Source organism: Balaenoptera borealis, assembly GCF_965194805.1.
Source record: "Balaenoptera borealis genome assembly, chromosome: 2".
In the NCBI taxonomy this organism is placed as follows: domain Eukaryota; kingdom Metazoa; phylum Chordata; class Mammalia; order Artiodactyla; family Balaenopteridae; genus Balaenoptera; species Balaenoptera borealis.
Genome location: NC_138867.1, coordinates 110,016,996 through 110,089,084, shown reverse-complemented (window position 1 = coordinate 110,089,084; position 72,089 = coordinate 110,016,996).

The following is a 72,089-nucleotide window of genomic DNA, read 5'->3' as shown; positions in this document are numbered from 1 at the left end:
CTGTGTATCAATTCAAAGGAAGAATATTTCATAAAATAAGTTCCAAGTGCTCTCTTTCTCCAAGTAAGTTTACCACTACTCAATGCCTGGAGATTTTGCAGAGTATGAACCAAACCAGAGACAAAAGATTATTTCTAGGACATTGAATGCCCCATGATAAAATTGTTAACCTAACTCTAATTTCTCAGTTCAAAAATATAGAGAGATCTGTCATTTTAGTTTGGCATTATCCCAAATCACACTAAAAGAGCAAAACCTTCAGGAAACACAAACTAATACCAAGAACCAAACATTACATTTGAATGAAAAAGGGGAGGTACAACCTTTATAATATTGCCTGTGTCATATTACAAAAGTTCCTAGCAAGACTGGAATTTCTGTGTTATATATACATTCTCCCAATTCCATTAAATAATTCTCTGTCTGTTAAAAATCTCAAATATTTTCATATAAAATCAAATAGAGAAAGCACATAAAGCTACAGACATTTCAAATTTATTATTTAACATTTGTATTATATGTTCTATGTATTAGGCCATGTTCTCAGTGTTCTTAAAATATTAACTCAATATTCCGAACAATTCTACGGGGTAGATATAATTTTTATCATTCCCATTTAGAGATTAAGAAACAGACACAAAGATAAAGATGAGATATGAAGAGGTTAATTAAAATTAATTCCAAATAAAAAACCTAGTTCAATAGAAGAGTTATGCAGTAGAAATATGAACATCACACTCACTCCCAACCCTTCTACTACCCACTGCAGCCTTAAGTAGTTGCTTAATATTTTAAATTCTTCTGAAGGAAAATGTGTCTATGTGATGAATGTCCTCGAGATAAAACCAGATTTCTTCATGTGTTTATTTTCAACCCCAAGGAAGCAAATTCCCTTGTAAGTATAAAATTTAAAGCCAATTATCCTTTAAATGTTGCTTTGGTACAATTCAGCCTCTTCTTCCACACAGCAGACCATGGCTTCAATTCTCCTCTGCTTTCACTCACCACCAGTAAATATCTTGTCTCTCACTATTCCATAAAATATGAGAAGTTCTTTCATGACTTCAGAGGAAGAAATAAATCACATATTTAAACGTAAAATATATTTAAATTAAAATGAACTTCTTGTTAAAAGCTGTAATATAGAATGGCATGGGTTTTTTCTCAGTTCATACCTAAGGCAGATGTCCCTTTACCTTAATGAAAACTTATCGAAGAGTATGCCCTTGAAAGATAAGGAAATTACTTTCTATAGCTTAAAAGGCAAACTTGGAATTGTCTCTAACATTGACACACATGTCACATTATGTCCATATTCACAAAAAGCTGCTGAATCTAGTCCTTTGAAGGCACGGATCAGGTCTGCTTTCCCACCACTGTGGCCATGACTGCATACCCAGAGCATATCACAGTGAAAAAGACACATTTCATGAGTAAATCAACAAACTACGCATTTAAACCTCCAAAGTTTAAGCAGTTTTGGTATAGCCTATATATTCAGTATAGAGTCCTTAACATGATTAAACTGAGAGGGGGAATATACCCTTTGACAGACATAGTTACAAACGTGAGGAAATGTTCCTGCACACAAAAGCCAAGGCTGGTGGTGGAAGTAGATTTTTTGCTGAAGTGGTGGTGAATGTTCTTCTCTCAGTGGATTCCTACACCTCCATATTCCATTGAATCACAAGGACCCAGAGGGTGTATCTCTTCCTCTGATTTAACCAGTCTGCTTTTCATAAAAACAGCTTCTAATCTCCACCTAACAAACAGAGAAGCCACACATAAAAACAAAAGACCTCAAATAGAAAAAAAGAAACTTGAAAAAGAAGAACTAAGTTGAAAGTCTCACACTTTCTGATTTCAAAATATATTAGAAAACTACAGTATTCAAAATATGTACTACTGGCATAAAGACACATACAGACTGATGGAAAAGAAGAGAGATTCCCAGAAGTAAATTCTCATGAATAAGGTCAAATAATCTTCAAAAAGCGTGCCAACACTATTAAATGGGGAAGGACAGTCTTTTAAATGTAAGACCTGAAACTATAAAACTTCTAGAAGAGAAGAAGGGGAATTCATGATGTTGGATTTGACAATGATTTCTTGTACATGATTCCCAGAGCAGAGGCAACAAAAAGAAAAGGAAAAATAACAGAAATGAAGAATTCCTTTGATAGGTTTATTAGTAGACTGTACATGGTTGAGCAAGAAGATATATCAGAATCCTCAAAAACTGAAAGGAAAGAGAATAAAAACTGAAAAAAAAAAAAAACCTCTAGAAAATCCAAGGACTGTAGGACAACTACAGAAGGCATAACATACATGTAATGGGAATGCCAGAAGGAAAGAAAGAGAGAAAGGAACAGAAGAAATATTTGAAACAATAATGACAGAATTTCCCCCAAATTAATTTCAGAAACCAACCCACAGATCTCAGGAAGTTCAAAGAACACCAAGGAGGATAAATGCCGAAAACAACTACAGCTCAGCATGTCATTTTCTAATTATATAAAATCAAAGATAAAGAAGAAGAAACCAGAGTAAAAAACACCTTGCCTATAGAGAAACAAAGGTAAGAATTACATCTGACTTCTCAGAAACCATTCAAGTAAGAAGAGAGTGAAGTGAAATACTTAAAGTGTTGAGAGAAAAAAAATCATCAACCTAGAGTTTTATACTTTGTAAAATTATCCTTCAAAATGAAGGAAAGACTTTCTTAGAAAAAAAAAAATTGAGAGAATTTGTTGTCAGGAGACCTGCCTTACAAGAAATATTAAAAGAAGATTTTTAGAGATAAGGAAAATAATAAAGGTCAGAAACTCGGATCTACACAGAGTTAAGGAAGAGCATCAAAGAAAAAATAAGTGAAAGTAAAATAAAACTCTTCTTTCTTATTATTAATTGATATAACAGATAACAGTTTGTTCAAAATAATAATACCAACAACGTATTAAATTATTTACGCTTATGTATATGTCTTATATATATACATATATATGCTTATATATACAAATATAAGTTAAATTAATGACAACAGTGACACAAGGGACAGGAGGTAGGACTTAGGGTTATTTCGTTATTTGAAGGTACTCACACTACTCATGAAGTGGTACAGTGTAATTTTAAAGTGGACTTAAATGGCTGTAAATGTATATGCAAACTCTAGAGCAACCACTTAAAAAAGCAAAAAAATTAGTACGACTGATATGCTAAGAAAGGAGAGAAAATGGAATCATAGAATGCTCAATTAAAACCACAAAAAGCAGAAAAAGAGTGGAAGACAAAAATAGGAACAAAGAACCAGGGCAAGAAAAAGAAAACAATAACAAATATGGTAGCTATTAATCCAGCGCTATCAATAATCACTCTGAATATCAATGGTCTAAATTCACCAATTAAAAAACACAGATTTTCATAGTGGATCAAAAAATAAGACTCAACTATATGTTATAAACGAGAAACCCACTTTAAACATAAAGACCTATATAGATTCAAAGTAAATTGATAGAGAAAAATATCATGCTAACACTAGTTAAAGAAAGCAGACGTAGCTATATCAGTTTCAGATAGAGCTGACTTCAAAGCAAAGAAAGTTATCATGGATAAAGAAGGGAATTACATAATGATAAAGGAGTCAAAGTGGTCAATTCTCCAAGAAGACAAACAGACCAAAACACTAGCACCTCAAATACAACAGCACGTGAAAAGGATCACACACCACAACTAATTGAAATTTATCACTGTAATGCAAAGATAGTTCAATATACAAAAATCAATTAATGTAATATATCATATCAACAGAATAAAGATTAAAAATCATGATTATCTAAAGACATGGAGATCGGATGTTTGGCAAAATTTAAAAAACTTTTATGATAAAAACTCTCATCAAACTAGGAATAGAAAGAAAATACCTCAACACAATAAAAGCCAAATATGAAAAGCCCACAGCTAAAATCATATTCATTGGTAAAAAACTGAAAGTTTTTCCTCTAAAATCAGGAATAAGTCAAGGATCCCTACTCTTGCCACTTCTATTTAACATAGTAGTGAAAGTCCTAACTAGAACAATTAGACAAGAAAAATAAATAAAAGTCATTCAAATTAGAAAAGAAGAAGTAAATTATTCCAGTTTGCAAATGACATGATTTTTTATGTAGAAAACTCCAAGGACTCCATAAAAACCTTTTGAACTAGTAAACAAATTCAGTAAAGTTGCAGAATACAATATCAACATACAAAAATTAGTTGTGTTTCTACACACTGCAACAAACTAACTACAGCTAACTAACAACAAACTACTTGAAAAGGAAATTTTTAAAAAATCCCATTTACAATAGCATCAAAAGGAATAAAAACCTTAGGAATAAGCTTAACTAAGGAGGTGAAAGATTTATATACTGAAACATAGAAAACATTGATGAGAGAAATTAAACAAGACACAGGAAAATGGAAAGATATCCTCTGTTTACGGTTGGAAGAATTAATGTTATTAAAATGTCCATACTACCCAAAGTAATCTACACATTCAGTATAATTCCTATGACAATCCCAAAGAGTTTTTTTTTTACATAAATAGAAAAAACAATTCTATAATTCATATGGAACCACAGAAGACCATGAATAGCCAAACCTATCTTGAAAAACAAGAACAAAGCTACAGGTATCACACTTTCTGATTTGAAAATATATTATGAAGCTACAGTAATCAAAACAGCATGGTACTGGCATAAAAACAGAAACATAGACCAATGGGATAGAATAGAGAACCTAGATATAAATATACAAATATACGAGCAATTGATCTTTCACAAGAGTGGTAAGAATACATGAAAGGGAAAGGATAACTTCTTCAACAAATGGTACTGGGAAAGCTGGATATCCACATGTAAAAAAATTAAATCGGAGACATTTTATATCAGACACAAAAATCAACACAAAGTGGATTAAAGACTTAATAAGACCTGAAACTGTAAAACTCCTAGAGGCAAACATAGCAGAAAGCATAGAGGAAAAGCTTCATGACACTGGCCTTGGAAATACTTTCACAGATATGACATCAAAAGCACAGGTAATGAAACCAAAAGTAAACAAGTGTGACTACATCAAACTAAAAAGCTTCTGCACAGCAAAGGAAACAATCAGCAAAGTGAAAAGTCAACCTATAGCATGGGAAAAAATATCTGCAAACATATCTGATAAGAGGTTAATCTCCAAAATATATAAGAAATTCTTACAACTCATTAGCAAAAAAAAAAACCACCACCAACAACAAACAAAAACAAAACAAAACAAAAAAACTAATAGTGCAACTTTAAAATGTGCTAAGGCTATTTTCAATAGCCAAGACATCGAAGCAACCTAAATGTCCATAGATAGAGGAATAGATAAAGATGTAGTATTTATATACAATGGAATATTAGGCATAAAAAAGAATGAAAAAATGCCATATGCAGCAACATGGACAGAGCTTGAGATTATCATACTAGATGAAGTAAGTCAGACACAGAAAAACAAATATCACATGATATCACTCAAATGTGGAATCTAAAACAATGATACAAATGAACTTATTTACAAAACAGAAATAGTCTCACAAACATAGAAAACAAACTTTGGTTACCAAAGGGGAAAGGGGGTGGGGAGGGATAAATTAGGAGTTTGGGATTAGCAGATACAAACTATTACATATAAAATAGATAAACAACAAGGTCCTACTATATAGCACAGGGAACTATATTCAATACCTTGTAATAAACCATAATGGAAAAGAATATAAAAAAGAATATATATATCATACACACACACACACATATATATGTATAACTGAATCACTTTGTTGTAGGCCAGAAACTAACACACGTTGTAAATCAACTGTACTTCAATTAAAAAAAAAAATGTGCTAAGGACTTGAATGGACATTTCTCCAAAGACACACAAATGGCCAAAAAGTATATGAAAAGGTGCTCAACATGGAGGCTAAAAAGTGTCCTACTTAATAACCAAGAGATCACTGAAGAAATCAAAGAAGAAATTAAAAAATACAAAGAAACAAATGACAATGAAAACACGAAGACCCAAAACCTATGGGACGCAGCAAAAGCAGTTCTAAGAGGTAAGTTTATAGCAATTCAATCTCACCTCAAGAAACAAGAAAAATCTCAAATAAACAATCTAACCTTACACTTAAAGCAACTAGAGAAAGAAGAACAAGAAAACACATAGTCAGCAGAAGGAAAGAAATAAAGATCAGATCAGAAATAAATGAAATAGAAATGAAGAAAACAATAGCAAAGATCAATAAAACTAAGAGTCGGTTCTTTGAGAAGATAAACAAAATTGATAAACCTTGAGCCAGACTCATCAAGAAAAAAAGGGAGAGGACACCAATCGATAAAACTAGAAATGAAAAAGGAGAAATCACAACTGACACTTCAGAAATACAAAGGATTATAAGAAACTACTACAAACAACGATATGCCAATAAAGGACAACCATGAAGAAATGGACAAATTCCTGGAAAGGTACAATTTTCCAAGACTGAACCAGGAAGAACTCGAAAATATAAACAGACATATCACCAGTAATGAAATTGAATCTGTAATTAAAAATCTTCCAACAAACAAAAGTCCAGGATCAGATCGTTTCACAGGTGAATTCTATCAACATTTAGAGAAGAGCTAACACCTATCCTTCTTAAACTCTTCCAAAAAAATGCAGAGGGAGGAACACACCCAAATTCATTCTACAAAGCTACCATCACCCTGATACCAAAAAAAGACAAAGACATCACAAAAAAAGAAAATTACAGACGAATATCACTGATGAACAGAGATGCAAAAATCCTCAGCAAAACACTAGCAAACAGAATCCAACAACACATTAAGAGGATCATACACCATGATCAAGTGGGATTCATCCCAGGAATGCAAGGATTCTTCAATATATGCAAATCAATCAATGTGATACACCATATTAACAAATTAAGGAATAAAAACCATATGATCATCTCAATAGATGCAGAAAAATCTTTTGACAAAATTCAACAGCCCATTTATGATAAAAAACTCACCAGAAAATGGGCATAGAGGGAACCTACTCAACATAATAAAGGCCATATATGACAAACCCACAGCAAGCAACATACTCAATGGTGAAAAACTGAAAGCATTTCTACTAAGATAAGGAACAAGACAAGCATGTCCACTCTCACCACTCTTATTCAACATAGTTTTGGAAGTTGTAGCCATGGCAACGAGAGAAGAAAAAGAAATAAAAGGAATCCAAATTGGAAAGGAAGAAGTAAAACTGTCACTGTTTAAAGATGACATGATACTATACACAGAAAATCCTAAAGATGCCACCAGAAAACTACTAGAACTAATCAATGAATTTTGTAAGGTTGCAGGATACAAAATTAATGCACATAAATCTCTGGCATTCCTATACACCAACAATGAAAAATCAGAAAGAGAAATAAAAGAAACACTCCCATTCACCATCGCAACAAAAAGAATAAATTACTTAGGAATAAACCTGCCTAAGGAGGCGGAAGACTTGTACTCAGAAAACTATAAAACTCTGATGAAAGAAATCAAAGATGACATAAACAGATGGAGAAATATACCATGTTCTTGGATTGGAAGAATCAGTACTGTGAAAATGACTATACTATCCAAATCAATCTACAGATTCAATGCAATCCCTATCAAACTACCAATGGCATTCTTCACAGAATTAGAAGAAAATATTTTACAATTCATATGGAAACACAAAAGACGTCTAATAGCCAAAGCAATCTTGAGAAAGAAAAACAGAGCTGGAGGAATCAGGCTCCCCAACTTCAAATTATACTACAAAGCAACAGTAATCAAGACAGTATGGTACTGGCACAAAAACAGAAATACAGATCAATGGTACAGGATAGAAAGCCCAGAGATAGACCCACGCACATATGGTCACCTAATTTACGACAAAGGAGGCAAGAACATACAGTGGAGAAAAGACAGCCTCTTCAATAAGTGGTGCTGGGGAAACTGGACAGTTACATGTAAAAGAATGAAATTAGAACACTACCTAACACCATACACAAAAATAAACTCCAAATGGATTAAAGACCTAAATGTAAGACCAGACACTATAAAACTCTTAGAGGAAAACATAGGAAAAACTCTTTGACGTAAACCACAGCAAGATCTTTTTTGACCCACCTCCTAGAATAATGAAAATAAAAACCAAAATAAACAAATAGGACTTAATGAAACTTAGAAGCTTTTGCACAGCAAAGGAAACCATAACAAGATGAAAAGACAACCCTCAGAATGGAGAAAATATTTGCAAATGAAGCAACTGACAAAGGATTAATCTCCAAAATATACAAACAGCTCATGGAGCTCAATATCAAAAAAACAAACAACCCAATTAAAAAATGGGCAGAAGATCTAAATAGACATTTCACCAAAGAAGACATACAAATGGCCAAGAGGCACATGAAAAGATGCTCAACATCACTAATTATTAGAGAAATGCAAATCAAAACTACAGTCAGGTATCACATCACACCAGTCAGAATGGCCATCATCAAAAAATCTACAAACAATAAATGCTGGAGGGGGTGTGGAGAAAAGGCCACCTTTTTTTCACTGTTGGTTGGACTGTAAATTGATACAGCCACTATGGAGAACAGTATGGAGGTTCCTTAAAAAACTAAAAATAGTACTACCATATGACCTAGCAATCCCACTACTGGGCATATACCCTGAGAAAGTCATAATTCAAAAGGACACATGTATCCCAATATTCATTGCAGCACTATTTAATAGTAATAGCCAGGACATGGAAACAATCTAAATATCCACTGATGGATGAATGGATAAAGAAGATGTGGTACATATATACAATGGAATATTACTCAGCCATCAAAAGGAACGAAATTGGGTCATTTGTAGAGATGTGGATGGACCCAGAGTCTGTCATACAGAGTGAAGTAAGCCAGAAAGATAAAAACAAATTCCGTATATTAACGCATATATGTGGAATCTAGAAAAATGGTACAGATGAACCTATTTGCAGGGCAGGAATAGAGATGTAGACGTAGAGAACAGATATGTGGAGACAGCAGGAGAAGGGGAGGGTGGGATGAATTGGGAGATTAGGCTTGACATAAATACACTACCATGTGCAAAATAGATAGCTAGTGGGAACCTGCTCTACAGCACAGGGAGCTCTGCTCAGTGCTCTGTGACAACCTAGATGGGTGGGATGGAGGGGGAGGGTGGGAGGGAGGTCCAAGAGGGAGGGGATATAGGTATATATATAGCTGATTCACTTCGCTGTACAGCAGAAACTAACACAACATTGTAAAGCAATTTTACTCCAATAAAAAAACAAAATAAAAAAGAATACATATATTATATATATATATATACACACACACACACACACACACATATATGTATAACTGAACCACTTTGTTGTACACCAGAAACTAACACAACATGTAAATCAACTACACTTCAATCAAAAAAAATGTGCTAAGGACTTGAATGGATATTTCTTCACAGACACACAAATGGCCAACAAGTATATGAAAAGGTGCTCAGTATCACTAATCATCAAGGAAATGCAAATCAAAATAAGCTATTACCTCATACCTGTCAGGATGGCTATTATAAAAAAACAAAGACAACAAGTGGTGATAAGAATGTGCAGAAACAGAAAACCTTGCACTGTTGGTGGAAATGCAAAATGGTGCAGCTGCAATGGAAAACAGTAATGGAGGCTCCCCCCAAAATTAAAAATAGGATGATCATATGATTCTGCAATTCCAATTACAGGAATATATCCAAAGAATTGAAATCAGTATCTTGAGGAGATATTAGCACTCCCATGTTCATTGCAGCACTATTCACAATAGAAAAAAATGTGGAAACAACCTAAATGTCCGTTGACGAATGGATAATGAAAGTGTGGTATATACATACAATGGAGTATTATTCTGCTTTTAAAAAGAAGGAAATTTTGAAATATGTGATAACATGGTTGCACCTTGAGGACATTATACTAAATGAAATAAGACAGACAAAGAAAGACAACTACTACATGATTCCTTTTAGATGAGATATCTAAATTAATCAAATTCATAAAATTAAAGACTGAAATGGTGGTTACCAGGTGCTGGGGGGAGGGGGAAGTGGGGAGTTATTGGTCAACAGGCATAAAGTCACAGTTAATGAAGATGAATAAGCTCCACAGATTTGCTATTCAACATTGTACCTACAGTCAACAATAATGTATTACATACTTAAAATTTGTTAAGTGGATACAGCTCATGTTAAGTGTTCTTACCACAATAAAATTTTTCAAAAGTGAGAGAGAGAGAATTTATCACAAGGATTGGATAATCCTCATCAAGCCTGAACCATCCACACTGGCTGCTCCCAGAATTTGTAACTTAGAATATGTAAACATAAATGCATTTTTAAACCTTGGGCATAGAGGGTTATACTAATACTCTTCTATTCATGGCTTATTATCATAGCGATCTATGTAAGAATTCTCTCTTACTTTAACATATTTATTTCTTTTCTTCTGTCCTTGCCACCACAGACATCCTTTCTCATGTATTTAATATGTATAAACACATGGGTTCTTATAAAATGTACGTTGTTTTATGAGTATTTCTAACGTGCCCAAGTGGTATTATATTATTGCCATTAACTCTTACTTTTTTCATTTAGCATTAAAGTTTCATGATTCATTCAAATTGCCATGAACATATTTAGTTGATTCCTTCTAAGTACAACACTAGACTCCATGATGTGCATTATTCACATTTGACCTCCACATCCACAGAAACAGACACTCAAATCATCTCAGGCTTCTAGCTATCACAAACAACATAGTGATTGACATCCTCACAGGTTTCTGGAATAAGGATGACCAAACAACCTGCCAATATTTATTCTTGTTTTTAAAAGAGTTAAATCACTCAAGCAAAATTACTGCGGTATAGAAGAGATGTGCACTTAATATCACCAGGTACCGTCCAATGCCTCTCCAGGATGGCTGGCTTCACACTTCCAATGGCAGTATATAGGGTTCCTGCATCCATCCATATAGACTCTCCATCACTTAGCAGTATTCAGCATTCTAGAATTTTAGTTCTAGAATTTTAGTTTTGTTACAGATACATTCTCAATATCTCTTTCTCTGTCACTTTGGGTTGCATTATAGGAGAACACTAAGCTTAATATATTCACTGTTTTTATGGTAAGAGGAAGCAACACTGCTCTTTGTCTAGGGAGAGATATTACTTCATCCCTCAAGGTTACTTGTTGCCAACATAACCCTGAGAAATGACCTGGGTAAAGAAGAGGGTCTCGCACTCTGGCATCTCCAGCAAGAACACTCAGGGCCCATGGTGATTGCGTCTCCCAACAAGCACATTTCCCCACATTGCGTAAATTCAGTAAATTACAGCCAGTATGAACTCGGACTACAAGTTTAGCTGTGCAGGAGGAAATAACACATTTACATTCCTCTTTGCATCGACTTAATTCCATTCTAACCCCCATTCCATTGGAATAGCAGGAAATATAATCTTGGCCATGCTTGGGTGAAAAACACAAATATAATATTCAATAAATTACCTTTCCCAAACTGTTGTTGCTGTTATTGTTACTACTACTACTACTACTACTACTACTACTACTACTACTACTACTACTATGATTATTCTGCTTTTCCAAATGGTTTGATTTTATTTTAGTACTTTTTCTATTGATAAAAGTCCAACATATTATATGCCAATACTCTTTCCTTCCCAATGTCTCCATACTGTCTCTCTCTAATCCAGCACATACTCACTCACATACTACTTGGAGAATGCTTAAGATTGACTAGTATTTAAAGGGTTATTGAGGAATACAGTTTACACTTTTCCCCTGCTAATTCTGTTAGCCAGAATTTAATCACAAAACTAAAGGATAACTCTTACAAAACTCTTCAACATTATTCTCTGTACAGATGGTGAACAATCTCTCCAAAAACTATGAATCCTGTGTAAACTTTGTAAAGAGTATTTACTGTTGTCAAACATAAAGCCAAGGATAAAAAATGAATGTTAGGAGAGCAATATTAATGATGCAGTTGTCTAAAAAATAGGGACACGTTTGTAATACATACAAAGCATTTCTTTCAATGCTATATCTAAGATAAATTGCTGAGCTGTTCCAGGATGTACTACTCAGCAGCCACTCTTACTTTTCATTCCTCATAGAAGGAATGGGCAGATATTATTAACCTTGTTTATAAATGAGGTAACTAAATCTCAAAGTGACTTTATCAAGGATATTATCTTCCAAGGAAACTTTGTTGTGTTCTTGCCCCTTATATCAGTCAGTGTATGTGCTATAATACATCAAAATCGGTATGCTATTCTGAGGGGCTACAAAAAGACAACTCTAGAATTTGGTATTCATTTTTTAATAAAATGTCAGAAGTTGGAACCACTGTTAAATTTCACCCATTCATTCTAGCTGGTTGAAAAGTCATGCATGCCACTCCTGAGATTCAGGCTCTCAAGAAAGTCCAAGAACAAATTTTAATGACTTCTAACAATCTTCAGATGAGGCAGGTAAGGCTGAAAACCTTTAAAATAACCCAATTTCTTCTTCTAGTGGAAATATCTTAATTCTCCAAATGTTGAATTATAAATGTAATTGTTTTCCAAACTTTCTGCTCTTGAATAAAATATCAATAGTTGTAAATGCAGAGCTGGTGTAGTGAAAAGCAGCTATTACTCTTCCCCTTAACAGAACATACACTAATAGAAATCTTTTAACTACTACAGAAATTTTCCAATTGGAATGTACAAGTTCAATTTTGAGTATTTGAAGCAAAGGTTTTAAAACTTAGTCCAAGTTTCTCCCCTAAAATTTTGCTTTTTAATGTCTTTTCAGGTCTACAGATTGCTATACAGGAAAAGCCAAAAGAGGATGCAAATCTCATTTTTACCTCTGTAATTGTTATGCAAACGATGGGTCTTGGTTTTCTCTTGTGTAATTATTAATTTTTTTCCCTCAAATCCTCACCTGACACCAGGGAAACACTTTCTCCTATAAAGTCTGTTATATCACATCAGCACACAAATTAGTTTGTCAACAGAACCTTTAACGATACTGCTTTGACTATATATTTTTTTTCATGGTCATATCCTCTTGAGGATCCCAGAGATTTAAAAAAATATCTTAGTCCTATTCTCTCTGGCATAATATGACCAATAAAGTTGGTGCCTTTCTTGGTCAGCCTCTCCCAGGGGACATCAAGGAATCATTCTTATACCATTGCCCTCCTCTGATATAATCTGTATTCTCTGCTAAAAGGAATGTGACATCCTTGTCTTTGCCTCATCTGCAAGAGTTCTCTAGCTCTCTCAGACATTCTGGATGTTACTAGAAAGCAATCAGCGAGGTTTCTGTTGAATCTCCCAGTGCCAGATCTTGCTACAGAATGTGACACCCTAAGTTATCTCAGCTTCTACCTAGATATCACTTTCAAACTTCTCTTTAGGACAAAAGCTCTCCATACCTAAGGCACACAACATTGCTGCCAAGGGTCAGAAAGTCTTCCGACTGTGGCTCTCTCTTCTCCAAAGGCCTCTTTGCCCCCTATGAAAGGGAGTCACTGAAAAATAAAATATGTGCAGTAAAAACTCAGTGGGTGAGCTCAACAACAGAACGGAGAGGACAGAGAAAAAAGAGATTACCCAATCTGAAAAACAGAAAATAGACAGAAGAAATAAAAAGGGACTTGTGGGACAACAACAAAAGATCTATATTCCTGTCATAAGAATCCTAAAAGAAGAGGAGAAAGAGAGTGGGGCTAAAAAAGTGCTGAAAGAAATAACATCTGAAAAATACTAAGAATTGCTAAGAAAGAAAAAAAAAGACATAAACCTACAGATTTAAGAATCTGGAAGAACCCAAGCAGGATAAACCTAAAGAAATCCCAACACAGTCACACTTCTGAAAACTAAAGACAAAGAAAAAAATCTTGACAGTAACAACAGAGAAATAACACCTAGACTATACAGAAAAACAATTCAAAAGACAGCAGATTTCTCATCAGAAACCATGGAGAACAGAAGAAAGTGGTACAACATTTTTCAAGAGATGAAAGAAAAGATTCTGTCAACCCAGAATACTATACTCAGCAAAATTATACTTTAAGAATGAAGGGGAAATCAAGACATCCTCAGATGAATTAAACTAAAAGAATTTGATAAACAACAAGGTCCTACTGTATAGCACAGGGAACTATATTCAATATCCTGTGATAAACCATAATGGAAAGAATATTAAAAAGAATGTATACATGTATAACTGAGTCACTTTGCTGTACAGCAGTAATTAACACAGCATTGTAATTCAACTATACTTCAATAAAAAATAAATTAAAAAAAGAATCTAAAAAAAGAATTTGTTGCAAGCACATCTACTCTAAAGCAATGACTAAATAAATTGAAAACAGAAATGAACAATAAAATTGAAAAGAGAAAAATAGAAAAAAAATCAATAAAACAGAAATCCAGCCTTTAAAAAAAAAGACTGTTGACAAAGATAAAAGGAGAAAATAAACAAATTGCCAATATCAGAATGAAACCAGGCCATATCAGTACACACTCTGCAGATTTCAAAAAGATAAGCGTATAATACAAACAACTCTACACAAATACATTCAACAACTTAAATGAAATGGACTAATAACTCAAAAAACAATAATTACTACAACACATTTAATATGAAATAGATAATTAGAAAAGCCCTATAGATATTAAGAAAATTGAATTCATAATTTGTAAACTCCCAAAAAAGAAAGTTCCAGGTCCAGATGGTTTCACCAAAGAATTCTACCATATATTTAAAGTAAATTTAATGTCAGTTATATATTATTTCTTCCAGAAAGCTCAAGAGGAGGAATACTTCCCAAGGCATTTTGTGAGGCTGGTATTATCTTGATCCCCAAACCAGGAAAAGTACAAAAAAGGAAAACTACAAACCAATATCCCCCATATTATTTAGACACAAAATGTCTTAATAAGTATTAGAAAACAGAATTCAGCAATATATAAAAAGAACTGTATACAAAGTGGGTTTATTCTAGGGATGAAAGTCTGGTTCACTATTCAAAAATCATTCAGTGTAATCCACCATATTAACAAGCTAAAAAAGAAAAACACTTGATCATATCAATTGATGCAGAAAAAAAAATGACAAAATTCAACTCTTATTCATGATTTAAAAACCCCAGAAAAATAGAAAAGAGGAAAACTTCTTCAACCTAATAACAAGCATCTACAAAAAGCCTATAGCTAACATTATATTTAATGGTGAAAGATGGAATGTTTCTTTCTATGAGAACAAGGCAAGGATGTCTGACTTCCCCAATCTTATTCAACATCAAGCTGGAAGTTCTAACCAGTACAGCAAGGCAAGAAATGGGAATAAAAGTCGTACAGATCAGAAAGGAAAAAATACAACTCTCCGTATTTTCAGATGACATGACTGCAAAAAAAATCCCAAGATAACCACAAACAACTTGTAGACCTACAGTTGCACATTGAACAACATGGGGGTTAGGGGTACCAACACTCATGCAGTTGAAAATGTGTGTATAAATTTAGAGTCACTCCTCCTTATGTGCAGCTCCACATTCTTGGATTTAACAAACCACAGATCATACAGTAGTATAGTATGTATTTTTTAAATTAATTTTTATTGGAATACAGTACATATATATTTTTTGTTTCCAAAGAGGAACTTTATCTATCATTTATTTTTAACATCTTTATTGGAGTATAACTGCTTTACAATGGTGTGTTAGTTTCTGCTGTATAAAAAAGTGAATCAGCTATACATATACATATATCCCCATACCTCCTCCCTCTTGCGTCTCCCTCCCACCGTCCCTATCCCACCCCTCTAGTTGGACACAAAGCACCAAGCTGATCTCCCTGTGCTATGTGGCTGCTTCCCATTAGCTATCTGTTTTACAATTGATAGTGTACATATGTCCATGACACTCTCTCATTTCGACCCAGCTTACCCTTCCCCCTACCCGTGTCCTCAAGTCCATTCTCTATGTCTGTGTCTTTATTCCTGTCCTGCCCCTAGGTTCCTCAGGACATTTTTTTTTTTTAAGATTCCATATACATGTGTTAGCATACAGTACCTGTTTTTCTCTTTCTGACTTACTTCACTCTGTATGATAGTCTCTAGGTCCATCCACCTCATTACAAATAACTCAATTTCGTTTCTTTTTATGGCTGAGTAATATTCCATTGTATATATGTGCCACATCTTCTTTATCCATTCATCTGTTGATGGACACTTAGGCTGCTTCCATGTCCTGGCAATTGTAAATAGAGCTGCAATGAACATTGTGGTACGTGAATCTTTTTGAATTATGGTTTTCACAGGGTATATGCCCAGTGGTGGGACTGCTAGGTCATATGGAAGTTCTATTTTTAGCTTTTTAAGGAACATCCATACTGCCCTCTATAGTGGCTTTATCAATTTACATTCCCGCCAACAGAGCAAGAGTGTTCCCTTTTCTCCACACCCTCTCCAGCATTTATTGTTTGCACATTTTTTGATGATGGCCATTCTGACTGGTGTGAGGCGATACCTCATTGTAGTTTTGATTTGCGTTTCTCTAATGATTAGTGATGTTGAGCATTCTTTCATGTGTTTGTTGGCAATCTGTATATCTTCTTTGGAGAAATGTCTATTTAGGTCTTCTGCCCATTTTTGGATTGGGTTGTTTATTTTTTTGATATTGAGCTGCTTGTATATTTTGGAGACTAATCCTTTGTCAGTTGCTTCATCTGCAAATATTTTCTCCCATTCTGAGGGTGGTCTTTTTACCTTGCTTACGGTTTCCTTTGCTGTGCAAAAGTTTTAAATTTCATTATGTCCCATTTGTTTATTTTTGTTTTTATTTCCATTACTCTAGGAGGTGGGTCAAAAAGGATTTTGCTATGATTTATGTCATACAGTGATTTGCCTATGTTTTCCTCTAAGAGTTTTACAGTGTCTGGCCTTACATTTAGGTCTTTAATCCATTTTAAGTTTATTTTTGTGTGTTAGGAAGTGATCTAATTTCATTATTTTACATGTAGCTATCCAGTTTCCCCAGCACCACTTATTAAAGATGCTGTCTTTTCTCCATTGTATATTCTTACCTCCTTTATCAAAGATAAGGTGACCATATGTACTAGGGTTTATCTCTGGGGTTTCTATCCTGTTCCATTGATCTATATTTCTGTTTTTGTGCCAGTACCACACTGTCTTGATTACTGTAGCTTTGTAGTGTAGTCTGAAGACCGGGAGCCTGATTCCTCCAGCTCCGTTTTTCTTTCTCAAGATTGCTTTGGCTATTCGGGGTCTTTTGTGTTTCCATACAAATTGTGAAATTTTTTGTTCTAGTTCTGTGAAAAATGCCATTGGTAGTTTGATAGGGATTGCACAGAATCTGTAGATTGCTTTGGGTAGTATAGTCATTTTCACAATGTTGATTCTTCCAATCCAAGAACATGGTATATCTCTCCATCTGTTTGTATCCTCTTTATTTCATTAGTGTCTTATAGTTTTCTGCATACAGGTCTTTTGTCTCCTTAGGTAGGTTTATTCCTAGGTATTTGATTCTTTTTGTTGCAATGGTAGATGGGACTGTTTCCTTAATTTATCTTTCAGATTTTTTGTAATTAGTGTATAGGAATGCAAGAGATTTCTGTGCATTAAATTTTTATCCTGCTACTTTATCAAATTCATTGATGAGCTCTAGTAGTATTCTGGAAGCATCTTTAGGATTCTCTATGTATAGTATCATATCATCTGCAAACAGTGACAGTTTTACTTCTTTTCCAATTTGGATTCCTTTTATTTTTTTCTTCTCTGATTGCTGTGCTTAAAATTTCCAAAACTATGTTGAATAATATTGGTGAGAGTGGGCAACCTTGTCCTGTTCCTGATGTTGGTGAAAATGGTTTCATTTTCACCACTGAGAATGATTTTGGCTGTGGGAGTGCCATATATGGCCTTTATTATGTTGAGGTATGTTCCTTTTATGCCCACTTTCTGAAGGGTTTTTATCATTAATGGGTTTTGAATTTTGTCAAAAGCTTTTCCTGCATCTACTGAGATGATCATATAGTTTTTCTCCTTCAATTTGTTAATATGGTTTATCAAATTGATTGATTTGCGTATACTGAAGAATCCTTGCATTCCTGGGATAAACTCCACTTGATGATGGTGTATTATCCTCTAATGTGCTACTGGATTCTGTTTGCTAGTATTTTGTTGAGAATTTTTGCATCTATGTTCATCAGTGATATTGGCCTGTAGTTTTCTTTTTTTGTAACATCTTTGTCTGGTTTTGGTATCAGGGTGATGGTGGCCTCGTAGACTGCATTTGGGAGTGTTTCTCCCTCTGCTATATTTTGCAAGAGTTTGAGAAGGATAGGTGTTAGCTCTTCTCTAAATGTTTGATAGAATTCGCCTGTGAAGCCATCTGGCCCTGGGCTTTTGTTTGTTGGAAGATTTTTAATCACAGTTTCAATTTCAGGGCTTGTGATTGGTCTGTTTATGTTTTCTATTTCTTCCTGGTTCAGTCTCGGAAGGTTGTGCTTTTCTAAAAATTTTTCCATTTCTTCTGGGCTTTCTATTTTATTGACATATAGTTGCTTGTAGTAATCTCTCATGAGCCTTTGCATTTCTGCAGTGTCAGTTGTTACTTCTCCTTTTTCATTTCTAATTCTATTGATTTGAGTCTTCTCCCTTTTTTTCTTGATGAGTCTGGCTAATGGTTTATCAATTTTGTTTATCTTCTCAAAGAACCAGATTTTAGTTTTATTGATCTTTGCTATTCTTTCCTTCATTTCTTTCTCATTTATTTCTGATCTGATCTTTATGATTTCTTTCCTACTGCTACCTTTGGGGGTGTTTTGCTCTTCTTTCGCTAATTGCTTTAGGTGTAAGTTAGGTTGTTTGAGATATTTCTTGTTTCTTGAGGTAGTAAGACATCCCCTATAAATTTCCCTCTTAGAACTGCTTGTGCTGCATCCCATAGGTTTTGGGTCATTGTGTTTTCATTGTCATTTGTTTCTAGGTATTTTTTGATTTCCTCTTTGATTTCTTCAGTGATCTCTTGGTTATTTAGCAGTGTATTGTTCAGACCCTATGTGTTTGTATTTTTTACAGATTTTTTTCCCTGTAATTGATATCTAGTGTGATAGCGCTGTGGTCAGAAAAGATACTTGATACAATTTGAATATTCTTAAACTTACCAAGGCTTGCTTTGTGACCCATGATATGATCTATCCTGGAGAATTTCCCATAAGCACTTGAGAAGAAAGTGTATTCTGTTGTTTTTGGATGGAATGTCCTATAAATATTATGTCCATCTTGTTTAATGTATCATATAAAGCTTGTGTTTCCTTATTTATTTTCATTCTGGATGATCTGTCCATTGGAGAAAGTGGGGTGTTAATGTCTCCTACTATTATTGTGTTACTGTTGATTTCCCCTTTTTTGGCTGTTAGCATTTGCCTTATGCATTGAGGTGCTCCTATAATGGGTGCATAAATATTCACAATTGTTATATCGTCTTCTTGGATTGATCCCTTGATCATTATGTAGTGTCCACCTCTGTCTCTTGTAATAGTCTTTATTTTAAAGTCTATTTAGTCTGATATGAGAATTGCTACTCCAGCTGTCTTGTGATTTCCATTTGCATGGAGTATCTTTTTCCATCCCTTCACTTTCAGTCTGTATGTGTCCCTAGGTATGAAGTGGGTCTCTTGCAGACAGCATATATAGGTCTTGTTTTTGTATCCATTCAGCCAGTCTATGTCTTTTGGTTGGTGCATTTAATCCATTTACATTTAAGGTAATTATCAATATGTATGTTCCTATTACCATTTTCTTAATTGTTTTGGGTTTGTTATTGTAGGTCTTTTCCTTCTCTTGTGTTTCCTGCCGAGAGAAGTTCCTTTAGCATTTGCTGTAAAGCTGGTTGGATGGTACTGCATTCTCTTAGCTTTTGCTTGTCTGTAAAGGTTTTAATTTCTCCATCAAATCTGAATGGGATCCTTGCTGAGTAGAGTAATCTTGGTTGTAGATTTTTCCCTTTCATCACTTTAAATATGTCCTGCCACTCCCTTCTGGCTTGCAGAGTTTCTGCTGAAAGAGCAGCTGTTACCCTTTTGGGGATTCCCTTGTATGTTATTTGTTGTTTTTCCCTTGCTGCTTTTATTTTTTTATTTTTTAATTTTATGTTTTATCCAAAGGTATCCAAAGCCACTTTATTTATTTAAATTTTTTTTAACATCTTTATTGAAGTATAATTGCTTTACAATGGTGTGTTAGTTTCTGCTTTATAACAAAGTGAATCAGTTATACATATACATATGTTCCCATATCTCTTCCCTCTTGCATCTCCCTCCCTCCCACCCTCCCTATCCCACCCCTCTAGGTGGTCACAAAGCACCGAGCTGATCTCCCTGTGCTATGCGGCTCCTTCCCACTAGCTATCTACTTTACATTTGGTAGTGTATATATGTCCATGACACTCTCTCACCCTGTCACTTCTCACCCCTCCCCCTCCCCATATCCTCAAGTCCATTCTTTAGTAGGTCTGTGTCTTTATTCCCATCTTGCCACTAGGTTCTTCATGACCTTTTTTATTTTTTTTCCTTAGATTCCATATATATGTGTTAGCATACTGTATTTGTTTTTCTCTTTCCCTTGCTGCTTTTAATATTTTTTCTTTGTATTTAATTTTTGATAGTTTGATTAATATGTGTCTTGGCATGTTTCTCCTTGGATTTATCCTTTATGGGACTCTCTGTGCTTCCTGGACTTGATTAACTATTTCCTTTCACATATTAGGGAAGTTTTCAACTATAATCTCTTCAAATATTTTCTCAGTCCCTTTGTTTTTCTCTTCTTCTTCTGGGACCCCTATAATTTGAATGTTGGTGCATTTGATGTTGTCCCAGAAGTCTCTGAGACTGTCCTCAATTCTTTTCATTCTTTTTTCTTTATTCTGCTCTGTGGTACTTATTTCCACTGTTTTATCTTCCAGGTCACTTATCCGTTCTTCTGCCTTAGTTATTCTGCTAATGATTCCTTCTAGAGAATTTTTAATTTCATTTATTGTGTTGTTCATCATTGTTCATTTGCTCTTTAGTTCTACGTCCTTGTTAAACATTTCTTGTATTTTCTCCATTGTATTTCCAGGATTTTGGATCATCTTTACTATCATTACTCTGAATATCTTTTCAGGTAGACTGCCTATTTCCTCTTCATTTGTTTGGTCTGGTGGGTTTTTACCTTGCTCCTTCATCAGCTATAAACTTCCCTCTTAGAACTGCTTTTGCTGCATTTTATAGGTTTTGGATCGTCATGTTCTCATTATCATTCTTCTCTAGGTAGTTTTTGATTTCCTCTTTGATTTCTTCAGTGATCTCTTGGTTAGTTAGTAACGTATTATTTAGCCTCCATGTGTTTGTGTTTTTTAGATTTTTTTCGCTGTAATTGATTTCTAATCTCATAGCGTTGTGGTCAGAAAAGATGCGTGATAGGATTTCAATTTTCTTAAATTTTCTGAGGCTTGATTTGTAACCCAAGATGTGATCTATCCTGGAGAATGTTCCATGTGCACTTGAGAAGAAAGTGTATTCTGCCACTTTTGGGTCAAACGTTCTATAAACATCAATTAGATCGATCTGGTATATTATGTCATTTAAAGCTTGTGCTTCCTTATTTATTTTCTTTCTGGATGATCTGTCCATTGGTGTAAGTGGGGTGTTAAAGTCCTCCACTATTATTTTGTTACTGTCGACTTCTCCTTTCATGGTTGTTGGCATTTGCTTTATGTATTGAGGTGCTCCTATGTTGGGTGCATAAACATTTATAATTGTTATATCTTCTTCTTGGATTGATCCTTTGATCATTATGTAGTGTTCCTCTTATCTCTTGTAATAGTCTTTACTTTAAAGTCTGATACAAGTATTGCTACTCCAGCTTTCTTTTGATTTCCATTTGTATGGAATATCTTTTTCCATCCCTTCACTTTCAGTCTGTATGTGTCCCTAGGTCTGAAGTGGGTCTCCTGTAGACAGCATATATATGGGTCTTGTTTTTGTATCCATTCAGCCAGTCTGTGCCTTTTGGTTGGCACATTTAATCCATTTACATTCAAAGTTATTATCAATATGTACGTTCCTATTACCATTTTCTTAATTGTTTTGGGTTTATTTTTGTGGGTCTTTTCTTCACTTGTGTTTCCCGCTTAGGGAAGTTTCTTTAGCATTTGTTGTAAAGCTGGTTTGGTGGTGCTGAATTTTCTTAGCCTTTGTTTGTCTGAGAAGCTTTTGACTTCTTAGTCGAATCTGAATGAGATCCTTGCTGGGCAGAGTAATCTTGATTGTAGGCTTTTCTCTTTCATCACTTTAATTATATCCTGCCACTCCCTTCTGGTCTGCAGAGTTTCCACTGAAAAATCAGCTGATAACCTTATCGGGATTCCTTTGTATGTTTTTTTTTTTTTCCCTTGCTGCTTTTAATATTTTTTCTTTGAATTTAATTGTTTTTAGTTTAATTTGTCTTGGTGTGTTTTTCCTAGGGTTTATCCTGTATGCTTCCTGGACTTGGGTAACTATTTCCTTTCCCATGTTAGGGAAGTTTTCAACTATAATCTCTTCAAATATTTTTTCAGACCCTTTCTTTCTCTCTTCTTCTTCTGGGACCCTTATGATTCGAATGTTGGTGCATTTAGTGTTGTCCCAGAGGTCTCTGAGATGGTCTTCTTCTCATTCTTTTTTCTTTATTCTGCTCCTTGGCAGTTCTCTCCACCATTTTGTCTTCTGGCTCACTGATTCATTCTTCTGCCTCAGTTATTCTGTTATTGATTCCTTCTAGTGTATTTTTCATTTCAGTTATTATTCACCTCTGTTTGTTCACCTCTGTTTGTTCTTCAGTTCTTCTAGATCTTTTTTAAACATTTCTTGTATTTTCTCAATCCATGCCTCCATTCTATTTCTGAGATTCTGGATCATCTTTACTATCATTACTCTGAATTCTTTTTCAGGTAGATTTCCCATTTCCTGTTCATTTATTTGGTCTTGTAGGTTTTTACCTTGCGCCTTCATCTGAGACATATTTTTTGCCGTCTTTTTTTTTTTTTTTTTTTTTAATGAGTGGGATTGTGTTCCTGTCTTACTGTTTGTTTGGCCTGAGGCTTCCAACACTGGGGTTTGTAGGTTATTGAGTACAGCTGGGTCTTGGTGCTGAGATGAGAAACTCCCTGAGACCTCACTCCAATGAATATTCCCTAGAGTCTGAGGTTCTCTGTTAGTCCAGTGGTTCGGACTCAGCACTCCTACTGCAGGAGATCTGGCCCAACCCTGGGCTCATGAACCAAGATCCTCCAAGCCACCTGGGGCGGCAAAACAACAACAACAACAAAATGACAAAGTAAGAAATAAAATTAGACTAGGTAACTAACAGGTATGTTAGGAAGAATATAAAAATAAAAATACAGATGAATCAACAACTGGATGGTACAAGAGTACCACCATAGTAAAAAAGAGGAGGAAGGAAAAAAAAAAAAAAGGCAGGGGGAAGGCCTTGGTTGTGGAGGGTGGGGCCTAAGCAAGGATGAGGTTTAGGTGGTGGGCAGGGCCAATGCCCAGGACCCACAGGGTTGGAAAAGGCCCTGGTGGCTGTGGGAGGTGGGGCTTATGCTCAAGGAACAGAAGGGGCCCAGGCGTGCCCCCCACCCCTGGCCTCAGAGGGCAGGGGACCTCAGCTGGGAGCCCAGCAGGGTTCCTGGGCTCAGGCAGGTGGGGCAAACGCCCTCCTCTCCTCTCCTCTCCTGCTCCTCTGGTCTAGGAGGGTCCCTCCTGCCTGTCTCTCCTGATCTCCCTGGCCTCCCTCCTACACCCCCAAGAACCCACACGGTCTGGAGGGGGCTTTGGAGGGCAGGGGATCAGCCTGGGAGCTCAGCAGGCTCCCTGTGCCCTAGTGGGTGGGGCAATCGCCCTCCACTCCTCTCCTGCTCCTCCCAGAGGACCCCTCCTGCTACCTCTCCTGTTCTCCCCTTGGCCTCCTTCCTATGCTCCCAAGGACCCATGAGACCTGGAGGGGGGTTTGGAGGGCAGGGGATCAGCCTGGGAGCTCAGCAGGCTCCCCGGGCCCAAGTGGGCCAGGTGATCGCCCTCCGCTCCTCTCCTGCCATTGCCAGAGAGTCCCTCCTGCCTGCCTCTCCTGATCTCCCCAACCTCCCTCCTATGCCCCCAGGACCCATGTGGCCTGGATGGGACTTTGGAGGGTAGGTACCAGCCTGGGAGCTCAGCAGGCTCCTTGGCCCAAGTGGGCCAGGTGATTGCCCTCCGCTCCTCTCCTGCCATTGCCGGAGAGTCCCTCCCGCCTGCCTCTCCTGATCTCCCCGGTCTCAGGGGTGCCGATCTTGTCTGGCCTCCACTTCTCTTACCCCCTCAGTCCCCCTATGTCCTACTGGTTCACTCTGGGGTTCCTACCACCTCCTTGGGCGTCAGAGTTCCCCAGCAGCTGCCGGCAGGCACCCTAGTTGTGGGGAGACGCTAACTCCATGCCTTCCCACACCGCCATGTTGACTCCATCTACCAATGCATTTTTAAAGAGAAAATTCAAGTGTGTGCAGTTTAGTCATGGTTTCCTCAGTTTACTACCAGGTCACATGTATATTATTTAGAATTGGTTGGATGGAAGATAAAGCTTAGCTATTTAAAAGTTAGAAAACCACCTTATGAACCTATCTCTTAAAAACTCCTTCCTATTTTGGGATCAATTAAGAAGTCTCCAGAAAGCAGTTTAAGAAGAGCCATGTATAGGGCTGGTACAGGAAGGTACTATGAATTTATTCCTTAACAATTAGTTTGAGTGATGTTTCTACTTCAGGGTTCTCATAGACGTATAATGATTCTTTTCTCTATTTTCCCATTATATGTTTTAATTGTTTTTCTGACTATACTAGGAATTGTTTTTCTGATTATACTTTTCTGATTATTCTATGTTATAATTAGATAATTTGGAAATTACAAAAAATAAAAATAATTTAGATGTTAATATAATTAAAACTGTTAATTAAAGGAAACTAAATGTAATTAATATAACATAGACCATCATCCTTTAACACAGAAATAGTATGAAATTTTTGTTCATTAAAGATCCTTGTTTAAAGCTCCCTGCTTTGTAGCTATAGCATTTTTCTTATTAATGACAAGCGTATTCTTCGTATTTTTCTAGATATAATCCCAGGTGAACAGGAGAAGCTGGCAGGGCAGCAAAGAAGCCCAGTCCCATGGAAAACATGTTACCCAACATGAAACTAGTTAGAGATGGGAGGTTACAACATCAAAAGGAAAATTCCAGGTTTCCTTCCCAGTGTGTGAACTCATCCCAGCTAAACTGGAAAGATGTACTTTCTCCAAATGGTTTTGGATTTCTTCATTCTTTCTCTAGTAAGAAGACTTGAATTGAATCCCATGGGCATGTCTTCCATAATCCCTTGGTCCATATACAGTCTTTCATATTTATGGAGGAACATTGGGTACTCTGATTTTGTTATAGTAAAATCCTTTAAATTTGAGATGATGCCTTATGTGACTCTCCAAAATGTGATAAGAAATTTGATATTAAGGAAAGTTATAGAAAAAGTCAAGAGGAAGTTAAAGGATTACCTTTAAATACTGTGATACTTTAAGGAATGAATTTTCTGGGATTACAGTTTCCTTTGGGTGATGAGATTCAGTGTTAAAAAACAAAACCAGTAAATCAAGTGAAGCTGAGTTGTCCAAATACGTGATTGTGGCAGTTTCTTTTTGCTTTGGCTCAACCAAAAGTAAATTGGGAATAGCATTGGAAAAGAAAATAAAGTTGAAATATTTGTTTTCTTGATACCACCCTTCCTCTATTCTCTGTAGGATTCCCATTATCATCATATTCTCCTCACTCTTTCTACCACAGTGAGTAGAGACAGAATCTGATAAGCCCCCTTATGCTTATTCATTTATATACTGGTTATATTTCAGTGTGATTTTTTCCCCACTTTATATATTAAATTTATCTGGAATCCACATATTAAGTCTTTTAACCCTACTTGTAGAATGAACTTTTTTTTGGATCTAATAATAGGTTTTAATTGTCAGATAGGGAGTTATTTGAGAGAGTTAAGGGATAGCAATTCTAAAATCATGTATGGCCTGCTCATATGTGTTCTCCTAAAGATAAAAATAATGTTTTTTCAGGGTGGCTCCATTTTCTGCATGACTGAGGTGCCTAATCTTGGGCTATGGTGCTAGAAGGCTGTTTTGGGGAATTGCCAGTGGCAGAAGAAGCATGACCTTCTACCATGGGCTTCTGTGAAGACTTGGGTCTCCCAACATTGTGGTGCCTCCCCCAGGATGCCTCATCCCTCCAGATCTCCAGGCTCTAGGCTCCAAAGCCAAGCATGTGGAAGGTTCCTAATAACTCTTCTGTACCTCCTCCCACTTCAGACACTCTCAGATATCTATCTGATATGTTTCCAGGTATTTGTGTTTAAAGACATTTATTTTAATCCCCTGTCCCCATTCCTAAGTCTCTCTATCTATCTAATTGAAAGTATTCCCATGAATCCAGGGTAGGTATTCCTACAGCTCTCGGATTGTAATGCATCTCTCTTCTGTTTTCTGTTGTTAAATAGGCAATGGGGTGTGGTGTTTAAGGTTACAGACTTTGGAGTCAGTCAGGCCAGGCTTACAGTAAACATCCAATAAATGGTAGCAAACTGTGTAGTGCTTTTACGATATTTAACTTACACTGTGCCTTGGATATGTAGAGAAAATGTACTTTATTTACTGTGTCAGTAAACAATCTGATCATTTCTCTTAAGTCACTATCTTCTTGCCAGTGAGGACAAAATCCCAATCTAAAACTAGTCCAAGCTTAGTCTGATCATTTAGAAAGATGCTTTAGATAGCAGTGTTCCAACTCTTTTAGATAAAAACTCCTGGATTCTCCGAGAATTCCCTTCATCACCCCTACAGGATGGTTTCAAAGAGGTAGAGAAGAATCTGAGTCTTGGTTATGATGCCCTCAGCATTCTCAGGTTTTCTGGATGAGGGTCCACCTGGATGTGTTTGTCTTGCTGGACAATCATCACTCGGTCCTGATCTGGGCTCTCAGGTTTTAGTCAGGGCCTGGTAGTCATTACCCTTCAGCCTCAGTCTCAATTTCCGTTGGGGCCACGGGCAATTCTGAGGTCTGGCTGAAACTTTCACTGGCCCCAAAGTGGCTTGCCCTGTTACCTTCCTTGCACCTCACCCCAATACAAAAATACTCTGGTAGGTGCTTCAGCCAGACCCTCAGCTGCTTCTACGGCACATGGGAAACAAGTGTGATGGGAAGTCTCCTACCTCTGCCTGCCCTCTCTGTTCTGCTAAGTTCATGTGGCTGTGCCCCAGGTTGGGACAGCAGTAGTCTGTGATAGGACAGTTTGTTTCCACGGCCCTAAAACTGGTGTGTGTGTGTGTGTGTGTGTGTGTGTGTGTGTGTGTGTGTAAGAGTTAAAAACTTCCCTACCCTTTGAGTCACCCTCACTTACCTAACACACGTTTCCCTCTCTGTACCAAAAATCTAGATTATGGGAATTTGAGGCATAAGTTTATGTTTTGTTCTTCTTTGTCCCTTTGCTTTTTCTTACCGTAACCAAAAAAGTGGTCTTTTCCCCTTTCTCTTCTTTGCTTGCCTACCATATATTCTTTTGAAGTATCAAGGCAAGAAATCAAGGATTTTAAAACAATTCTTTCACAATAAACTAGCTTATCTTCAAAATACTGTTTTTGAATATTGGAAGCCAACTTATACTCTAGCTTTCACTTTGTATTCTTTCTCTAATAGATTCTAACCTCCATCCAGATGGATGGATGCCTCTTGTGATCATGGGCTCCTAAAGGCAAAAGAAAAAGCACATTGATAATTTTAAAAATACTTCTCCCTTTGCAGCTATGATCCTGACCTTCAGGACATACTACTTTATTACTATTGCGGGTTTCCTTTTCAGTAGATGATATGGAACACCTTCATCTTTAATCAGTAAAACAATGTAGAAACAGTTAAGAGTTGTTTTTCGAAAAAGCTTTTGGTTAGAGAATTGGAGGCTAGATAAATATTCTTTAGGTTACCCTTAGTCTAAAATGCTGTTTCTATGATTTCAAGAAACAGGAATTCTGTATCCCACTTCTCTCCAATCAACTCAACTGTATGAAACTATGCTCCACTTTCAATTTCTTTCATTCCTGTTCCCACACAATCTATTTCCCACACAGCAGCCAAAATGACCCTTCTAAAATGTAAATCAGATGTCTACTCTGCTTAGAACTCTCAAATGGCTTACCACCTCACTTATGATAAAACCAAACATCTACCATGGCCCACAGAGCTCTGCAGGTGTTCTGGTGCAGAAGTTCTTGTGCACGCCCACCTCTCTGATTTCATTTCCACCCACTGTCTCTCAGTCCCTGAGCACCAGCCTCAATGGTCTCCTTGCTGGTTTCCCCAATATGTCAAACAAACAAAAAATTCCTTTTTTTTTTTTTTGGTTATGACACATGCACAGAAATGTAGGTTACTTCGTGAGTCAGTACACACAAACATGTATACTCAGTGAAGGGCATATCTTATGAAAAACTACATTTAATTTATGCAATAAACTTTGATACCTTCTTTTTAAATCGATTTAATTCTAGACTATATTTTGTTTAAAAATGTTGCTCTTGATGCACTAAGTTTATCACATCATCCATAGTTTGGGTAGCACCTCACATTTCAAAAACAGTCTTAAGATTAAGATTTCCCAGACAACTCTAAAAGAGCAGTTTCTTTTTAGTCTCTATTTTCCTACTCTGTTTGATTTTTTCCCACAGTACTTATCAGTTTAACATTATATTATGCATATGCTTACTTGCTTAATTTTTAGTCTTTACCTGCCCTACCCTAGCGTTAACCAGGAAATAAGCTCCATGTATGCAGGGGCTTTGAATATTTCGTTCAATGACATGTCCACAGTGCCTAAAACAGTGCTTGTTTTATAAAAGGTGTAAAATAAGTGTTTGTTTGTGAAATAATGAATCATATATAACTCATACAATAGTCAAGAGCTTGCAATCTGGAGCCAAAGTGCCTGCGTTCAAATCAAGACTCTGCAACTTTCCAGGTGTGTCATCTTGGGCAAGTTACATAACTTTCCATACTTCAGCTTACCCATTATAGGGATAACAACAAGCCATTACTCATATGTTATTGTGCAGTTATGAACATTAAATTAATTAATTTCTGTAAAACACCTAGAACAGTGCCTGGCATATAGTAAGTGGTAAATAAATATTTGCTATTATTATTGTTATTATTTATAAAATGAGATTAAGACACAAACTTATAGATCTGGAAGTCATTTTAGAGATGCCACTATCAATCATCTTAATTAATTAATAATACCAATATTTAAGTGACTAACATGTGCAAAAATATTGTGAAGTGTTTTAACAATAAAAGATGCACCTGATCCAGACATACATAATAATTAACATAAATAATATGCAAAGTGATATGAAAGTAAAAATTTATAAGCCCTTTTAGTATCTTTCATCAAAAGAACACAGGGTTAAAACAAAGTTGTTCAAAAAAGAGAGGCCCCATAGCCTCTCAGTAGGTCCTTGTAGGGAAATAAAATTGCTCTTGCTTTCTCAGTGTTCTGAGAAAACTCTAGCCCTCTGAGACTCTTTACATACTATGAGAATTAGAACTGTAGCCATTCATGTAGTAAATTGCTCTGACTCAAAAGGACAATAAAACTCTTATGTTGACAAGAAAAACCCTGACAAGAGATTCCTATGTTAAACCCCCAACATGCCAGGAAGACTGAAACTACTATCTTCTAGGTGTTTTCATTTCAAGAAGAAATGAGGCCCAGGAACTTGGTGACAGTCTCTGGCTTCTAGAAAGATATTATTTACATACCAAAGGGTTGGAGTAAAAAGGAGACCCTTTCAGGAAATGAGTGGACATCTATCTCCTACCACTTTATAAGCAGAGAAAATTAATTTTTTTCTCCTTCCTCACTTATGGATGAGTCTATCCTCTTGTGTAAGACAACTGACTTGGCTCTCATCTTGTTACTCTAGGGGGAGGGACTAGGGCAACAGGAGAATGAATCATTTATTATTTACTGTGAGGTATTTAATAAGAAATCTATCTGTGATTCAGAATACCTCATGTATGTATGTATTCATGTATGTATTTGGGATAAAATGAATACATATGAATATTAAACATTCTAAAGTACCCAAATTTTTTTTTCTGATGAATAAAGGAGGAGGATCTCCCTTTAAAGTAAATTTATATTTTATTTTCTCTAACGAAACAAATAATTGTTGTAAACACCCAAGAATTCACTTTTCCAATTACCAGGAGTTTTATGCATAGTGGTTAAAACCAAAGACAATGGCATTAGACCTGGGCTGAGTTACTCAGTGGGCCTCTGTGTTCTCCTCTGTAATATGAGAACATTAATAGTTCACAACTAATAAAGTTATTGGAGGATTATATCAGATACCCAGCTATGTAAGTGAGCCTGGAAGCATATCCTCCAGACTTTGACTGAGAGCTTTATTCCAACCAAAAGAGAGAAACTGAGCCAGAACCACCCAGCTAAATGGCTCCCAGATCTCTGATCATCAGAAACTATAAGAGGTAATAAACTGTTTTAAGCTGCTAAAATTTGGTGTAACTTGTTACACAGTATTAAATAAATAATACAGATACTATACATAAAATCATTTTCATAATACTTGGCATATATTCCAATAAATGCTGGCCAATAGGAACAGCAGCAGCACCTAGAGGGAGGTGATGCGATTACCTAGCAGGGAACTCATGAATGCAAAGACTGGAGCTGTTTGTATTTCAAAACAATGTAATTCTAACAACTACATAAGAGCCAAAGATAACCGTCATAGCATGGTAATAATTCAACCTCTATAAGCACAGAGATTTTGCAGATTCAATCCCTTATTCCAAGGGCAATGAAAGTTCAAAAACTCTCACCTGGCTCTCCCAAAGAATCCCTTCTCTGAAGCGGGGTAACTTTGACCCACTCATGGAACACCAAAACAGAGAGAGAGAGAGTCCTTTCTGAGGGGAAAAGAAGAGCATTTCTCAGACCAGAGAGTAAAAACTGAGCTGCTTTCTTCTGTGACAGTGATAAAAACAATAAGGTATTACATAAAGACACAGATATATGACATATATCAAATTTAAAGAGGAGAATTCATGTTCCAGTGTCATGATTTAATAAGTTCAAATTGCCTTTTATGTGATGATAAGTTTATATTTTCATCTGTCTATAGAGTAATAAGTGGTAGGTGGTGGTGGGGCAGGGCAGCAGAGGACAGAGACCAAACTGCAATTTGAAAATGATAATGCACAGGCCCCTGGTATTTCTTTATAGAACTATATAGCAAAGTCAAAAGGAATACCCATCAATCATTATCTGGCTAGAACACCAGGTTAGTAAAAGTGACTAGGACAGATGAGCAATGTTTGAATATATGTCACCTTATTTCACAGTGGACCCTACCCATGTGAAAGATCATCAGGGTCAAGGAAGTCTGCTGTTTAATAATGAATGTTTCCATGCCTGGCAGTAGGATCATGAGTAATAACCATTGTTTCTCTCTTTACTAATTTTAGAAATCATTTAATCCACCATGGTTATATCCAATAGCCCAAAACAATATTCAACAAATCATAGACTTGAACTGTCTAAAATATTACAATGCCTGACATTTATTCATTTTTTCAAGGAATATTTGTGATATATCTTTCTTAGGCTGGTAATCAAGGTCTTTTGAAAACTGGTCCTAATCTGACTTTCTTACTATCATACCACATTATACATCCAGGTTAATGGAAATGATGCCCTGAATCACCCTGCTCTACCTGAATTCATATCAGTTCTTCAAGTTTAAAGACTACTAATAGTTCAAGAATGCCACATTCCACCTCTGAATTGCCATAGCATTTTCTTTGAAACCAGCAGACAATAAGATTGCTATGTAGAAAATCCATTAGAATTGACCAAAAAAAGCTAGTGGAACTAACGAGTGATTTGGTAAAGGTTCAGGATACAAGATCAATATTTTAAAAAGGCAATTGTATTTAAATATTTTAACAATAAACAATCAGAAATTGAAATGAAAAGATAATATCATTTACAATACATCAAAAGTATGAAACCCTGTGGAATAAAACTGACAAAAGATGTTTAAGACTTATACACTAAAAAGTACCAAACATTGATATATCATATCCTGGGTTTGGAAGACTCAATATTGCTAAATATAAATTCTTTCCAAATTTATTCAGAAATTTAATTTATTCCCAATAAAAATCTCAGCACAACATTTTAAAGAATTTGGCAAGCTAATTCTAATATTTATATAGAAATTCAAAGGCCATACAATTAGTCAAAACAGTTTTCAAAAAACAAAGATGGAAGACTAACTTTACCTGATTTCAAGACATTTGGTAATCTAGGCAGTATAGTATTTGTGTCAAGATAGAAAATATCAATATATCAATGGATCTAAAGAGAATCTCCAGAAATAGACCCCACAAAGATGGACAATTGATTTTCTTAAAACGTACAAATGAAATCCAATAGAGAAAGGGTAGCCTTTTAATACATGGTGCTGAATCTGTTGGCTATCTATATGCAACTTCAACCGATACCTTGAACACTATACAAAAATCTACTCAATATTGGATCACAGATCTAAATGTAAAACCTAGAAGAAAACAGCAGAGAATCTTTGTGACCTGGTTCTGGCAAAGATTTCTTAAGTAAGACATCAAAAACATGATCCATAAAAGAAAAAATTGACTAATGGAACCTCACCAAAATTAGAAACATTTGCTTTTTGAAACAAACTGTTAAGGGAATGAAAATACAAGGCAAAGACTAAGGAGGAAATATTTTCAAGTCATATATCTGATAAAGGATTCTATCTAGAATAAATAAAGAATTCACAAAACTCAATAAAGAGAAAACCCACTAAAGACAATTTTAAAATTTGAAATATAATCATCATGCTATCAGACAGCATATATGTCATCACAAAAATTACACACACAAATGGCAAAGTGAAATGAAAATCTTTGACAGAGAAGGGAATGGCAACAGGCAAGCACATAGGGACTGAGTTTACAAGCACAGTATTCATTAGTAGGATATAAGTAATTAGTTTAAAGTGAAGCAAAGAAAACATAGTTGAAATATTAAAAATCCATTAAGCTACAAGAATACTTTAGCAAAATAAGACTGTCAAGAGAGAGGCTATGAAATCTGTAATCTCCAGAGTTATTCCAAGCAAAGAGGTGACACCTGTCTACTAGGGGAAATAATTAAAAAGTAATGATATCAGTGCTGCCCATCCACTGTGTAAGATGAGGCTATTGAGAAAACTTACACGCCTCAAATGATTCTATATTTATTCACAAGTGTCACCTCTCTTCCACTTTAGAGAATCTCAGGTCTCATTGGCTGAGCCATGTCAAATCAAATCAGCTCTTGATGGATGGATGCCTGAGACGCTGCTTGTGTTTCTATAGATGGGGGAGAAGCGACTCAGCAGGAGGTATTAGTGTCTGAGTACAGAAAGAGCTGAGCGAGTTGTTCTGCTTTTCCAAAGTGAAATCTATTGAGCAAGAGGTTTTTATCTCTCTTTTTTTTACCCCCTCTACTTTTCAGCTACTAACAATGTTATCTGTGACTGAGGAAGACTGAATGCCATTTTACTGGTGTCCATTTTAAATGAAATTCTCACCTGACTTTATGTCTCATATTAAAATACAAAAATGGTTTAGGAATTTTCAAATTCTTTTCACCCCAGCAGTAAATGTTTCTGTACAAAAAAGACAATCCCATGGTAGTGAAAACAAACATCACCACCCCTGTATTCAAAACAAGTACTATGTGAGTTGAGTGACCCACCACTGAATGCGCAAAAAAATTCTTTTTAAGTTTACTTACTATTTAAACTGCTTTAAAGTGAGTGCTTAAACAGTATCTCAGATCTAGCTGGTGATAACTTTGGGGCCCAAGCCTAAATTTCCTAATATTCTAAAGGCCTGGGGTTTTAGATAGTACTTACACAGCAATGTCAACACTTTGGGGTAGTCACACAGAGGAATAATAAAAAGACTCGGAATTCCAAGAGTTGGATACAAAATAAGGGGTTTACAAAATGAGAAAGACAAAGCTGTTAAAGAATACATGGGCTTCCCTGGTGGCGCAGTGGTTGGGAATCTGCCTGCCGGTGTGAGGGACACGGGTTCGAGCCCTGGTCTGGGAGGATCCCACATGCCGCGGAGCAACTAGGCCCGTGAGCCACAATTACTGCGCCTGCGCGTCTGGAGCCTGTGCTCTGCAACAAGAGAGGCCGCGATAATGAGAGGCCCGCGCACCGTGATGAAGAGTGGCCCCCACTTGCCACAACTAGAGAAAGCCGTCGCACAGAAACGAAGACCCAACACAGCCATAAATAAATAAATAAATAAAATTAAAAAAAAAAAAAAGAATATATGGAAGGGAATGTTGAATGCTTTACAAAGTGTGACAACCTGAAGTATAAGCAATTCAACTATATTTAGTCCTTTCCATGATATTTATTCATAATCTAGTATAAGTTCAGTGTAAGATTTTTGGGGGTAAAGCTAGATTGTCATATATAAAGTGAAGAAATTCTCTTTCTGGAGGAGTAAGTGAGAAATCTTGTGAACTAAACTTTGTGAAGTAAGAGAACACATCTTATTTTTATATAATTAGTGGTACTGATGAAAAGTCAACCCAAGGCAAATAGTAGAAAAGATCTTATATGGGGGCTTCCCACAAGTGAAGTCACCGGGACATCGGTGAAGAAAGTGCTGGTGTACTCTGAAATTGATGATGACGATATGACTGAAAGAGTGCTAACTCAGATTCTTATACAATCATAAGATTTGGAAAATGGTATCTGCACTGCTTACCTCACAAAACGTGAGCAGAGATTACCTTCGCCATTGTTCTATGGGAAATAGGTTTTCCTTTTTCCTTTCAGATTATGGCAAATATTCCTAAATACATATCTGTGAAATTGACATTTTAAAAGTCTTGGGTACTGGCAGTCAGTAAACACCATTAGCTTCTAATATGCAAATCCATGCATGTGTGGTAAGTCTATGTTTGCACTGGCATGGCTATTGCTTTCAAAACCTTGTTCAGAACTCTTAACTATTTTCTATCGGGAATGGCCCAACTTAATCCTGTACATAGATCTGTGTATGTCTGTATATGCATTGTAGGGACCTGTGACACAATTTCCTAATAATGGACTGCAAGCTCACACACTCAGTAGTGCACACCAGCTCAGAAAATTCATGTGTACCTCATTCAGTGACATAACCAATGAAGATGGCTACAGAGAAAAGGCATTATTGGAAGTAAATGATAATTTGAACCTTCATTTCTACAGATTTTCTTCTCTCCGTGGTCTTAATAGACTCTTTTTTTGGAAAAGCTGGGGCACTCTGTCTGCTTAACAAATACCCCAAAATTTTGTCTTAAGGGTTATTAGTGTGACACCTGCCATATGCACTAAATTCCTTTGGAATTGGATATATTACTGAGTAGCAATAGCTGGTTATCCTCTGTAAACTACAGAAATCTACAGATACTGCCTCAGTCTACTGAAGGGGAAGGTCAGCCCTTCTGTACAGACAGACACACACAGACACACACATATGTACACATACACATACATACAACACAAACACATACACATAGGTATATGCACACACACAAACACACATACACATATACCCACACACTCCTCTGTGGTTTAAACTGACCATGGGTTAAAATGCATAGGGAAATGAACTCCAAACCTGTTAGTTTCATGGACAACACTGGGAGTCAGAAGTATGTTTATCCTTTTTCTAGGGTGCTGAGTTAAGTCAGGCCTAAAATTGGAAGAAAAAATAAGCAATAGTCAGCAGACTGCCCATCTGAGAAGAAATAAGTAGGGGGACATGATAGTCTGATGTAAAGTTATGGAACACAGTCTTCATTTTCTACAGCTTATTCTGAGCCAATTAGTAGCTCTAAAACTAAGTCACAGAATTATGATGTTTTCTTTTATAATGTGAGGAACCTGATATACAAAATAATTTGATGCATTTTTAAGAGTGAAAATTTTACTAGGCAGTGTTTTTTTTCTTATAAATTAGTATTTTTAAAATAAAAATTCACTACTCATCTGGAGAGAATTACTACTCATTGGAAAAACATTTTCTATTCTAATAATTTTGAAATTGTATCTGCAAGTGGCATCAGAGTCATATACAGGGTTCCATGTCAACACCTGTACAGTGAGTTTATCAAACCTGTTACCAAAAAAAAGGAAGGAACATGAAATGTGGTTAAAGAAGAATCGGTATTCTGAACTCTCATGCCTCAAATCATCTTTAGTCCCCTGCAGACGCTTTTAATCAGCAAAGGACATTAGTAAGATTGTTGACTGAAACCTCTAAGCAGTAAAGCCAAAAATAAATGACTAAAGGTCTGGCTTGCATTCTCATCATTGCTTGTGCTACCATTTATCACACCTATGTGGGGACCTAGTAGTTCATCTTCTCTTAATGGTGTCTATAAATATAAAGATGTTAATAGACTCTTAGGGAGCATGGGATGTTTACGAGGTAATATAAACTGTTTGCAAAAACATCTACATTTGTTATTTCAATTGCACATTTTTTCCTCCAGAGTGACTTTATCCCTCTTAGAAGATATCCATGCCCCTATGTTCATTTACACTAACAGACAGAAAATGGGGTGAAGCCAGGTTACAAAAGTTGTCATTAGACTGCTGTCTTCAGGTTATCTACATTATTGTGCTCAGTGGAAGAGCTAAGTAGAATCTCATTTGCCTTTGCAAGTCTGTCGCTCATCTCTGAGACCTAGAAAACTTCTTGAAGATGGGCTCATTAGCACTTATGTCAACATCCAGGAGAAATTTCTGCCAGAAACAAAGTAAAAGTTACTTGACACAGTTTTAGACAGGGTGAACTTCCACATCATAGTAAGGTATTGCCTAGACCCCTAAAAATTTAAAGTTGGCCTTTAACAAATGTCTAAGTGTATTTTTGCAAATATCTACCACTTATTTTGACCAAGACTTTATAGAAAAACAATAGAATTCTTGATATGGAATTTTCTCCTGGACATTGATTTTCACAAGCCTTAATAGATGTTGACAAAATTTCTGTGAACTCATATTGACAATGGCATATCAGCAAATATCAAGAAATAAGAAAATTCACTGACTTTTGGAACTTAATCTTGAAAGAGAAAAGGCTCATAAAATTTTAGAACTGAAATGTCCTTAGAGACCCCCGAACCCAACTTCTTTTTTAGTGTGTGTAGAAGGTGAAACTGTGGACCTCAAAGCCTGAGTACCCTAGTGGGCAGAACCCAGGCTGCATGACCTCCAATCCAACACATGACTTCTACAGTTCACTGACTCCTGGAAAGGAGCCAAGTGGTATCTGAATCCAAAAACTGATAGACACTGGTTCTTAAACTTTGGTCCCCAGACGAAGCATCAGCAGCACCTGGGAACTTGTTAAAAATGAAAATTCACAGGTCCTATACCAGAGCTACTGAATCAGAAATTCTGGGGTTGGGACCCAGTAATTAGTGTTTTAACAAGCCCTGCAGTTCATTCTGAGGCACACTGAAGCTTGAGAACCACCGTAATAGAAGATTGTTACTTCAAGAAAAGAGATTTTAATTTTTCCTATTCATATTTACAAAGATTTAAAAAAGGACTAATTGAAATTGAAAAAGATTCTGATTATATTGCTTAAATATTTATAACTATGTTGACTAGATTTTTTTGCATAAAGCCATATAAGACTATTGCTTAAAAGATATGCTATCTTAATTCACAAGTATTTGCTAAAATAATGCCCTAAAGGGAACATAAAATTTAATATACCACAGTTATGTAATAAAACATCAGTCTTTTAAAAATGCCTATTTTCTGATGAAGATTCACACCTCAAGTGAATGCTGTGGTTTATTTTGCTTAAGTTGTACTTCCTTGGTATTTTTTGTTTTCCTAAGAAGTCTGTGTTCTGTGACATTCTAGCTTAACCAACCTGACAAAGGCACAATAACCAACCATAATATGTCATTTTCTGTCAACTAAAAGAACATATATATAAAAACTTCAGATGTCTAAAATATTAAGTAACCTTAATTTCACTGTATTCATTGTGCTAAAGGACGAAATATATCAGAAAACATTACAGTGTAAAAATTTCTAAGATTTCTCCATATAGTTAATTCATTTTTGCTGTTGCAAAATATTTCATTGTGTGAATATACTATCATTTATTTATCAGTTCTCCTATTGATAGGCATTTGGGTTTTTTCTAGGTTTTTGCTCTTACAAACTATGTTGCTCTGAACTTTCTTCTCCATGTCTCTTGGAACATACATGTGCGAGTTTCTTTTGGGTATATACATAAAAGCAGAATTGCTAAGTCAGAGAATATGTGAATATTGAATTTTACAAGAAAAGACTAAACTTGCTTTCCAAAAAATTCTAACAATTTATACTCTAATAGTAATTTAAATGAAAGACTGTTAATCCACATCTTCCCCAAACCTTATTACTGTTCATACTTCTCAATACTGTTTTAATGAGTGCAAAATGGTATCACATTGTGGCTGCTATTTGCCATTTCCCCAACTGCTAGTGACATTGCACACCTTTTTCTGTCTTTATTATACATGTGTGTCTTCTGTAAAATGGCTGCCTATGTATTTTGTCCATTTTAAAAAGACTTTTTGTGTAGGAATTTTATATTCCTTTTTTTCCCAGACAAATAGGATTTTATTAATTTTTTCATTGGCAGTGACCTATCACACTTAAAAATTTCCACTGGACTCAAAGAAACTTTTATTTCTTAAGAAAGAAAATACTGGAGGAGGAGAGAAGATGGCGGAAGAGTAAGACGCGGAGATCACCTTCCTTCCCACAGATACAGTAGAAATACATCTACACGTGGAACTGCTCCTACAGAACACCCACTGAACGCTGGCAGAAAACGTCAGACCTCCCAAAAGGCAAGAAACTCCCCCCGTACTTGGGTAGGGCAAAAGAAAAAAGAAATAACAGAGACAAAAGAATAGGGACGGCACCTGCACCATTGGGAGGGAGCTGTGAAGGAGGAAAGATTTCCACGCACTAGGAAGCCCATTCGCGGGCAGAGACTGTGGGTGGCAGAGGGGGGAAGCTTCGGAGCCACGGAGGAGAGCGCAGCCACAGGGGTGCGGAGGGCAAAGCGGAGAGATTCCCGCACTTCCCGCACGGAGGCTCGGCGCTGACCAGCACTCACCAGCCCGAGAGGCTTGTCTGCTCAGCCGCCGGGGCGGGCGGGGCTGGGAGCTGAGGCTCGGGCTTCGGTCGGATCGCAGGGAGAGGACTGGGGTTGGCGGCGTGAACACAGCCTGAAGGGGTTAGTGCACCACAGCTAGCTGGGAGGGAGTCCGGGAAAAAGTCTGCAGCTGCCGAAGAGGCAAGAGACTTTTTCTTCCCTGTTTCCTGGTGCGCGAGGAGAGGGGATTCAGAGCACCGCCTAAACGAACTTCAGAGACGGGCGCGAGCCGCAGCTAACAGCGCGGATCCCACAGCAACAGGGGCGCAGAGGGAAAAACGGAGAGATTCCCGCACAGAGGCTCGGCGCCGAGCAGCACTCACCAGCCCGAGAGGCTTGTCTGCTCCCCCGCCGGGGCGGGCAGGGCTGGGAGCGGAGGCTCGGGCTTCGGTGGGATCCGCAGGGAGAGGACTGGGGTTGGCTGCGTGAACACAGCCTGAAGGGGTTAGCGCACCACAGCTGGCTGGGAGGGAGACCGGGAAAAAGTCTGCAGCTGCAGAAGAGGCAAGAGACTTTTTCTTGCCTCTTTGTTTCGCGGCGCGCGAGGAGAGGGGATTCAGAGCGCCGCCTAAACGAACTCCAGAGACTGGCGCGAGCCGCGGCTATCAGCGCGGACCCCAGAGACGGGCGTGAGACGCTGGGGCTGCTGCTGCCGCCTCCAAAAATCCTGTGTGCGAGCACAGGTCACTCTCCACACCGCCCCTCCCGGGAGCCCGTGCAGCCCGCCACTGCCAGGGTCCCGTGATCCGGGGACAACTTCCCCTGGGAGAACACACTGCACGCCTCAGGCTGGTGCAACGTCACGCTGGCCTCTGACGCCGCAGGCTCGCCCCGCCTCCTCTGTACCCCTCCCTCCCCGCGGCCTGGGTGAGCCAGAGCCCCCGAAGCAGCTGCTCCTTTAACCCCGTCCTGTCTGGGCGGGGAACAGACGCCCTCAGGCGACCTACACGCAGAGGCAGGTCCAAATCCAAAGCTGATCCCCAGGAGCTGTGCGAACAGAGACAAGGAGGGGAAATCTCTCCCAGCAGCCTCAGAAGCAGCGGATTAAAACTCCACAAACAACTTGATGTGCCTGCATCTGTTGAATACCTGAATAGACAATGAATCATCCCAAATTCAGGAGGTGGACTTTGGGAGCAGGATATATTAATTTTTCCCCTTTTCCTTTTTTTTTGTGAGTGTATATGTATATGCTTCTGGGGGAGATTTTGTCTGTATAGCTTTGCTTTATAATAGCTTTATTTTACTTCACTATATTATAGCTTCTTTCTTTCTTTCCTTCCTTCCTTCCTTCCTTCCTTCCTTCCTTCCTTTCTTTCTTTCTTTCTATTTTTTCTCCCTTTTACTCTGAGCCGTGTGGACGAAAGGCTCTTGGTGCTCCAGCCAGGCATCAGGGCCGTACCTCAGAGGTGGGAGAGCCAACTTCAGGACACTGGTCCACAAGAGACCTCCCAGCTCCACGTAATACCAAACGGCAAAAATCTCTCAGAGATCTCCATCTCAACATCAAGACCCAGCATCACTCAATGACCAGCAAGCTACAGTGCTGAACACCCTATGCCAAACAACTAGCAAGACAGGAACACAGCCCCATCCATTAGCAGAGAGGCTGCCTAAAATCATAATAAGGCCACAGACACCCCAAAATACACCACCAGACGTGGACGTGCCCACCAGAAAGACAAGATCCAGCCTCATCCACCAGAGCTCAGGCACTAGTTCCCTCCACCAGGAAGCCTACACAACGCACTGAACCAACCTTAGCCACTGGGGACAGATACCAAAAACAACGGGAACTACGAACCTGCAGCCTGTGAAAAGGAGACCCCAAACACAGTAAGATAAGCAAAATGAGACGACAGAAAAACACACAGCAGATGAAGGAGCAGGGTCAAAACACACCAGACCTAACAAATGAAGAGGAAATAGGCAGTCTACCTGAAAAAGAATTCAGAATAATGATAGTAAGGATGATCCAAAATCTTGGAAATAGAATAGACAAAATGCAAGAAACATTTAACAAGGACGTAGAAGAACTAAAGAGGAACCAAGCAATGATGAAAAACACAATAAATGAAATTAAAAATACTCTAGATGGGATCAATAGCAGAATAACTGAGGCAGAAGAAAGGATAAGTGACCTGGAAGATAAAATGGTGGAAATAACTACTGCAGAGCAGGATAAAGAAAAAAGAATGAAAAGAACTGAGGACAGTCTCAGAGACCTCTGGGACAACATTAAACGCACCAACATTCGAATTATAGGGGTCCCAGAAGAAGAAGAGAAACAGAAAGGGACTGAGAAAATATTTGAAGAGATTATAGTTGAAAACTTCCCTAATTTGGGAAAGGAAATAGTTAATCAAGTCCTGGAAGCACAGAGAGTCCCATACAGGATAAACCCAAGGAGAAACACGCCAAGACACATATTAATCAAACTGTCAAAAATTAAATATAAGGAAAACATATTAAAGGCAGCAAGGGAAAAAAAACAAATAACACACAAGGGAATCCCCATAAGGTTAACATCTGATCTTTCAGCAGAAACTCTGCAAGCCAGAAGGGAGTGGCAGGATATACTTAAAGTGATGAAGGAGAAGAACCTACAACCAAGATTACTCTACCCAGCAAGGATCTCATTCATATGTGATGGAGAAATTAAAACCTTTACAGACAAGCAAAAGCTGAGAGAGTTCAGCACCACCAAACCAGCTTTACAACAAATGCTAAAGGAACTTCTCTAGGCAAGAAACACAAGAGAAGGAAAACACCTACAATAACAAACCCAAAACATTTAAGAAAATGGGAATAGGAACATACATATCGATAATTACCTTGAACGTAAATGGATTAAATGCTCCCACCAAAAGACACAGGCTGGCTGAATGGATACAAAAACAAGACCCATATATATGCTGTCTACAAGAGACCCACTTCAGACCTAGAGACACATACAGACTGAAAGTGAGGGGATGGAAAAAGATATTCCATGCAAATGGAAATCAAAAGAAAGCTGGAGTAGCAATTCTCATATCAGACAAAATAGACTTTAAAATAAAGACTATTACAAGAGACAAAGAAGGACACTATATAATGATCAAGGGATCGATCCAAGAGGAAGGTATAACAATTGTAAATATTTATGCACCCAACATAGGAGCACCTCAATACATAAGGCAAATACTAACAGCCATAAAAGGGGAAATCGACAGCAACACAATCATAGTAGGGGACTTTAACACCCTACTTTCACCAATGGACAGATCATCCAAAATGAAAATAAATAAGGAAACACAAGCTTTAAATGATATATTAAACAAGATGGACTTAATTGATATTTATAGGACATTCCACCCAAAAACAACAGAATACACATTTTTCTCAAGTGCTCATGGAACATTCTCCAGGATAGATCATATCTTGGGTCACAAATCAAGCCTTGGTAAATTTAAGAAAACTGAAATCGTATCAACTATCTTTTCCGACCACAACGCTATGAGACTAGATATCAATTACAGGAAAAGATCTGTAAAAAATACAAACACATGGAGGCTACACAATACACTACTTAAGAACGAAGTGATCACTGAAGAAATCAAAGGGGAAATCAAAAAATACCTAGAAACAAATGACAATGGAGATACGACGACCCAAAACCTATGGGACGCAGCAAAAGCAGTGCTAAGAGGGAAGTTTATAGCAATACAAGCCTACCTCAAGAAACAGGAAACATCTCGAATAAACAACCTAACCTTGCACCTAAAGCAATTAGAGAAAGAAGAACAAAAAAACCCCCAAGCCAGCAGAAGGAAAGAAATTATAAAGATCAGGTCAGAAATAAATGAAAAAGAAATGAAGGAAACAATAGCAAAAATCAATGAAACTAAAAGCTGGTTCTTTGAGAAGATAAACAAAATTGATAAACCATTAGCCAGACTCATCAAGAGAAAAAGGGAGAAGACTCAGATCAATAGAATTAGAAATGAAAAAGGAGAAGTAACCACTGACACTGTAGAAATACAAAAGATCATGAGAGATTACTACAAGCAACTCTATGCCAATAAAATGGACAACCTGGAAGAAATGGACAGATTCTTAGAAATGCACAAATTGCCGAGACTGAACCAGGAAGAAATAGAAAATATGAACAGACCAATCACAAGCACTGAAATTGAAACTGTGATTAAAAACCTTCCAACAAACAAAAGCCCAGGACCAGATGGCTTCACAGGTGAATTCTATCAAACATTTAGAGAAGAGCTAACACCTATCCTTCTCAAACTCTTCCAAAATATTGCAGAGGGAGGAACACTCCCAAACTCATTCTACGAGGACACCATCACCCTGATACCAAAACCAGACAAAGATGTCACAAAGAAAGAAAACTACAGGCCAATATCACTGATGAACATAGATGCAAAAATCCTCAATAAAATACTAGCAAACAGAATCCAACAGCACATTAAAAGGATCATACACCACGATCAAGTGGGGTTTATCCCAGGAATGCAAGGATTCTTCAATATACGCAAATCAATCAACGTGATACACCATATTAACAAATTGAAGGAGAAAAACCATATGATCATCTCAATAGATGCAGAGAAAGCTTTCAACAAAATTCAACACCCATTTATGATAAAAGCCCTGCAGAAAGTAGGCATAGAGGGAACTTTCCTCAACATAAGAAAGGCCATATATGACAAACCCACAGCCAACATTGTCCTCAATGGTGAAAAACTGAAACCATTTCCACTAAGATCAGGAACAAGACAAGGTTGCCCACTCTCACCACTATTATTCAACATAGTTTTGGAAGTGTTAGCCACAGCAATCAGAGAAGACAAAGAGATAAAAGGAATCCAAATCGGAAAAGAAAAAGTAAAGCTGTCACTATTTGCAGATGACATGATACTATACATAGAGAATCCTAAAGATGCTACCAGAAAACTCCTAGAGCTAAACAATGAATTTGGTAAAGTAGCAGGATACAAAATTAATGCACAGAAATCTCTTGCATTTCTATATACTAATGATGAAAAATCTGAAAGTGAAATTAAGAAAACACTCCCATTTACCTTTGCAACAAAAAGAATAAAATATCTAGGAATAAACCTACCTAAGGAGACAAAAGACCTGTACGCAGAAAATTATAAGACACTGATGAAAGAAATTAAAGATGATACAAATAGATGGAGAGATATACCATGTTCCTGGATTGGAAGAATCAACACTGTGAAAATGACTCTACTACCCAAAGCAATCTACAGATTCAATGCAATCCCTATCAAACTACCACTGGCATTTTTCACAGAACTAGAACAAAAAATTTCACAATTTGTATGGAAACACAAAAGACCCCGAATAGCCAAAGCAATCTTGAGAACAAAAAATGGAGCTGGGGGAATCAGGCTCCCTGACTTCAGACTATATTACAAAGCTTCAGTAATCAAGACAGTTTGGTACTGGCACAAAAACAGAAATATAGATCAATGGAACAGGATAGAAAGCCCAGAGATAAACCCACACACATATGGTCACCTTATCTTTGATAAAGGAGGCAAGCATATACAGTGGAGAAAAGACAGCCTCTTCAATAAGTGGTGCTGGGAAAATTGGACAGGTACATGTAAAAGTATGAAATTAGAACACTCCCTGACACCATGCACAAAAATAAACTCAAAATGGATTAAAGACCTAAGTGTAAGGGCAGACACTATCAAACTCTTAGAGGAAAACATAGGCAGAACACTCTATGACATACATCACAGCAAGATTCTTTTTGACCCAGCTCCCAGAGAAATGGAAATAAGAACACAAATAATCAAATGGGACCTAATGAAACTTAAAAGCTTTTACACAGCAAAGGAAACCATAAACAAGACCAAAAGACAACCATCAGAATGGGAGAAAATATTTGCAAATGAAGCAACTGACAAAGGATTAATCTCCAAGATTTACAAGCAGCTCATGCAGCTCAATAACAAAAAAACGAACAACCCAATCCAAAAATGGGCAGAAGACCTAAATAGACATTTCTCCAAAGAAGATATACAGATGGCCTAGACACATGAAAGAATGCTCAACATCATTAATCATTAGAGAAATGCAAATCAAAACTACAATGAGATATCATCTCACATCAGTCAGAATGGCCATCATCAAAAAATCTAGAAACAATAAATGCTGGAGAGGGTGTGGAGGAAAGGGAACTCTCTTGCACTGTTGGTGGGAATGTAAATTGATACAGCCACTATGGAGAACAGTATGGAGGTTCCTTAAAAAACTACAAATAGAACTACCATACGACCCAGCAATCCCACTACTGGGCATATACCCTGAGAAAACCATAGGTCAAAAAGTGTCATGTACCACAATGTTCATTGCAGCTCTATTTACAATAGCCAGGACATGGAAGCAACCTAAATGTCCATCGACAGATGAATGGATAAAGAAGATGTGGCACATATATACAATGGAATATTACTCAGCCATAAAAAGAAATGAAATGGAGGTATTTGTAATGAGGTGGATGGAGTTAGAGTCTGTCATACAGAGTGAAGTAAGTCAGAAAGAGAAAAACAAATACAGTATGCTAACACATATATACGGAATCTAAGGGAAAAAAAAAAAAAGGCCATGAAGAACCTAGTGGCGAGATGGGAATAAAGACACAGACCTACTAGAGAATGGACTTGAGGATATGGGGAGGGGGTGGGGTGAGATGTGACAGGGTAAGAGAGTGTCACGGACATATATACACTACCAAATGTAAAATAGATAGCTAGTGGGAAGCAGCCGCATAGCACAGGGAGATCAGCTCGGTGCTTTGTGACCACCTAGAGGGGTGGGATGGGGAGGGTGGGAGGGAGGGAGATGCAAGAGGGAAGAGAAATGGGAACATATTGTATATGTATAACTGATTCACTTTGTTATAAAGCAGAAGCTAACACACCATTGTAAGGCAATTATACTTCAATAAAGATGTTTAAAAAAAAAAAACAAAAAAAACCAAAAAAAAAAAAAGAAAGAAAATACTGCAAATTCTCGTTCAGGATTGTTTTTGTTTTTCTATTGTCAAAATTTTAGTTCCATAATGGAATGTGCTTTTTGTTCACCTACTACAAAAGCTTTTGCTACATATTCATATAGACTTACCACTAGTAAATCTAATAAAACCAGAAGATGAAAGTAACTTTGGCTGACTTGTTTTAATGTTCCTGAGCTTTGATTTCTTCATGTAAAATGCAGATCAGTAAAGATAAAAATGAGGTACTGTAATATGGTGTAACAGGGTTATTAGCACATTAAGGGAGCAGTAAAGGACGATTATTATTTTATTATGAATAAAACTAAATTTCCAATAGAGCAATACCTACAACAATATATTTGCCACATAGGTTTAAAAATTATTCACTGTCATTCCCTCATTTAGCCAGAGGGAACTAAAGCTAGCCTGTTAGGCTGCCTGAGAGCACTGAATATCTGAAGTGGAAATCAACTATATTCTGTCCAGTTTAACTCTGTCATTTAACAGATACAAAAACAGAGGCCCAGGGAGTTTTGAAACTTGCCACAGGTAGACAAATACTTTAGGGCTGAGCCAAGTCTTGGAGCAGGGTTCTTCTCACCAATATGAATCTCTTTCACGTATGTGGCCCATCTCAGTTCACAGAGCACTTCCTTGGCTCCATGACCTTGTTTATTTTATCATTCAGCTTATAGATATGACTTTTTTCCTTTTTGTCTTTGGAAGACAGTCTTGGGAGATTCTTTTGCATTATTAAACTCCACTGTTTTGACAGCTGTTACTAAATGAAACTTAAATTTAAAAATATATATATATATACACACATACACATATATATATACAGATCTTCCTTGTCTTACCATGGGTTACATCCCAATGAACCCATTATAACCTGAAAACATCATGTTGAAAATGAATTTAATACACATAAGCTACTGCACATCATAGCTTAGCCGAGGTTACCTTAAATGTGCTCACAACACCTAAATTAGCCTACTGTTGGGCAAAATCATCTAACACAAAGCCTATTTCATAATAAAGTGTTGAATATCTCAGGTAATCTATTAAATATTGAACTGAACATGGAAAACAGAATGTTGTGTGGGTACAGAATGGTTGTAAGTATATCAGTTTTTTACCCTTGTGATCACGTGGCTGACTGGGAGTTTTGGCTCGTTGGTGCTGCCCCATACCACATATCACTAGCCCAGGAAACAGCAAAATTCCAAAATCAAAGCACAGTTTCTAATAAATGTGTATTTCTTTCACACCATCATAAAGTTGAAATATTTTAAGTCGAACCATTGTAAGTTGGGGACTACCTGTATGTGTGTGTATATAAACATGCATATATGGAAGAAGCCTCACCATGTGTCCTGTATCACCCACCGCTGGCCACACCTTAGCAGTCACAAAGAGCAAATGGGGGGTGGATTTCAGTTTGAAAATTTCGAGTTGCCTTTGATATTAATAAAGGGCTCAGAAATGTTTATGTTTTCAAAATGGCATGATACCATTCATGTTACCTTTTAATGAGTCTCATTTTGAAAAAGACGATGAGGTTGGTCAGCCAGCCTTCACGTAATTTTTGCAGTAAGGCCTTTGATGAATGAAGAGTGCTTAAACATGTAATGTTTGCTTGCAAGGTCTTCAAGAGACAATCAAAATCACTTTGCTAATATGTTAAGCATCTCCTCTGCCAGTCTTTCATAGGTGCTCTCTTCTAGAATGCCTTGGTCACCCCAAGTTTCCGTTTCCTCAAATATATCAAATGGACACACTTTTTGACATTCAGGATATAGTTGAGGCAGTGGAAGTCAAACAGGCTTGGTCCAGCATGCAGGCTGTAATGACAGCAGAGCCAGGTGTTCTCCAGTGGCTTGGGAGCCCCCGTCCAGACTTGGGCCAGGCTTGGGAGCACCTCCCAGAAGGCCAATGGTTGTGCATGTCTGAGTGTCTTCTACATTCATTTCTGATACTAATCCTTCGTTGATTATATTTGCTGAACACATCTTATTATAGTATGAAGTTTCTTTTTACACATTATTTATGGTATTTTTTCATAAACAGAATATTTTAACTTTAATATGGTTAAATTGATTACATTTTCTTTTAGAATTATTGCTTTTTAGTGTCCTGCTTAAAATATTATTCTCTACCTCAAATTCAGAAAGATACTCAACTATATATTCTAACAATTTTTAAAACTTTTTCTTTTTTACTTTAAATTTCATATTCCATCTGGATTTGATTTTGTGCATCATGTGAGTTTGGGATCCAATTTCCCCTCTCCAAGTAGAAAACCATTTTTTCAACCTTTGTTAATCGGATACTTCCTCCATTCCCCACTGATCAGTCATGCCAACTCTGTCAAATGTCAACTTACTATATCTTCATAATAAGTCCTGATATGTATTAGGGTAAATTTCTCCTCTTTCTGTCCCATCCTCTTGTTCTTTTTCTTTTTTTAATATCTTTATTGGAGTATAATTGCTTTACAATGCTGTTTTAGTTTCTGCTGTACAACAAAGTGAATCCGCGGTATGTATACATATATCCCCATATTCCCTCCCTCTTGAGCCTCCCTCCCACCCTCCGTATCCCACTCCTCTAGGTCATCACAAAGCATTGAGCTGATCTCCCTGTACTACATACTCTTGTTCTTGTTCTTGTCCTCCCTCCGCCTCTTCCTCCTCCTCTTACTTCATCAGGAGTATTTTTTTCTAGTACTGGCTCTTTAACTTTTCCATATAAGTGTTAAAATTGTCTTCCCAAGTACAAGGGGAAAACAGAGCTCATAAGTTTTTTACTGGAATTACTTTGACTCTATAGATCAAATTAGGAAAAACTGTTATCTTTACAAGTCTCCCCATCCATGAACATCTCTCTCCATTTATTTAGCACTTTTAGTCTCTTTCTGGGAAATTTTAAAATTTTATGCATATAGGCCTTACACAGAGTTGTTGAATTTAATCCTAGGTATTTTGTGACTTTGTTGCCATTACAAATGATGCTTTTAAGAGTTACATTTTTGAATTGTTGCTGATATATAGAAATGTAATATCTACTCATACCACTAAAATATAGTACTTTTCTGTATATTATTACTGATATTTAATGTAGACAATTACATCATCTGCAAATGATGAGAATTTTATATTCTTCTTCTGAATTCTAACACTTTGATATTTTAAACTGTCTTACTGCACTTGATAAGACCATGAGAAAAATAATATGTAGGTATGGCAATAGTGGGATCCTCATTTTGTTAGTAATATTTTAAACCATTATTAAGCTTTTATTTTGAACAAATTCAAACATAAAATTTGAAGAATGTAATAAAATCCTCTGTGTAAGTATAATTTTCAATCTTAAATTTTTTTTGCCAAACCATTTGAGAATAAGTTGCAGACACTATGACGTCTCACTCTTAAACACTTTGGCTTGATACTCCTAAGAACCAGGATATTCTCTTAAATAACCAAAATAAATTAATCAAATTGAGGCAATTCAATAGTACTGATATAATACTATTACCTAATACATACTCAAAATTTCCCCATTGTTACTGTACTGTCCTTTATAAAAATTTTTCTTGATTTAAGATCCAGTACAAGGTCACACATATAATGTGGTTTTCATCTCTTTAGTCTTCTAAAATCTAGGATACTACCTCTACCTTTCTTTGTCTTTTACAATATTGACATTTTTAAGGTTTATAGGATAAAGTTTCTATTTTGTTTTACAATGTCCTCCGATTTGTGTTATCTGATAGTTTCCTTATGTTTTTATTTAGTTTATGCAGTTTTGAAAGAAATTCTACATAAGCAGTATTGTGGCTTTCACAGTGCATCTTATTAGCAGGCATGTGATGTCAATCATTGTTGGGTATGTTAACTTGTATCTCTTGTAAGGTATTATCAGCCAGATTTTTCCATTACAAAAATATCTTTCCCCTTAATAGTTTATAAGTGAATTTGGGGAGATATTTTGAGACTTTTAAGTATACTGTTGCCCCAAAGACTTTCACCTAATTATTTAACAGCCAATGATGATCCTTGCCTGAATCAGTTACTACAATGATTGTTGCAAAATGGTGATCTTTAAAAACTCTATCATTTGTTTTACATAGTAATATAAAGTAGAGCTTTTCCTTTTATCACTGTACTTTATGTATTTATTTATTTGCTTACATTTTAGTATCAGTATATACATACAGTTTTAGTCAACTGTTCATCTTCTTATTGTTGAGTTTTAAGAGGGTTTTTTTTTTTTTGCATATTTTGGATAACAGTCTTTTACCAGATACGTCTTTTGAAAATATTTTCTCCCAGTCTGTGGCTTGTCTTCTCATTCCCTTGACATTGCCTATTAGAGAGCAGAAGTTTTTAACTTTAATGAAGTCCAGTTTATCAATTACTTCTTTCATAGACTGCACTTCAGGTTCTGTATATAAAAAGTCAATGCCATATCCAAGGTCATCAAAATTTTCTCCTATGTTATCTTCTAGGAGTTTTATAGTTTTGCATTTTACATTTAGGTCTGTAAAGCATTTTGAGTTAATTTTGGTGAAGGGTATAAAGTCTGCATCTAGATTTTTTTTTGCATGTGGATGTCCAGTTGTTCCATCATTATTTGTTGAAAATACTATCTTTGCTCCACTGTATTGCCTTTGCTCCTTTGTCAAAATTCAGTTGACTATTTTTTTGTGGGTCTATTTCTGGGTTCTCTATTCTGTTCCATTGATCTTTTTGTCATTTTTTTTTTTTAAATCAATACCACATTGTCTTGACTATTGTAGCTTTACAGTATGTCTTAAAGTTGGGTAGTGTCAGCCCTCCAACTTTGTTCTTCTTCAATATTGTGTTGGTTATTCCTGGTCTTTTCCTCTCCATATAAACTTCAGAATCAGTTTGTCAATCTCCACAAAATAACTTGCTGGGATTTTACAGAGATTGCATTGAATCTATATGTCAAGTAGGGAGAAACTGACATCTTGAGAATGAGTCTTCCTATCCATGAACATGGAATATCCCTTCACTTATTTAGTTCTTTCATGTTATTCATCAGTTTTATAGTTTTCCTCTTTTGTATATTTTGTTAGATTTACACCTAAATACTTCATTTTGGGGGGATGCTAACGTAAATAGTACTGTGTTTTTAATTTCAGATTCCACTTGTTTGTTGCTGGTATATAAGAAAGCAAATGACTTTTGTATATTAACTGTGTATCCTACAACATTGCTTATTAGATCCAGGAGTTTTGCTGTTAATTCTTTTGCACACACGTATATGTCAGACACATATATACATAATGAACCAACAAAATTTACCAAGCTTAGTTTAAGATGTGGTTATATTATGCTTTTGATATATAGGGTCATTTGTTTCTATTTGTATATATTTTCTATTTTTTCCTCATATCTGTTGATATAATTATACTTTAAAAAACATAAAGCATTAACACAGCTCCAAAGATATTTAAGAAGGTATACTCAGGGCTTCCCTGGTGGCGCAGTGGTTGAGAATCTGCCTGCCAATGCAGGGGACACGGGTTCGAGCCCTGGTCTGGGAAGATCCCACATGCCGTGGAGCAACTAGGCCCGTGAGCCACAACTACTGAGCCTGCGCGTCTGGAGCTTGTGCTCCGCAACAAGAGAGGCCGCGATAGTGAAAGGCCCGCGCACCGTGATGAAGAGTGGCCCCCGCTTGCCGCAACTAGAGAAGGCCCTCGCACGAAATGAAGACCCAACACAGCCATAAATAAATAAATAAATAAAATTGAGTTGTAAAAAAAAAAAAAGATACACTCAAAAAGATATATATCACTTTCCCTCACTCCCTGTTTCCCTTCACTCTCTGTAATTGAATTATTTTTATTAATTTCTAATTTATCTTTCCTATATAGCTATTTATTAAAATAAATTGAACACTACCTAGCATGATATACATAAATTCCAAATAGATCAGACTTAATGTAAAAAGCAAAATCATACCAGTATGAATAATAAATATAGCTGAATTATTATAACCTGGATGTAGGAAATCTCCGTAACTATGATTCTAAATCCAGATTCAGTAAAGCAAACGTTAAATCTAACACCATAAAAATTAAAAACTTTGTATGACAAGAAAAAATATGACAGAAATATCAAAAGACAAATGACAAATTTGGAAAAACATTTATTTATATAAATATTATCTCTACTATATGAAGAACTGCTAAAAATAAAGAGAAAAGGATGAAAATCCAATAGAATAAAGGACCCAAAAAAAGTCCCAACCAAAAATCCATTTTAAAAAATAAGTAAGAATATGCAGACAATCCACAAAAAATAAAAATAGCCTCTAAACTTATGAAGTGATTTTTCAATTAAAATCATTACAGTAGTTTACAATTCTAACAATAGAAATGAAATTTAAAACACCAAGATACCATTTTTCACCTGTCTGATGGAAAAAAATTTAGGGTTTGACAGCAAATCCTGTTGGCAAATCTGTGGGGAAAAAAATATTTTCACACATTTCTGGTGGGAATGTAAAATGTTTCAATTGCTATGGAGAGGAAATCGGCAAAATCTTTAAAAAATCTAAATGTACCTTTATTTTTTTATCTTAAAGTTACAATTTTAAGTTACACCTCCAAAAATATGAAAAGACCTGCATTGTAGTATTACTTGCAATTACAAGATATTAGATAGAAATAACCTGAATGCCCATATATAGGAATGAATTATGGTACATTTATAAAATAAGGTACTATAAAGCTTTAAAAAAGAATGAGAAACTGATTCACTTTGTTATAAAGCAGAAACTAACACTCCATTGTAAAGCAATTATACTCCAATAAAGATGTTTAAAAAAAAAAAAAAAAGAATGAGAAAGCTCTGTCAACTAATATTGGGTGATTTTCAAGACATATTGTTCACTGAGAAAAACAAAAGAAGCCAGAAATGTACAAAATTGTTTAATTCATTTCTCCCTTTAAAAGGAATGTTTCTAACATTGCCCCATTTAGGATAATGTTTATTGTAATAGTTTCTAAAGAATCTAATTTCTATGCCTAACTTGTTAAACGTTTCTATCAGAGTAAAGAATCTAATTTCTATGCCTAATTTGTTAAGCATTTCTATCATGAATGGGGGTTGAATTTTATCAGTTATTTTTCTATGTTTGTTAGAATTATTTTTCTGGTATTGTTCTCATTCTCATACATGGTTGCATTTGAATTGCTATTATTTTGCTTTCAATTTTTGATTCCATTCTCTTTAATAAAATTTGTTAAAATTCTCCCTTCTCATATTTTGATACGGAGGCACTTTTATCTCCATTTCTTTCTAGTAATTCTTTCCCCAATCTCTAGTTTCCTTACATGCATGCACTGATTAATACTCAGCTCAATACTCTAGGGGAAACTTTTCAGATATCAAGAGTTCTCTCTTTCCATTCACTCAAAGGGGGTCTGTTTTCTTTGTCTCTCTTTTCTGGACAACTTTTAGATTGGTTGAATCATGTTCTTTATCATTCCTTCTTTGTGTCTCTGTTTGGAACTGTGTTCTGTTCCTATACTTTTAGTGAATATCCTAGAAATTGAAACATGCATATATTTACTTGCCGATTTCTAAATCGATCAAATGTCAAAATATGCAAGTTAATAATTGATTGTATCAGAATCTCAGGGAGTGGGACAAAGAAACATGTATTTTGACAAGTTCCCTGGATGATTTTTATACATGATAAAATTGAGAACCAGATTAGGAAACAATTATACTAGAAAAATAGCTTAAATTAGGCTAAGACAATTAAGCTTAAATTCTATTTATCTGTTTCTTGATAGTAAAAATGGAAGCAGACATTACTGAATTTCTCATTATTTAGCAGAATAAAATACACCAAATGATAGAGGCATGTCTCATGTTAGCAATGAATTTGAAGCATAATTTTTCTGTCAGATTTTAAACACACTTTCATATAAATTTTTAATAAGGACATTGATCAATATAATGTACTGTGTCATCAGGAGCTATTCTACACAAGATAAAGAAATATTTCTCATATCATCTATTGTTTAAAGTCAAACCCATTACTTTTAAATCACATTTCTGTAAAGATTTTTTTTTTTTTGCACAGATAAATGGTTCCTGCATGTGCCTTTTTGAACTTGTGCAAGAGAAGAAGACGGAGGAACTCATGCTTATCATGCTATTAACATAAGGAACAATTTTAGCATTTACTTTGTCCTAAACACTACAATGCTTTGAGCCTACAAAAACAGCTAAGATATGGCTTGTGTCCTCAAGGAATTACAATCTAGAGAGGGAGGCAGAGCAGCACAAAAAATAGTATACTATGCTGTGATAAATGTTTAAACATATTCCATAGGCATCTCAGGAGAACAAATGACCGACTTTACATGCTTCAGTGGGGAAGACTTAAATATAGAGGATGATACTCCTTGCCTCTTGAAGGATGTTTGCATAGAGTAGAGAAATGTTTTTGGTTATTCATCTCCCATTTCCCCATTTTCTAGTAAGAGAAACCCTTTATTCCTTGACAACTGCTTCTCTTTCATCTTGTTAGACTGACAATCACTGAGTCTGTGTCTCCATCAAAAATGTTATCATGAAACCACAGCTTTAATGAGAGTACCCTACTCCCACAGGTTCAGTCCAGAAGTGGGCATGACCCAGGTAAGGACAATGAAAGTTTTTTCCAGAAAGTATTTTGGATGCATGGAAGGGTAAAGGTGGCTAGCTCTCTTTCTGAGAGCTTGAGTCCTAAAAAGACATTGTTTCCATGGAGCTGTCCATTGCTATCTTTGTTGCCATTTGGAGAGAGCCTGCTTGAGTACAACAGAGAAATTTTCTGGACCCAAATTCCTAGGTTCAAATCTTACAAAGATGAGAAGAAAGACTATGCTAGAAAAAAAAGGAACGTTATGTATGAAACTACATGTCAAAAGAATTTGAGAATTTTCTTTTAGCTGAGAATAGCTTTCAGAGATCAAATTGGAAATTTTGAAAGGAAAGTTTTGCTATGGCATAACTGTAAACTTTATCTTGCTTGTAAAGGGAAACAATCTGGATGAACTAATGGTGATCATATCTTTTAGATTATCTCTGCTAAGACGAGTTGTCTCAAGGAGATTTTATATGAACTACATAAAGACAATTTAATGATGAGATCTTTGCCAACTGGTGAACTATAAACATTCTACACTATTAACTGCTTAATATATTTTAAGTAAAAGGTGTGTAGAGAGTAAAGACAAATTTCTAAAATATTAAAATGGAAAAGGCTAACTTTTCTTACTGAGCTGAAAGGGCACTTCTTCATATGGATAGGCTGCAGAAACACTTACAGACAAGGTCAAGACTTTTCTCAAAGTTCCTATATCCCCAACATGGGTTAAATTGAATGTCCAGAATCCTATACTACAAACTATAAAGTGTTCATGGCAGAAAAAATTCAAGAACAGATATTACTATTTCTACCACAAAAAAGGTTTTCTATGTCTCTGATAAATGGTTCAGTTTTTGAGCAGGACTCTATCTTGACAGTCCAAGCAAGATGACAGGGCCAGAAAAGTCATCCTCCGATAACTTAGAGAAAGTTATGGAAGGGAGTTGTTTAGTATTACCCATCTGGAAGTTAAAGGACTAAAGCCACAAGCAATAGCTTGAGCTGGGCATAAATGATATATGAGCGCTTCTAATGACTATTAGATATGTATGGCATGAACCACTTTAACATAGGATACAAAGCTTACCCTCTGTTCACTAATGCAGAACAGCATGAGAAAGTTTACCTAAAAAGTTGTATCAGATATTTATATGGAAACAAAAAGAATTATTTGAGATGTATTTATGTCAGGTTATGATATGCAATATAAAGATAGGTTTAATATAACAGAGTGAAATATTTGATTGTTAATTGGTAAAAAAAAATTCCTTGTTTTTCAAACTCAGGTATGATTCTTACTGTTGTTTAGACTCTCTTTTCTCATCTCTAAAATGGATATATTTAAACTTACCTCAGAGTTTTATTTAAAGCTTACAAAGAGAGGAGACCTTCAAGATGGTGGAGGAGTAAAACGTGGAGATAACTTCCTCCCCACAAATACATCAAAAATACATCTACATGTGGAACAACTCCTACAGAACACCTACTGAACCCTGGCAGAAGACCACAGACTTCCAAAAAGGCAAGAAAATCCTCACGTACCTGGGTAGGGCAAAAGAAAAAAAAAAAAGAGAGACAAAAGAATAGAAATGGGACCTGCCCCTCTGGGAAGGAGCTGTGAAGGATGTAAAGTTTCCACACACTAAGGAAGCCCCCTCACTGGCAGGGACGGGGGGTGAGCTTTGGAGCCACAGAGGAGAGCCAGCAACAGGGGTGCAGAGGTCAAAGCGGAAGGATCCCTGCACAGAAGATCGGTGCCCACCAGCACTCACCAGACTTAAGACGCTTGTCTGCTCACTCGCTGGGGCAGGTAGGGGCTGAGAGCTGAGGCTCGGGCTTCGGAGGTCAGACCCCAGGGAGGGGACTGGGGTTGGCTGCATGAAGACAGCCTGAAGGGGGCTAGTGTGCCACAGCTAGCCAGAAGGGAGTATAGGAGAAAGTCTGGACCTGCCAGAAAGGCAAGAGACTATTGTCTCAGGGTGCATGAAGATGGGGGCTTCCTACTCAGTGTACCCACAGATGACAGAGCACAACCTAAGTGAGCTCCAGAGACAGGCACAAGCCATGTCTATCATCTCAGACCCCAGAGGTGAGCACAGACCGCTACCACTGCCACCGCTGCCACCAAGTATCCTGTGTGCAAGCGTAGGTCACTATTCACACCTTCCTGGGAGCCTGTGCAGCACGCCACTGCCAGGGTCCCATGATCCAGGGCCAAATTCCCGGAGAGAACACACGCCGTGCCTCAGGCTGTTGGAACATCATGCCATCCTCTCCCACCGCAGGCACGCCCCACATTCTAATTGTGACTACTGTATCCCTCCCTCTCCCTGGCCTGAGTGAGCAAGAGAGCCCTAACAAGCCGATGCTTTAACCCCCTCCTGTCTGGGCAGGGAACAGACGCCTGAGGGCAGCCTACATGCAGAGGTGGGGCCAAAACCAAAGCTGAACCCCAGGAACTGTGTGAACAAAGAAGAGAAAGGGAAATCTCTCTGTGCAGCCCTAGGAGCAGCAGACTAAATCCCCACTATCAGCTTGATAAACCCAGCACCTGTGGAATACCTGAATAGAAAACGAGTGTTCCCAAAATTGAGGCAGTGGACTTCGGAGGAAACTGTGGACTTGGGGTTTGCTTTCTGCATTTGATTTGTTTTTCATTTTATGTTTATCTTAGTTTAGTTTTCAGTGATTGTTTTTATTTGTGGGTTTGTTTATTGGTTTGGTTGCTCTTTTCCTTATTTTTTTTTCTTTTTCTGAGTGTTTGTGTGTATGTTCCTTTGTGTGATTTTGTCTCTTTAGTTTTGCTTTTACCATTTGTTTTGGGGTTCTGTCTTTTCTTTTTTTTTCCTTCTTCTTTCTTTTCTTCTGAGCCGTGCAGCTGGCAGGGTCTTGGTGCTCCTCCTGGATGGCGGGTCAGAGCCTCCAAGGTGAGAGAGCCGAGTCCAGGATGTTGGATCACCAGAGACCTCCTGGCTCCATGTAGTACTAATTGGCAGGAGCTTTCCCAGAAATCTCCATCTCAACACTAATACCCAGCTGCACCCAATGGCCAGCAATCTCCATTGCTGGATGCCCCATGCCAAACAACTAACAAGACAGGAACAAAACCCCACCCATTAGCAGAGAGGCTGCCTAAAGTCATACTAAGTTCCCAGACATCCTAAAACACACCACTGGAGGCAACCCTGCCCACCAGAGGGACAATATCCAGCTGCACCCACCAGAACACAGGCACCAGTCCCCTCCATCAGGAAGCCTACACAAGCCACTGAACCAACCACACCCACTGGGGGCAAACACCAGAAATAAGAGGAATTAGTAACCTGCAGCCTGTGAAAAGGAGACCCCAAACACAATAAGTTGAACAAAATGAGAAGACAGAGAAATATGCAGAAAATGAAGGAGCAAGGTAAAAACCCACCAAACCAAACAAATGAAGAAATAGGCCATCTACCTGAAAAATAATTCAGAGTAATGATAGTAAAGATGATACAAAATCTCAGAAATAGAATGGAGAAAATACAAGGAATGTTTAACAAGGATGTAGAAGAACTAAAGAGCAAACAAAAAATAATGAACAACACAACAAAGGAAATTAAAAATACTCTAGAAGGAATCAATTACAGAATAACTCGCGCAGAAGAATGGATAAATGACCTAGAAGATAAAATAGTGGAAATAACTGCTGCAGAGCAGAATAAAGAAAAAACAATGAAAAGAATTGAGGATAATCTCAGAGACCTCGGGGACAACATTAAACACAGCAACATTCAAATTATAGGGGTAGCAAAAGTAGAAAAGAGAAACAAAGGGTCTGAGAAAATACTTGAAGGGATTATAGTTGAAAACTTCCCAAATATGGGAAAGGAAATAGGCAATCAAGTCCAGGAAGCACAGAGAGTCCCACACAGGACAAATCCAAGGAGACACATGCCAAGACACATATTAATCAAACTATCAAAAATTAAATACAAAGAAAAAATATTAAAAGCAGCAAGGGAAAAACAACAAATAACATACAAGGGAATCCCCATAAGTTTAACAGCTGATCTTTCAGCAGAAACTCTGCAAGCCAGAAGGGAGTGGCAGGATACATTTAAATTGATGAAAGCGAAAAACCTACAACCAAGATGACTCTACCCAGGAAGCATCTCATTCAGATTTGATGGAGAAATTAAAACCTTTACAGACAAGCAAAAGCTAAGAGAACTCAGCACCATCAAACCAGCTTTACAACAAATGCTAAAGGAACATCTCGAGGTGGGAAACACAAGGAAGGAAAAGACCTACAAAAACAAACCCAAAACAATTAAGAAAATGGTAATAGGAACATACATATCGATATTAACCTTGAACGTAAATGGATAAAATGCTCCAATCAAAAGACATAGACTGGTTGAATGGATAAAAGAAAAAGACCCATATATATGCTCTCTACAAGAGACCCACTTCAGCCCTAGGGAAACATACAGACTGAAAGTGAGGGGATGGAAAAAGATATTCATGCAAATGGAAAATAAAAGAAAGCTGGAGTAGCAATACTCGTATCAGACAAAATAGACTTTAAAATAAAGACTATTACAAGAGACAAAGAAGGACACTACATAATGATCAAGGGATCAATCCAAGAAGAAGATATAACAATTATAAATATTCATGCACCCAACATAGGAGCACCTCAGTACACCAGGTAAATGCTAACAGCCATAAAAGAGGAAATTGACAGTAACATGATAATAGTAGGGGACTTTACCACCCCACTTTCACCAATGGACAGATCATCCAAAATGAAAATAAATAAGGAAACACAGGCTTTAAATGACACATTAAACAAGATGGACTTAACTGATATTTATAGGACATTCAATCCAAAAACAACAGAATACACTTTCTTCTCAAGTGCTCATGGAACATTCTCCAGGATAGATCATATCTTGGGTCACAAATTAAGCCTCAGTAAATTTAAGAAAACTGAAATTCTATCACATATCTCTTCCGACCACAACACTAAGAGACTAGATATCAATTACAAGAAAAAATCTGTAAAAAATACAAACACATGGAGGCTAAACAATACACTACTAAATAACCAAGTGATTACTGAAGAAATCAAATGGAAATCCAAAACTACCTAGAAGCAAATGACAATGAAAACACAACAACTCAAAACTTATGGGATGCAGCAAAAGATGTTCTAAGAGGTTAAGTTTATAGCAATACAATCCTACCTCAAGAAACAAGAAAAATCTCAAATAAACAACTTAATCTTACACATAAAGCAATTAGAAAATGAAGGACAAAAAAACTCCCAAAAGAAAAAGAAATGAAGGAAACAACAGCAAAGATCAATAAAACGAAAAGCTGGTTCTCTGAGAAGATAAACGAAATTGATAAACCACTAGCCAGACTCATTATGGAAAAAAGAAGACTGAAATCAACAGAATTAGAAATTTAGAAATACAAAGCATCATGAGAGATTACTACAAGCAACTATATGCCAATAAAATGGACAACCTGGAAGAAATACACAAATTCTTAGAAAAGTACAACCTTCCAAGACTGAACCAGGAAGAAACAGAAAATATGAACACATCAATCACAAGCACTGAAATTGAAAATGTGATTAAAAATCTTCCACCAAACAAAAGTCCAGGACCATATGACTTCACAGGTGAATTCTATCAAACCTTTAGAGAAGAACTAATAACACTTATCCTTCTCAAACTCTTCCAAAATATAGCAGAGGAAGGAACACTCCCAAACTCATTCTATGAGGTCACCATCACCCTGATACCATAACCAGAGAAAGGTGTCACAAAAAAAGAAAACGACAGGCCAATATCACTGATGAATATAGATGCAAAAATCCTCAACAAAATACTAGCAAACAGAATCCAACAGCACATTAAAAGGATCATATACCATGATCAAGTGGGGTTTAACCCAGGAATGCAAGGATTCTTCAACATATGCAAATCAATCAATGAGATACACCATATTAACAAACTGAAAGAGAAAAACCATATGATCATCTCAACAGATGCAGAAAAAGCTTTCAACAAAATTCAACACCCATTTATGAAAAAAACTCAGAAGAAAGTGGGTGTAAGGGAACCTACCTTAACATAACAAAGGCCATATATGACAAACTCACAGCCATCATCATTCTCAATGGTTAAAAACTGAAACCATTTCCTCTATGATCAGGAACAAGACAAGGTTGCCCACTCTCAGCACCATTATTCTACATAGTTTTGGAAGCTTTAGCCACAGCAATCAGAGACAAAGAAGAAATAGAAGGAATCTAAATAGGAAAAGAAGAATTAAAACTGACACTGTTTACAGATGACATGATTCTATACATTGAGAACCCTAAAGATGCTACCAGAAAAGTATCAGAGCTAACCAATGAATTTGGTAAAGTAGCAGGATACAAAATTAATACACAGAAATCTCTTGCATTCCTATACACTAACAACGAAAAATCTGAAACAGAAATTAAGGAAACACTCCTTTTTACCGCTGCAACAAAAAGAATAAAATACCTAGGAATAAATCTACCTAAGGAGAAAAAAGACCTGTATGCAGAAAACTGTAAGACACTGATGAAAGAAATTAAAGATGATAGAAACAGATGGAGAGATATACTATGTTCTTGGATTGGAAGAATGAACACTGTGAAAATGACCATACTATGCAAAGTAATATATGGATTCAATGCAATCTCTATCAAATTACCAATGGCATTTTTCACACAACTAGAACAAAAAATTTTACAATTTGTATGGAAACACAAAAGACCCCGAATAGCCAAAGCAATCTTGAGAAAGAAAAACGGAGCTGGAGGAATCAGGCTCCCTGACTTCAGACTATACTACAAAGCTACAGTAATCAAGACAGTGTGGTAATGGCACAAAAACAGAAATACAGATCAATGAATCAGGACAGAAAGCCCAGAGATAAACCCATGCACATATGGTCACCTTTTCTTTGATAAAGGAGGCAAGAATATACAATGGAGAAAAGACAGCCACTTCAACAAGTGGTGCTGGCAAAACAGGACAGCTATATGTAAAAGAATGAAATTAGAACACTCCCTAACACCATACACAAAAATAAACTCCAAATGGATTAAAGACCTAAATGTAAGGCCAGACACTATAAAACTCTTAGAGGAAAATTTAGGAAAAACACTTTGTGACATCAATCACAGCAAGATCCTTTTTGACCCACCTCCTAGAGTAATGGAAATAAAAACAAAAATAAACAAATGGGACCTAATGAAACTTAAAAGCTTTTGCACAGCAAAGGAAACCATAAACAAGATGAAAAGACAACCCTCAGAATGGGAGAAAATATTTGCAAACGAAGCAACTGACAAAGGATTAACCTCCAAAATATACAAGCAGCTCATAGAGCTCAAAATAAAAAAAACAAACAACCCAATCCAAAATTGGGTGGAAGACCTAAATAGACATTTCTCCAAAGAAGATATACAGATTGCCAACAAACATATGAAAGGATGCTCAACATCACTAATCGTTAGAGAAATGGAAATCAAAACCACAATGAGGTATCACCTCACACCAGTCAGAATGGCCATCTTCAAAAAATCTACAAACAATAAATGCTGGAGAGGGTGTGGAGAAAAGGGAACCCTCCTGTACAGTTGGTGGGAATGTAAATTGATACAGCCAACTATGCAGCACAGTATGGAGGTTCCTTAAAAAATTAAAAATAGAATTTCCATATGACCCAGCAATCCCACTACTGGGTATATACCCTGAGAACCATAATTCAAAAAGAGATAGGTACCACAATGTTCATTTCAGCACTATTTACAATAGCCAGGGCATGGAAGCAACCTAAGTGTCCATCGACAGGTGAATGGATAAAGAAGATGTGGCACATATATACAATGGAATATTACTCAGCCTTAAAAAGAAACAAAATTGAGCTTTTTGTAGTGAGGTGGATGGACCTAGAATCTGCCATATAGAGTGTAGTAAGTCAGAAAGAGAGAAACAAATATCTTGTGCTAACACATATATATGTAATCTAAAAAAAAAAAATGGTTCTCATGAACCTAGGGGCAGGACAAGAATAAAGATGCAGACGTAGAGAATGGACTTGAGGACACGGGGAGGGGGAAGAGTAAGCTGATATGAAGTGAGAGAATAGCACTGACATATATACACTACCTAATGTAAAGTAGATAGCTGGTGGGAAGCTGCTGCATAGCACAGGAAGATCAACTCCATGCTTTGTGATGACCTATAGGGGTGGGATAGGGAGGGTGGAGGGAAGCTCAAGAGGGAGGGGATATGGGGACATATATATGCATATAGCTGATTCACTGTGTTATACAGCAGAGACTAACACAACACTGTAAAACAATTATACTCCAATAATGATGTAAAGTTAATAAAGAAGTAAGTAAATTGACTCTAGGAAAAAAATATATAGAAATTAATGTTGGGACTTTCCTGGTGGCACAGTGGTTAAGAATCCGCCTGCCAATGCAGGGGACACAGATCAATCCCTGGTCCGGGAAGATCCCACGTGCTGCAGAGCAACCAAGCCTGCAGGCCACAACTACTAAGTCTGCGCTCTTGAGCCCGTGAGCCACAACTATTGAAGCCCGCACATCTAGAGCCTGTGCTCCACAACAAGAGAAGCCACTGCAATGAGAAGCCCACGCACCACAATGAAGAGTAGCCCCCGCTCGCTGCAACTAGAGAAAGCCTGCATGCAGCAGTGAAGACCCAATACAGCCAAAAAATAAAAATAAGTAAATTAATTTTTAAAAAGAAATTGATGTTATTGGTAAAATTAATGGTGTTCAGAAAATATGGATTTGCTAGACTATTTTAGAGATTATATCATTTAAATGAAAAGGGTATGTGAGTCTAATAAGGCCTCCACGCTTCACCTTTCAGAAAGACACTCGACACTTGATTCTAAAATGGCCATGTTCAACCACAATTTAAGTAAATTTCGTGTCTGATGATTAGCTATAAAGTTAACTGAATCCTCACAAAGGTTTGAAAAAACAAAATAAAGCTTACAAAGTGATGATAATATTAAGTCCTTTTGTAAACTATAGAGTGCTATAAATAAAATATTAGCAATATTTTATTAATCTATTACTATACAATTCTACATAGTTTAAGAGAATTGACAACGCTGGAAAAAAATCGATGTCTTCCCTTGAAATTTAATTAGCAGTTTCACGAAACAGAATTTTTACTCCTACTTTGCTTATTAAAAATTAGTACTGGAGGGACTTCCATGGTTGCACAGTGGTTAAGAATCCTCCTGCCAATGCAGGGGACACAGGTTCGAGCTCTGGTCTGGTAAGATCCTACATGCAGCAGAGCAACTAAGCCCATGCACCACAACTACTGAGCCTGTGCTCTAGAGCCCATAAGCCACAACTACTGAGCCTGCATGCCACAACTACTGAAGCCCACGCACCTAGAACCCATGCTCCACAACAAAGAGAAGCCACTGCAATGAGAAGCCTGTGCACCGCAAAGAAGAGTAGCCCCCACTTGCTGCAACTGGAGAAAGCCTGTGCACAGCAACGGAGACCCAGCACAGCCAAAAATAAATAAATAAATAAACCAATTAATTAGGAAAAAAAATTAGAACTGGAAGTTTTATTCTTTGTTGCTTTTGTTCATCTTACCCTGTAGTACCACCAGACCTTACCTGAGTTAAAATGATAAATATTTAAAATCAAACAGAATAAAAATTCAAAATTTAGTCAGTGTTTAAAACATTTAGATGATCAAAGAAATAATATGTCTGAAATTATTCTTGCTATGGTACTCAGTGGTCACTACAGATCCTAATTTAGTAGAGACAGCTGGAGAGCAATCAAAGGCCAGAAAAATTAACAAGATTCACAAAGCCATTCTACATCTATTTTTCATGAGGAATTTTGAATAGACCACTACAAATCTCAATAGAGGATCTGGTCAGAACATTTATATAAATAACTAATGCTGATTGTGGAACTGAATTTTTTTAATGCATAATTTCTGTGAGATTGTTGAAGCAAAAATTCCCATTAATGAATGATGTTATTCTGAATTCCACTTATTGTGTGTGTGTGTGTGTGTGTGTGTGTGTATTTAAGTGTGAGATCCATCAATTTATTATTTATTATGTGTATCTGTATGTGTTGTTTTGGTCTGAGATCTATCCTTGGATGGAATTTTAGAAACCTTCTCATCAATCTTACCCAATTAACTATGTTTAAATGAAAAACTTCTGCCATCTGAACTGCCTAATTATTAAGTGGTACATATTCATCATTCTAAAGGCACTTAGTATACTGATGCATGAGTGTTGTATTTTATGAGTAACAACATCTCAAGGTCAATATAAAGACCTTGGGATTTGGGATTTTGGCAGCACCAAGAGAAATGAAACACAAATATGCCTATGCTGGCACAACTTTCACTAATTTATCCCCTTCAAAAAGCTAACTGGCAAATGAGAAGAAGAATGGAAATAGAATAGATGATAAAAACTCCCTGGCCCAGGGATTAGTCTCTGTTCACCCGTGGCCCGTGTGTCCAGTGGCATCTGTTTATGGATGACTTAACAAGGGATTTGAGTAGCCACATGATCAATGTGTGGTAGTCTGCAACCACCTCAATACACTGCTGGAACACATATTCTGGAAAGACACGCATAGCCTATCTTAAAAAATGAAAGTTAAAAACCCGGATTGTCACCTCCAGGTTTTACTGTTTACAATTCATATTTGATTTATATCATTCATTTCCTTAATATTTTATATTTTCATATTATTCTTTGCATCAGAGTCCTGTATATGTTTGCTTTCACAATGAACTATAATAAATATACTCACATTATTTATTGCTTTAACCTCCAGTATACTGCACATAATACATACATACGGAAGCTGGGGATTAGATTTAAAATGCACAAATACTCCTCTCCACCCTTCTGTGACCCTCTTGAAAACACTTTATAGAAATATAAAACCCAAGAAAATTAGCTTATAACAGCAAGGAGATTAGGAGGAAATAATCACTGAAGTAATGTTAATATATTTGTGGAAGAAGAGTGAATTAAAGCTGGTTTACAGGCAAATCTGAGCAATGAAGCCAGAGCCCATGGCAGAGGCGACAGCAACTATTTCAAGCAGAATCCTAGTTATGAGCATGGTTCCAAGATTGAAAAGAGGAACAAAATGTGGTCATTAATGGAAATCTTTCTGAATGACAGTTATATGTCAGTTTCCACACCTTTCCTCCCACCATTCCAATACCCCTATTACTAGACCGCCTGGTAGATTGACTTTTATCTTCAGATGGAAAATCTGAGGATTCTTCTTTAATGGCTTCTAATATAGATATTGGTATGCTTCCAGAGAAAATCCCTCCTCACTCTGCAATTCGGAAAGTACTGAGTTCCAAATTGTGCTCCAGGCAAGTGCACCCTTAAGGTGACCTTCCAAAGTAGAAGCCCACCAGGGACCTTACTCAATCCACGCAACAGCAGGGGAGGAAATTCATAACCATTTTCTAGAATAATAATGCTATATTTTATTAATAATATGAACAGACAATCAAGATTAATGGAGATGTGGAGAATAATCAATGAGAGATAAAAAGACAGAAATAAAAAGAATAACTATAAAGGGAAAACAGATTACTAAGGAGATAGAGGATTCTAGGACATACTTTAGTCATAAAAAAGAACAGGATGTAATGAAAAGGGAATAGCAGGGAATAAGAAAAAGTTTCAGAAAATAAATAGTGATTGACAAAATAAATTAAACTCAATAAGAAGATGAATTCATAGAAAACACTCATAATACATAATGGAAGAATGTTAGAATGTCATTTTCACAAGGATAGGGATTTTTATCTGTTTTATTTATCTCCATGTTCCCAGTTCCTAAAACAAGGCCTTAAAACTGAAGGCATTCAATAAATATGTGTTGAAAACTAGTGGTTACCTGTGGCGAAAGGGCACATGGGAGGGGCAATATAGGGGTAGGTGATTAAAAGGTACAAACTGTTAGGTATAAAATAAGTTACAAGGATATATTGTACAGCACAGGGAATATAGCAAATATTTTATAATAAATATAAATGGACGATAACCCTCTAAAAATTGTGAATCACTATATTGTACACCTGTAATTTATATAATAACATACAACTATACTTAATAATAAACAAATAAATATGTGTTGAGTAAATGAACAAATCATGTAAAGACACAACTATGCAAGAAAACATAAAATAAACTGAGATTTAATCTTGGAATCCAAACAACCAATCCAAACAACCACACATTCAAAAAGGACAGAAAAGAAAGTCAGAGGTGAGCAAAGTGTTAAGTAAGTATAGAGTCACAATTTCCAAAAAGTGAAGAAAAACACAAACCTGCAGATTAAAAGAGTAAGATTAATGAAAAAAAAGATTCACGGGGGAGTGGCAAAGATGGCAGAAAAGGAAGAGCCGGAACTCATCACCTCCCATGAGAACACCAAAATTACAAGTATTTATAGAGCAACTATCAATGAGAATGACCTGAACACTAGCATAAAAACATCTACAACTAAAGATATAAAGAAGGAATCACAAGGAGATGGGCAAGAGGGGTAGGGATGCAATATAGTAAAGACCCATAACCCTGGGGTAGGTGACCCACAAATTGGAGGACAAGTACGACTGCAGAGGTTCTCCTCAAGGAGTGACGGATCCAAGGCTCATATCGGGCTCCCCAGCCTGGGGGGTCCTACACTGGGAAGACAAGCCCCCAGAAGGTTTGGCCTTCAAGGTCAGTGGTCAGTGGGGCTTACTTTTGGGAGAGCCAGAAAGCTATAGGAAACAGAGACTCCACAAAGAACACACACAGAAGTCTCACGTGCTCCAGGATCCAGAGCATAAGCAGTAATTTGAAAGAATCCTGGGTCAGACCCACTTGATGATCTCAGAAAGCCTCTCGGAGATGCAGGAGGCAACTGAAACATACCATGGAATCATAGCTGCTGGCAGCCATTATTGGGAGCTCATCCCACCGTGAGGACCCTGGTGACAAACACCACTCTGGAATCCTCCCTCTAGCTTATTAGTTCTGGGACCCTGCCCTGCTCACCAGCTGGTCAGCACCAGTCCTGGGACACACAGTCTAAGCAGCTAGCTTGGTGAGGACAAAGATCCACCCTCCAGCAAGCTGGCTACCATAGGACCACCTGAGCCTCTAGCCACCCCAGGACCCAGCCCCACCACCAGAGGGACCAGAACCTGGCCCCATCCACCAGTGGGCCCACACTAGCCCTGGTGCCCCACACCCTGGTGATGGACCCAGCCCCACTCACCAGGAGACAGGCACTAGTCTCAGGACCTGGCCTCACCCTCTAGTGGGAAGATACCAGACCTGAAACACCACGGCCCAAGCCCCACATAACAGCAGGCCAACACCAGCCCTGGGGAATCACCACTGCTCTGTAGCCAGCTGTGTCAAGAACCAAACCACCCACCATTAGGCTGGCATCACCCTGGGACACCCTGAGCCCTAGCCCTGCTTAACAGCAGGGCTACACCAGCTCCAGGACACCCTGGACACCTCAGCCAGCTGCTCTCAGATCCAGCCCCACCCAGCAGTGGGCCAACACCAACCCTGGGACAACCATGGGCCATGGTCCTCCCACCAGCAGGCCAACACTTGCTCCAGGACCCTGGCCCCAGAGCAAGCCAACTCAGTGCACACCAGTGGGTCAGCACTAGCCCCAGGATCCCACCCCAGCACTCTGTAGCCAGCTGCCATGTGATTCAGCCCCACCCAACAGTGGGCCAGCACCAAGACCATGACTCCCTTATTTATTTCTAATACGTAGAAATAAAAATAGTGAATTACACAAAATGAAGTGACAGAGGAATATGTTCCAAGTGAAAGAACTAGATAAAACCCCAGAGGAGAACTAAGTGAAGTGGAGATAAGCAATCTACCTGATAAAGCACATAAGGTAATGATCATAAAGATGCTCAAAGAACTAGGGAGAAGAATGGATGAACAGAGTGAGAAGTTAGAAGTTTTTTAACAAAGTCAAAAAATATAAAGAGCCAAACAGAGCTGAACAATACAATAATTGAAACAAAAAAAATACACTAGAAGGAATCAACAGCAGATTAGATGATACAGAGAAAGCAACAAACTTGGAGACAGAGTAGTGGAAATCACTCATTGAACAGAAAAAAGAAAAAAGAATTTTAAAAAATAAAGACAGTTTAAGAGACCTCTAGAACAACATCAAGCATACTAACATTCTCATTATTGGGGTTCCAGAAGGAGAAGAGAGGGAAAGGGGTAGAGAACATATTTTGAGATGTAACAGCTGAAAACTTCACTAACCTGGAAAAGGAAACAGACATCCAGGCCCAGGAAGCACAGATTCCCAAAGCAGATCAACCCAAAGAGGCCCACACAAAGACATATTGTAATTAAAATGGCAAAAATTAAAGATAAAGAGAGAACATAAAAAGCAGAAAGAGAAAAGCACAAGTTACATACAAAGGAATTCCCTATAAGGCTATCAGCTGACTTTTTACCAGATACACTGCAGGCCAGAGGGAGTGGGACTATCTATTTAAAGTGATGAAAGAGAAAAACCTACAACCAAGAATAGTCTACCTGGCAAGGCTTTCTGGAAAACTGGACAGCTACGTGCAAAAGAATGAAAGTGGACTGTTTTTTCACACAATATACAATAATAAAATAAAAATGGATGAATGACTTAAATGTAAGACCTGAAACCATATAACTTCTAAAAGGAAACATAGGCAATATGCTCTTTGACACTGGTCTCAGCAACTTTGTTTTTGGATATCTCTCCTCAGCCAAGGGAAACAGACAGAAATAAACAAATGGGACTACATAAAATGAAAATGCTTTTGCACAACAAACGAAACTATCAACAAAACAAAAAGGCTGCCTACTGAATGGGAAAAGATATTTGCAAATGATGTATCTGACAAGGAGTTAATATCCAAAATATATAAAGAACCCATACAACTCAACATGAAAAACCAAACAACCCAATTAAAAAATGGATAAAGGATCTGAATAGACAATTTTTCAAAAAAGACACACAGATAGCTAACAGGCACATGAAAAGATGCTATCACTAATCATCAGGGAAATGAAAATCAAAACCACAATGAGATATCACCTCACATCTGTCAGAATGGCTATTATCACAAGGACAACAAATAACAAGTGTTTGCAAGGACTTGGAGCAAAGGGAATTGTTGTGCTCTTTTGGTGGGAATGTAAATTGGTGCAGCCACTATGGAAAACAGTATGGAGGTTCCTCAAGAAATTAAAAATAAAACTATTATACAATCCAGCAATTCAACTCCTCGGTATTTATCTGAAGAAAATAAAAATACTAATTCAAAAAGATATATGCACCCCTATGTTCACTGCAGCATTATTTACCATAGCCAAGATACGGAGGCAACCTAAATGCCTACCAATAGATGAATGGATAAAGAAGATATGGTATATGTATACCATGTAGCATTACTCAGCCATAAAAAGGAATGAAATCTCACTACTTGGGACAAGAGGGATGGACGTAGAGGGTATTATGGTAAGTGAAACAAGTCAGGCAGAGAAAGAGAAATACTGTATGATTTCACTTTTAGGTGGAATCTAAAAACAAAACAAATGCAAAAAATTACAAAACAGAAAGAGAGTTATAGAAACAGAGGATAAACATGTGGTTGCCAGAGAGGAAGGGGATTGGAGCAGGAGAGAAATAGGTGAGGGAGATTAAGAGGTACAAACTTTCAGTTACAAAATAAATGATTCACAGATATGAATTGTACATTATGGGGAATACAGTCAATATTTATGTAATATCTTTATTGATGACAGATGACAACTAGACTTATCATGCTGACTACTTTGAAATGTATAGAAATATTGAATCACTATGCTCTGTACCAGGAACTAACAAAAATTTATAAAGAAGCAGAAGGGAAACAGTACTCATGATCCTATCAACTGCAGGTAAATCTAGTCAGCACTTAGGCACATTTGCTTTTTAATTTTTTTGCATACAATTATCTTAAATACTTAGATCATGCTGTATATGCTGATTTTATTTTTTAATATTATTATAAGTATTTTCCCTTTATTAAAAAAAAGTCCTTAAACATTATAACCCTTTTAATTACTATATAATATTTAATGGCTTGGTATACATTTTTCAATTTTTTTATTGAATTCATTTTAGAGTTTATTCACATAATTCTTGTTCCATCATTGAGCTAACATTACAGAATACTTATTTTCTCCTTTGTTAATTATTCATATGCTCTGCCCTTTTATTTTTGTGGTAGGTGTTTTTATTACAATCATCTTCCTCTATCATTTTAGTATTATGTTCCCTTTTTATAGCTACCATTAGTTTATCTTTCCTCCTTTTTTTCTTAAGTTTTATAAAACTTAACTTTATTTGCATTTTTCAAAAAGATGATCTTGGCTTTATTGAATGATTTTACTGTTTGAGTAGTGAAAAATGTTTTTTTCTAATTCTTTTGCTTCTGTTCTAATCTATCTCTTTTCCCTGGTATTTTATTATAGCTTTTTAAAAAGAAACTCATGAATTCAGTGCATTGGTTTTTATATTTTAACAATAGAAATTATAAAGAGTTCAAAACTAGTAAAAATACAGACAATTTTAT